Source organism: Mytilus edulis, chromosome 4, assembly GCF_963676685.1.
Source record: "Mytilus edulis chromosome 4, xbMytEdul2.2, whole genome shotgun sequence".
NCBI lineage: Eukaryota > Metazoa > Mollusca > Bivalvia > Mytilida > Mytilidae > Mytilus > Mytilus edulis.
The window spans coordinates 66,328,137-66,400,225 of record NC_092347.1 but is presented as its reverse complement, the minus strand read 5'-3'; the positions used below and the strand labels follow the sequence as shown (position 1 = coordinate 66,400,225).

Genomic DNA, 72,089 nt, shown 5'->3' with positions numbered 1-72,089 from the left:
ACTGCTCAAATAGAACGAGTGCAGTATAAACCTTAATATAACTGATATATTAAGGTATATATATAGGGGGGATTCTTAAACACGTGCCAGTGCACATGGTATATCCTAGTTTATTTGTGTTGATCCGATATCGATTGCTGTCTTCCCTATTCAAGTCGTTTTTACCTAGAATATAGACTACGTCATATAACTTAAATTCTGAATAAAATTGAAAATATGTAAACTACTTATTTACATGGACATGAAACGTAGTTATTATTTCAAAAATTTTAAAGGACGCAATCATGATTTAATTGACCATTGTAGTCTGTCCGTTTCACAGATGAGTATGGATAATTATATTCCAATAGTCGTATATTTCTCAATTGTGACATTAATTACCGAATGTACTTATCACCTACCATGAGTGCTACAACAGTTATCACCTGCGCAGTAGGCTTTTTTACTCTACCGGAACAGGTAAGAAGGGTTCGTGTTGCTCTGTCTTTATTTTCAATGAAGAGCTTTTTAAACTGGTCTTCTTTTTTTTTTCGTCATTTTTCGTTAGGTTTTTTTGTCGGGTTTATTTTCGGGTGCTGGCTTATGAAGTTTTTATTGTTCCTTTGGTGACATGTGTCTCTTATCTTGAAATACAGCGCAACATTGATTTTGTTGAAAAACATATCGCTATTTACTGATAAACTGTTTGTGTCTTTCATATCGGAATTTCTAACATCATAAATAGTTTTATTGTATGATATATTATTTTGTAGTTTTTTCATTCTAGAATGTCTGCCAATATGAATACTATACACCTGTTATAGGTCTTAAACATTTATTTATTCATTTTTAATGTGTTTGTGCCAATAAAATTTATGTATTTTGATTAAAATGGCGTTTTGGTTTGGAGTTTTTTTGCATGAAAGTATGTATCTCACATTCTTTAGAACTACAACATCACGTGGGTCGACACCAAAAATGGATATCAGACATCTGCATGTATACATTCCAAAGTCAAGACATCTAACTGCTAATTTTCTTTTATAGTATGGATTATCAACAATATACTAGTAGTCCGAAGCCAGGAGTATTGACAAGTGGTTCTGTTGATCACATCTTAATGTTTTTGTCCTTGGAAGAATTCGGTGATGATGTAAGAGTCTCCTTGTTTATTGTGGATGATTTTATATTTACCTCTCCTTTTTTCTGTTGTAATGAATTTGTTTTAACGTTGAATTGCGTTATCATTGTCATATACACCTTCGTTTTTTATAGTGATTAAGGTTATAACATAATGTTGACTGCTGTTCCCCTATTTTTGACATTTTTACCTATTATGTCTACTTTTTTTGTTAACACATCGTTGTCAATATACCGGTAATGGAATTGTGTGCGACAGTCATACAAGTGAGAGGTTTACCTAGCTATAAAATCAGGTTTAATCCGCCATTTTCTGTATAAGAAAATGCATGTACCATGTCAGGAATATGGTACATGTTATTCATTTATTTGATGTGTTTGGGCTTTTGATTTAGCCATTTGATAACGGACTTTCTGTGATTTGAATTTTCCTCGAAGTTCGGTGTTTTTGTTAAGTTTACTTTTCATTAGGTAAGAAGGATAACTCTAATTGACACAAAGTACTCACACATCGCACTTTCTGTGGACATAGATATGGCTAGTATATCTATGCTATAAATGTGTACTCGTAAATCTAATGGAAATTAAAAGTTGGAAAAAATCGTTTGAATAAGATACCAGTTTAAACATGGTCGTTATAAAGTTATTTTATAAATAATTAATTGTATCAGGGTCAAATTTTTTTTTTTCGTAATGAGAAATAAAGGTTTTTTTTTAATTGAATAAAATCAGAAAGAGTTCATAAGCACTGAAAATAAATCATAAAAAAAATACTTAAACGTAAATGTACACCAATGTGGAAGTTACTAACACTTCAAACAATAACTTTTTTTCAAATTGAAACAAACCGGAAATTTCTGACATTTATTAGTGTCACTGAAAAAGGCAATCAATGGCCATAACTCCAAAGGAGAAATCATTAAAACATTTCTTGGCCTCCATTTTGTCACGAGAAAAAAAATATTAAAACTTGAAACGGAATGAATCAAAAGTTCTCAAGTTATCGCACGGAATGTGGTCGGAAGCCCTCTATACTTAAAACGTGGGTAAAATCAAAATGAAGTATTCAATTTTTACAAACAGTTTTTAATGCTTAAACTGGGAAACTACGATATAAATCAAACTTAACGATCGTTTGTTCAAAACATTATTACCACGAACGCAATGTTGTATGTTGTCACGGAAAGCATTTGCAGCAATGCTTATTGCATTTTATTAGGAAAAGAAACAACACCTTATTTTTAAGTTATTTTTATCTGCTAATCGAAATTTTGGAATTCGAATGAAACATCAGAGTAATGTTATCATTATCGTATAGGTCTCTCTTAAAACTTTGAACGTTATGTGATAATATTATTTATATATTTTATAGCATATGGAAATCACATTCAGAGCATTTTTCACATAAAAAGAAAATCAACTTCATCATCTAAAATATTTAAATAACCATTTATGTATGGATTTATTAAAACCTATGCTAACAGAGTCGGTGGCATATAACAGTCCGGCCCCCTCGTCCGAATGAATAAAGAATAAATTAATGCTTTTTTAAATTTAATTGAAAGTTAAAAAGAATGTTTACTCGAGACAGGTAAATCCGATGTTCGACGTGTTCATGTGTCCGTTCAAGAGTAACGGTACTTTACTGTTGGAAAACTTTGAAATTGTTTTGTTTCTAGGTGAGAAAAAGAAAACAGTTAGATTTTTTTAAATTAATAGAATTAAATGTTGGACCATTTATGACAATTTACGTTCAAAATATGTCGTTTTTGCCTTTTTCTGTTTACACTCTTTAGATTTTTAATTTACGGATTTTTGAAAAAGTTGAAATCGTCATTAAGAAATTACAAAATAGTTATCCTTTGTGTTAAATTCATAAATCAAATTAAAAGGTACCAACCAGAATGACTCGCGTCTTCTGCTATGCATTTCTTATCCAGAATACTAATTTGTTCTCAATTAGTTTAAAATTCAACAACAGGGAATAATTCACCATACGTAAGCTTTCTGATCAAATGACGGCGTTTGTGTCTTTCAAAAAAAAAAAATCGAAGACCACGAAAAACAAACCTCTCTTTAAGATTCAAAATGTTATTCATAACCTAAGACATGTACAGGTGTACAATATAATTACAAACATAAGATAAAACCAAGCGAGACGAGTCGAGACATATAGTAACATATTCCTGGCTTGAAACAGGCATTTTCTGAGGAAAATGGTAGGTTAAATCTTGTTTTATAGATAGCTTAACCTCCCTGTTGCATGACAGTTATATAAGTTAAACATATTTTTAAATTGGAGGGAGTAATTGGTGATCTGACACCTTAAAGCTTTCGTGATCATAGCGAAAAAATGTAATCATAAGTATTGAATGCTTCTTTTAGTAATTTCCAATTCTTAAACATATTATACATGTTATATCATGAACTTTGTTACAACTCTAGATTCTACTAACGAGGAAAAGTAACTTTAGACCACAAAAAGCTGAATATAAGTTCCGTCTTACTCTAATAAGTGGCCGATTGGTCTGGAGCGCTGGACACAGAGCAGGCGGTATTGTGTCGATATCCCATTAATAGCACAAGTTCGAATCACGGAGAGGGAAGAACAAGTATTGGCTATCGTGAATTATCAGATTTATCTTTTTCGTGTTGATATTGAGATTACTTAGACGATTATATACAGATGTATTTTCAGTCTTATATCACCTACACTGCTGGTGATCCGATGGATAACATTTGTTAATTGTAGAGTCGTCACTGGTTCAGACGTACTTAGAATTAATTGCATAACAGTGTGGTCGACAGTAAAACGTTTGTAGGTTGTAACTTGTTTGTCAACGGCTATGATTTTATGCTCACCCAGTCTGTCAGAGGCCTTCCAGTGGGGATTGAAATATTCACTTGTTACACATTCCGATACATAAAATGAAACTTTCTTTTTACAAAGCTTGAAAGGAATTTGTTTTAAATATTTATTATAATCATCACATACAACCGTGTCATTTATAAGAATAATAATGTTCAGAGATGATATTATTTAATAATAATAAAAAAAAAACTATTAAGTTGATGGGGTTAATTCACAAAATATTTCATTGATTAAGAGCACAACTACTTCTACGGTGTGATCATTTAAGAATGGCCTACTATTTATTCAATGCGTATACATGTGGGTTTTGTTTGTGAAGAGTTCTGGATAATTAAAAAATCATTTAATTTCTTTGTTTAATACCATAAAACGATTCATTCTTTCAGATATTTGTCACTTTGCCTTATCTTCAAGTCCAACACAATTTCTCACGTTTCTTACAAAACTTATATTCTTGTGATGTATTCTTTAGTTGAAAAAAAAATGTATAGATATAGATAGGTATAGGAAGATGTGGTATGAGTGCCAATGAGACAACTCTCCTCCCAAGTAATAATTCATAAAAGTAAACCATTATAGGTCAAGGTACGACCTGCAACACGGAGCCTTGGCTCACACCGAACAGCAAGTTATAGAGGGCCCCAAAACTACTAGTGTAAAACCATTCAAACGGGAAAACCAACGAGAAACGAAAAACACATATGAACTACATAAACAGACAACATCATGCATTGTAACTTTTAAAGCCAATTAAGTAAAAAAAAATAATCTGAAAGAACGTGCGATATCATATTAGGAAAATTGATGGTCAAACCATAACAAAAAATCAAGTAAAGAATTTTAAGTATTCAACCTTTATAGCTTGCTGTTCGGTGTGAGCCAAGACTCCGTGTTGAAGGCCATTTTTATTTATTTTCAAATTACAAAGGTTATTCCTGATTAGAATTTTTAATTATTTTATTTAGGCGTTAAGAACCTTTGGTGACCTCACAGTTTAAATTTCTATGATAAGTACGTCGTGAGCAGTGGGCATTACAGACGAACGTTCACCTAATTTTCCCCAGTCAATGAATGGCCATAGCTACACTGTTATGAATTTCATTCTATAACATAATTATTTCTGTGACTGCATCTTACATTAATTTGTAGGATCCTTTACAATAGATAATTCAGCTGATCTGTGACAATTCCATCTTCATACCTTATATATCATGTACTGTCTTACGACGCTAGATTAAAACTGACGAGGAAAGGTAACACCCGGCCACCGAAAGCTTTTTTTGTGTGAAGCCTAGGTGGTCGAGTGATCTAGCGAGTCGGGCATAGTGCAAGGCGATTTGGTGCCTCGATATCTCAGTAGCATGAGTTCGAATCCCAGTGAGGGAAGAACAAAAAGATCTAACGTTGTTTGGTTGATGTTTAGACGAATTATATATATATATATATATATATATGTTAGTCAAATGCGTTTTGTTTAAATATACTTTTTCACTTTTTTTGGTCTTTTGGAAAATGTTGTTTGTGCTGTTTTTAGACCCTTCTACAACGAAATTTGTTTTACATGCACACGTATAAAAATTGCAGTTTTTATTCAACGCAATCATAGGTTTGAACGTAGTTTTCAATTTAGACTCGTTTATATATATATAAAATATATTTATCTAAATACAGCTCAAACAACATTTTCCACGATGTTATGCCACAAACATTAATATTTTTTGTACACCAGATATATATATAGAAAATACAAACAACCAAGATTACGTTTAAAAATGTTTTACACAGAAATGACGATTCTTCACTAAAAGGAAAAAAATGGAAAAAAAAGTCTTAAGGGGGTACTTAACACCTGAACTAAAATTAATTTGGGTCGTTTAATTTTCTTAAAATTTTGACAAAGTATTTACTTTGACTCTTTGACAATATTATTAAAAAAATCAAAAAAATTGAACCAACCGTTTTATCAGAAAAATTACACTGGTTATATAGCAGTTTGACAAACACTCATTTTGATCATTGAGAAGCTTAATATTCCCTTAAGAACACAATGTCATTAAAACGTTCTGCTGATTTTACAGAGTTATCTCCCTGTAGTGTTAGGTACCACCTTAAGTTATTTTGTAACGATACTGATAAATGATGATGATATACTAATAAGGTGATATAATATCATCGCTCACTCATTTAGGTACTTTTATCTGTAATGCTAGGGTGGTGTTCTCGAAGCTATCTTAGGATTAGGACGTGTCCTAAGGCTATCTTATGACAAGTCTTTGTCCTAAGTCGTGTTCTCGAAGCTCTCTTAACTTAGGATATATCACAATTTTCGTCCCAACTTTAGGACAACTTATTTGGTGTCTTGAGATCATAAACTTCATTCTAGTGTCTTTGTGCATGCTTTTTTCATATTGTCGTAAGTCGGTCCTAACTTTATCCTAAATTATGTCCTAAGAAATTCTTAGGACGGAACTTAGGATAGTTTCGATAAACAGGCCCCTGTTGTATGTTAAATGAATATCAAAGCACTTATAGGAAACAGTTGGTATTTAAAACATAAAAATGTGTATTGCGTTTTAGTCATGTTTGAATACGGAGCTGTTGTCGTATTTTCAATTGCAAACTTATAAAACCTCGGATGGTTTGTTCAACTTTTTCATTGACTCCATCAGATCATTTTTTTTCTTATCATCAATTGCAAAATGTGTCAAGTTAAATCACCCCCAAAGTAAGTAAGTATAAAAAAAAGCATGGACACGTGAAGAGATAACACGTTTTCTCAATAAACAATTGTATGGTTTTCAATCAAAGAGGTTATTGAAAGTTGTTGCCTTGTTTTTCGCGAGTCTTTTCAAGATTCTAAAACTGGTTTATAACATAAACAAACAACTAATTAGCACGTTACTTGTGGTGCTTGGTGTCACACGTTTACAATATTTTCTGGAGCGGTCATGTAGGGTTCCATTATGTGAGATTTATGTTTAGGTATACTTGTACTGTATTGTTATGAATTTTTCAGAAGTCTGTTAATGGACGTGTGTCTAAATAAAGAGATATGAAACAACTTTTGGATGGAATTCTAGAAACAAACGTTTTGATAATCAAATACGCAAATCAAATCGGCAAAAATCGGCAAAAAGCTCTACAGAGCTTATGTTTGTATTTAATGTAACCCGACTTGAAATAAAATTTCTTATCTTATCTATCTTATCATAATAGCTATGGTTACTAAGAGCGTGGATTTATGAAATATATGCAATAAGTGTCGCGTGCTCATCAACACAATAGAGTTGTTTTCCCATTAAGCTGCATTTATCACTTTGAATGTATTTCACACCAAACAATGAAGAACGACAAATTGCCACTTAGCTTACACAATATTTTTATTCAATAATTGATAAATCAGAAAAAAAAATTAATGAATAAGGAAATTTATAACACACGATTAACAGCATTATTACAATTAAGGACATATAAAATGCTGTTACATGTATATAAAAACAATTTCACAGAATGAGTGTCCGAGTGGATTTCTTTAGTTACTACAAAATGGATTTTGTGATAGCAATGATATTTTGAAGAAATTTCTTCATTTTCTGACTATAGTGGACTGAGATTAAAGTGGTCATGACTTTTGTGTAAATTAAGACTATGTTTAGATAAAACTTTTGTGGACACAGATCAATGTGGATAGTATGTTTAGATAAAATTATTAAGAAATTTATTTTTGTGTTAATCTGACGTTATAACTATATACAGCTTTCAGCCACTTCATTATACAAAGATAAGATCCAAACAATTAGGCAATGAATAATAGAACCGTATATCAAAGATACCAGTGTTCAGAAGAAGTGTACCTACCAGTTAAGCTTCAATTCATTATTTGGGGATGGAACGGAATATTTGCCTTGATATTCAATAGCATATCAATCATATTAATTGCGACGAATTCAAAACTTCAAAAGAACCCGTTCTTGGTGTTAATTCTTGGTTTAAGTATAAGTTCTACTGGATTAAGTGTATGCATGATATTTATTTCTGCAATAGTTTTAGCGTGTGACTACAATGAGGAGTTAACTTTCGATGGAGGCTGCGTGGCAGGAATGGCTCTTTTGAAAGCCATGCAGCTTTGTTCCACCTTCCATACGCTTGTTTTGTGTATCTTTCAGTACAGCTCAACCTTTACGACAATGAATGACAACATCAAACGATTTACATCATGGAGACTGGTTCCCGTTTGGCATATTATAATCATGGTCTATATTTTCATTGTATTCTATAGTTGTGCTGATGTTACCTCATTCGACTGCAATGAAGATATATTTTTCGGAGAGAACTGGGTTCGTGCTTCTTGTTTTACTTATATTCCCTTGCTCAGTACATTTATCTTGGTCATAATTGTGTATGGCATGACAGTCTCTCGTCTGCTCCGAAACCACAAACGTATGGTGGCCTTAGTAGGCAAAAGGGAATTGTCCGAAAAAAGACTTAGACATAATGTCATAACAATGGGACTGTTCATCTGCCTGACCATCCTTCTAGTCTTACCAAAATTTGCGACACTTGTCATTATATGTTGTGGATTTGATGGATTCCAGCTTATAAAGTTTGTTTCCGGTGTTGTATGTGGATTTAAACCTCTGATGGATCCTGTTGTGTACACCTTGCGCATTGAAGAAATAAGGAACAGTCTAAAGATAACCTGTAAATTAAAGCGGTCCAATCGTATCGACCAATTCCAAGACAGTGGTGTAACTACAACAGATACCAGAACTGCGTCGACAAGGTTACATGACATTTAATTGTATTTCCTGGAAGAGCGACTTAAGTTTATATTTGTTATCCGCATTCGTTATTTATGGATGAATATTAAATGTTATACAATTCAGATAAGATTATTACTTATAACATTTTTTTATGATATTGTATTGACTTACAACAGTAAGGCGAAGCAAGTTCAGGGTTTCAAATTCATGTCAAATTGACCTTTTCATACGCGGAAAATGTGGTTTATTTCTTTGATCATAACCTCCCTTAAATTACATTCGAAATTTTCAGTTTTGTTTGGAAAGCATGTGGTCAAAAACACAATTCTAACATTATTAATCTACTTGTTATTGAATCTAAAGGCAAAAGCTGTAAGTTACTACATTAATTTAGAGTTCTTTTCAAGTTACGGTCTTCTTACCCCTTTTATCTTTGAAATGCATGGTTATAGCTCGATCAAATATACATTATAATCAAAGTCTAAGGTGAATCAGTCTCGGTATTTGAAATAGATAGATAAATTTATTAGATTTTCATCAAATGTCAACACAAAGCTTTACGTTAGCAATTGCAAAAAAGACATTTATAGAAATGTTGTAAACATACTAAAAGTCTTTAAATCTTAAAACAAGTGTTGATACTAGTTGCATAAGAAATCATGACTTTGGCAGGTGTTTTTACGTTTTGTCTAGACTAATCAAGTATTCAAAAAAATAAAAAATAAAAATGAGAAGTTTTTTAACATCAGATTTGATAGATTAAAGAAAAACGAGTTGCGCTTTAAATTTTATAACATTATAATCGAATGTCAAAGTGTGTTGCCCTTTTATTGATTTGTAGTTTTAACATGTGTTCACTAGATCTACATTAATTCCGAACAAGTTTATAATTATGACAATTAATCTCAGATCTTATGCTGAGTTCACACGTAATTCGAATTCGATTAGTTTAATTCGCATTCGAAACGTTTTACGTCCTAACTTAAGTTCTAATTCGAATTGCAATGCGCGTCAAATTCGCTTTTAAACTGTCCAAACGACGTTAGATTTTGATTCGTATTAACAAAAACGTATTTCTAATGCGAATTGACTAATTCGAATAAGTTAATTCGAATCAATTCGAATTAAAAAAGAAGAGTGTGTGAACGTGATAAACGAATTCGATTCGCATTCAATTCGAATTAAATGTCCGTGTGAACGAGGCATCAATAAACTTGCATTGCGTGTACAGTAAGGACTTTCGTTCATATATATTAATCTGATAAAAATTCAGATCTACCACAACTCACATGCTCATTTCATAAGGCAGACTGTATATACTTTTTATGTTCATTTTTGTAGACTGTTGTTTGCTGGTCGTTTTTTGTTCATTTTTGATGACTTGCCATTATTAATTCGTTTTCGACCTATGATTTTGAATATCCTAGTTTGCAAAAACAAACAATATAGCCAAATCAGACGTCTCAAATTTATCTTTAATAACTTGTATAAGGGCGGACCATTTAAACCCCTGAATTACAGACGGTTCCTAACTTTGGACATGCACATACAGGATTTTGCATGGTTAAACTAGTTGAAAGGCGCCAACCATCCCCTAAACCTGGACAGTGATGTAACAGTACAATATAAGAAAAAACTAAAAATATCAGTTGAAAAAAGCTTAACTCATCAGATGGATACAAATAGAAGTACAACTAACAGAAACACAAAATGTACTAGGACGGGTATTTGTACACCCAAACACCAAAAATACACTAAATACAGATCTGAGAGCACTAGCAGTTACTAACATCTAGTTCAAAGCCATTTTAAAACAACTAATAGAAAAAAATCATGCATGTAAGACGAAATTATCAATCAGTAAACATCTAACACCAAATGGATTAAGTGTAAAGACGTCATAAACAGTCTAAGAAAAATATGACCTTGTGTAATGCCACGATACAGGTATCGACTGATTGTAGAGCCATGCATGTACATATGTATTTAACAATAATATTTAGTTTGATTTATAATTTACTGACAACAAACAATGTTAAAAAAATCATAGATCTAATTAAAGTGTTATACTGGTAACCTTTTAAAATAAGTTTATTTAAAGGATCGATATGTTTACCAGGATCGTTTCTAAATTTCTAGGCTCGGAAAAGAACATCTCCGTAAAAATTACGATGTAATCCCGTTTGAAATAAGTTTTCTGCAACTACAGCCAAACTCAATACTAAATCTTTATATAGGGAACAATTTACTAAAGGTTTTAAGTATGTTGTGGTAACGAAATTCCTGACTTTATAATTTACCAGTAATACATAGATAGAGTATGTTCATTAAAAAACAAAACGTCACAAAAGACACGGGCACATCGAACGAGTTGTGATATATGAATACCGTGAGATGGTGTCAAAGGAACATCATCATCCAACAATGGAAAATTAACAATACGGATCGAAAAATCGTCCCTTTTGTCGTACATTTTAATGTGGAGTTTCCCGTTTAAAACTCAAATATCAAAATCTAGGAAAGGACAATTATTATACCGTTTATATATGATTTATTTCAGGTAAGTTCTTTTGGGTTAATTTCGGAAGTGTATTTAGAAATTCTAGATTATAAGGCGGAAAGTTTGTTGAATTTATAAGTTTTAAAATGTAATTAAGACGGCCTTTTCGAGTTTGGTCATCAACTGTCTTTCATAACAGTACAATAACAAGTCTGCTACCAAATGGGCCGCAAAGTGGAAAGGGATTAATATAAGTTGCAATAACATGTTTCCCAATCCACTATAAATAAATATGTTTAAATTAAACTAAAGGGGCGCAATTGGTGCCCATATAAATACCTACAATCATTATATAGTCGGCGATAAACTTTGTTGCCGAAACGTATATAAATATTATCCAGGAGAAAATTAACATCTTCAATCATCTCATCACACTTACACTGAGTAGGTATACCTAGCATATTTACCTTTTTTAACTAACCTGTCACGATAAACTTTATTGTTCGTGTTGAGGAAAACAAACTAAACAGACACAAAACATTTTTTTCACAATTAATAATACGACGGATGTTTTTTTGCCTTAAGCTGTTAAGACCATAAAACTTAAGTTAATATAAGTGAGAAAGTTAATAAAGCAAATTCCATGTTTGCACTGCTGAGAAGGACTTTCCAATATTTAGATATAGATACCTTTGTACCACTTATACAAGACACTCGTAAGAACACATTTAGAGTTTGCAAGCTCAGTATGGGCTGTATGGCATCCATATAAAATAAAATGTATTGACGTATCAGATTGAGAATGTGCAGCGCCGGGCAAATAAACCGAACTACCAGGATTAAAGAATTTAATTACATACTCAGAAAGACTGCAAAAATTAAAACTACCATCTCTAAATTTTAGACGGGTCCGAGGTGACATGATTGAATTATATAAACTACTGAACGGAAAATATGATTTGTTAAATTATGGAAAGATATAACAACACGAACAGGGGTGCGCGGCAACAGTCTGAAACTGAATATTTCCACAGAGCAAGAACAGAATTAAGCCGGAATGCCTTTGCTAATAAGCGAGTTCGGAGTTTCGATTACTTCCGGTACATAGGAGATTTGCCGCTTTGCATTGTGGGATCGGACGGAAGATAAACAAAGCATTTTGGCGGTTACATTTTGAGAGAGAGAGTTGGTTTTTATCGAGATGTCTGAAAATGACACCACGATTGATACTTTTAAACGGTGGACGGTACCAGTGCTGCAACAGTATCTGCGGATACGTGGTTTGAGAACATCTGGGAAGAAAGAAGAACTTGTAGCACTGGTTTATTCCGCTGATTTGATGAAGATTAAGCCAGTGCTAACACCCGCCGAAGAGAGAAAACTGAAAGCTGATCAGTACTGTGACAAATTGAAGGCACCAAAAGGTTACCTTTATAAAAATACATTTACTTTGCAAAATATCCATAGCTCTAATAAAAAAAATATAAGATATACAGACAGCCTATACCTGTATACTATAAGTCTATATAAAATGCAAGGAAAGCATATATATTACAATGGGTATATTCTGTTCTTAATGCTTACTGACTACTGCTGTATTATTTGGGGTGAATGTAAAAATGAAGGGATAACAAGAATTTTAAAAGTCATAAAAAGGGCAGCAAGATTAATTCTAGATGCAGATCCTTTATCCCCCTCAGCCCCCTTATCATGCTTACTTAAAAAAAAACTTGGGTGGATGCTCGGGGGGCTACTTGCTATATAATTAGTGGTAGGGATGAGCCGCTGGAATAGGTCACTTGTTCATGCTCTGATATATGAAAAGGGTGAGAAATTAAGATTAAATATATCAATAGGTTGATATTGTCCCTTGCTTGATTATATCATAAGTATCTGAAACTAATCAGATGTCCGTATTTATTCTTGATGCTGCGGTTAAACCACAGTCGTAAATGCAGCAGTTATTTGTCAAACCAATTAAACTCTATTTATTCTGATGTGGTATTTCCACTGATGCCAGTGATAGATGCAATAAATCCAACTATTTTGACATTTGCACCTAATTAACATTCAAGGGTTTGTATACATAAAACATGATAACAATTATTTAAAGAAATTCCATTGTGACAGCGTCCTTTAAGAGGGAACGGCAATGAAACTTTTTACCAGTTTTTAATTAATATTTAAACATGTTAAAATCAGTGAAAGTGTTACACTCTGGGGTGATATTACATTTATCTGAACACAGATGTACATTTTTGTAATACCATCTATGATCTGACCAAACGTCTTTTATATGTACATGTACAGGCACGGATCCAGCCATTTTAAAAAGGGGGGATTCCCAACCCAGAGTAAAAGGGGGGGTTCCAACTATATGCTCCCATTCAAATGCATTGATCGGCCAAAAAAAAGGGGGGTTCCAACCCACGGACCCCCCCCCCCCCCTGGAACCGCCACTGATGTATTGTATTTTGGAATTGAAATATCTTCATAATGAAAGATGTAAAATGGGCAATAAGAAAAAAAAGTGTTTAAGATGTGACGAATTTATTGGAAAAGAAGGTGATATTATTGCGACTATTTTCCTTCTTAACAGGATGATAAGCGGGGAAAATATTGAAATATATCTATAGTTCTGTTTTTTGTTAATTAATATATGAAAAGGGTGGGGTACTTGATGTCTCAGCTGCTCACCCCTACCAAAAAAAGTTTGAAGTAGCCCCCCGAGGGTGGATGACAGTTGACAATAGAATAAAACATCACAAATATTTACTTCTATGTCAATATTTTCATGGACACTTTTTCATTCCTGAGGACATATTTTTATAGGAAATTGTGACCTGGACACATTTGAATAAGTAAATATTGTCCATGGACATTATTTATTACAAAACTATGCCTGCTGGACATTAATTCATGGGCTGGGGACATTATTTTAAAAATCCTACATAATCAATTTTCCAATTATATGGCCATTACTGAATCTGACATTACTGCCAGAAGCTTGTAACCCTATCTATTTGAAAATAGTTTATCCTTTGGAAGTACATGTAGCAAAAATAGCTTTAGTGTTATGAATAAATTTAAATTAAATCATTTAAACGATCATGAAAATCTTCTTCATAGGTATTGTTCCAGATCCTTTGATAGACTTGACAAGTGGATGGGTAACAGAATCCAAGGGTGTTTCTATGTGGCCTCCAACTATGTACTATGACATAGCCACCTTCCTTCAGAAAAAAGAAGACAAATCGCTGAGTGACAGGTTGATGAAGGACTACAAGGAGGGAAAGGCCTACAGTTATTTTACATCTGGATGGCTGAAGGAAGTTCATTACCATTATATCGACAGCAATAGTCCTTATTGTTTTTTGAAGGCAGAATGTACTGCATCTCAACGCATTAATGATGTGCCACATACAGCATGGGTTTTACTTGAGAAAGTTTCTGGGGAAATTCAGACAGCTTACTGTTCATGTTTTGCTGGGTATGTTAAAAAAATATGCAGTAACCATTATAATAATTTGAAAAGAAAAAATAATAAAAGATATATATATATATATATATAATAAAAACTATAACACAAATTCCCATACGTTTCGGCCATTACGGCCTTCTTCATTGGAATAAATTACAACATATATATATAAAAAATATTTAGGATCTTTGAATGGACTTATAAAATTAAAAACATTCAAATTGCAAGGCTTCAAAGTCATGAAAGTGATATAGAAACGTCTCTTTTAATCTTTTATTGATGTTTTTCATCTTAAAGTCATCATATTCACAAGTGTTACACAGAATTTTTGACACGCATATGCATACTAGAACATTTTCTAATTTGGACTGTTGCATAAAGTTTTTAACTTCTAGACAGATACTGATATAACATTTTACATTGTCATCCATACAAAATAAGATTTGTTTATTAAATTATTTCACTATTTTATTTGCTCATGTTGGTATAAATAAACAACTTTCTACTCCTGTGTTAAAATTTGTAGATTGGGAGAGACTTGCAACCATATGGCAGCCATTTTATTCAAAGTAGACTATGCTTGGCAATGGGGTGCAAATAATAAATCTTGCACTTCCAAGCCATGTGTCTGGAAGTCACCAAGTACAAAAAAGTCTGTTGTTCAACCAAAAAAACTTTCTGAATTAAAAATAATGAAACCACATTATTCTAAAGGAGGTACATGTATAAAAATGTATTCTGCATTTGAAATTGCATGAAATCAGTTTGTTACATGTATTTAAAAAAATTGCATGTGAATTTGTACTGTATTATGAAATTTTGTTTTATTTTTCCAGATTGTTGGTTATTAGTTCTTCATTTTCTGTGCAGTTCTTACTTTCTTGTCTTGTTATGAAATGTGCAAAAAGTTCTGTTGATATTCTATTTGCCATTTTATAACTGTTTAAGAAAGGTATATTTCACCTAGTAAGAAATCTTTGGAAGTAATAGATATGCAAGCAGCATACAAATTGAAATAGTTTACACAAAAACTTCATTTATATACTACTGTTTTCATTAAAAAATTGTAAGTATGAATTTAAAAACAATTTTATTTTCTGAAATACTGGACATGCTGGAGACGACATTTAATTGGCTTGTGTATTCTTAAAACTCAGTTTACCCTGGAGTGAACAATGTATTTACATTTGTAGAAGATGTCCCAATGATAAAAATGATGATGAATGAAATATTTAATTTTTAAATCATTCTGTATTTTCTCTGTGGCGACATGTTTAAATATACATTGTACAAGGACATTGCTTGCCTATAAAATTTCTTTGTATGTCATTTTGTTAACTTTGGAGACTAAGGATATGTTAGTATAATTTTTACTCTTGTGTAAAATAAACTTTTCCATCATTCTTCAGTGTCGAATACTCACACTTTTATTTTGTAGGGCAAGGCCAGCCAATTAACCCAATCAAACGACAACTTTTTCAGCCAACACAGGGAACACAACCATCTTTAGGGAAGTTGAGTGATGCCTTACTACCGGCATGTCAGAATGCTGCAGTATTCCAGTACTTACACCACAACTACACAAATTATGAACCATCTGAAGATTTTAATGTTCTGTCAACAGAAATTGTCACAACTACTGAGGGGACCATTTTACCCTTATCATTACCAGAGATTGCTGGAAACTGTCATGATCATAATGAGCTTCTTGAAAAACTGAAGTACACAGATGCTGACCGGGAGAAAATTTTACAGGAAACAAATGGGCAAAGTGAAAATGCAGAATGGTTCAATCAAAGGAAAGGACGAATTACATGTTCTAGGATGCACTCTGTTTTCACAAAATCAGAAACATTGAAGAAAAATAAAGCTGTGAACACAGAATCACTAGTCACTGAGATCCTTGGCTACAAAGAAAAAAATAGTAATATTCCTGCATTGAAGTATGGTAGATTCATGGAACCTGTAGCCAGAAGGAAGTATAAGTGTATACTGTTACAGAGGAAACACCAAGATTTAAAAGTTGTGGAAACAGGGCTCTACATTGACACCAAAAGGGGCTATTTAGGTTCAAGTCCAGATGGTATGGTAGACTGTTCTTGCTGTGGTTCTGGTGTGTTGGAGGTTAAATGTCCATTAAGTATTGCACACACCATACCAAGTCATGAAAATCTAACATACTTAGTTAAAGAAGGTAGTAACATCACATTACAAAGAAACCACAACTACTACACACAGATACAAGGGCAAATGGCAATTTGCAATAAACAATGGTGTGATTTTTTTATATTTACCAAGCATGGACACCACTTGGAGAGAATTCTGTTCCAGAAAGATTATTGGGAAAAGATTGTTTCAAATTTGGAAAATTTCTTTCTTAAGTATGTTGTAGTGGAGCTGCTGACTCAGGATATTAAAAAAAAGGTTGCACACACAGAAACATCAAGTGGTACGAAGAGTAATACAGACAGCATACCACTCTTGGCAATACCGGTAAATACATGTAAACCAACAAAATCAACACAAGCTAAAGGGAAAAAGCTCAACAAGAGACGCAAAAAGGTTGAACCAAAACCAATTTATCTGTGCGGCTCATGTCAGCAGACATGTTTGGAAATTGATGAACTGGACAACAATTGTGAATCTGACTACAGTATAGGATGTGACAAATGTAGAAAATGGTTTCACTGGGGATGCATTGGTTTTGATGGTATGTTGAACATGGATAAATGGTACTGTGATGACTGTGAAGCTAGTAAGGAAAACAGTTTATGAATAAGGTATATTTTTATGTCTCACCTACAGTAGTAGAAGCATTGTTTTTTTGGCTGTCCCGTTCCAGGTTAAAAAGTTTTGACGTCCGACAAGGCAGTTTTTATACTATTTCATTTAAGACTAAATGTGCATATATATACATTTTTTGTAATATGGTGTACTGTTGTTAATCTGTCTCAGTCTGTTGACATTGTTTTATTCTAAAATATTTTACACCTTTTGGAATACACTCTGACAGACTTTGATGTTATATGCTGCTTTCTAAATATAAAGTTGTCGTTTGAATTATTTTACATTGTCATTTCGGGGCCATTTATAGAGGACTATGTCATATGGGCTTTGCTCGTTATTGAAGGACATACAGTGACCTACATGTACATCTGTTAATTTCTGTATTTCTTGGTCTCTTGTGGAGAGTATCTCATTAGCAATCATCATATCACATCTTCTTGTATATTAAAGAATTGTCTGGACTATCTAAATAGCAACATAAATAATATACAATGAGTATTGTATGGTATTTATAGATATAGGAAGATATGGTGTGAGTCTGTTAAATTATCAAAATTTCCTTTCAATTTTAGGTCAATTATTTTTAATAGTTTGCTCCATATATGATATCATATCCCATTTTTTGTTGGCTTGCTAGATACATGAACTGTCTACAGAATATAAAATTAACATCACCAGATAATAAAAGTAACTTCATAAAACTTTTATATTTTATTAACAGTATTTATAACAGAAACAAAAAAAAAATATTTGGATTTTCACAAATCAAAACCAACAAATGTATATATGTATTTAATAAATATATATATTATAATAAATATACTGAATATTTGTAATTTAAACCCTCAAAAAATATATTATTATTTCTATAATCAATTTGAAAAATGACTTATTTATTTTGATATTGCAGAGGAGGATATGCAAGAGAAGAAAAGAGAAAGACGGAAGATATAAAAGTTGAAGATGATATTAATCATTATCTTTAAGACAGCCTACATATTTTTATATTTCTTCAGTGACAACATGCTTTGAAGCAGTATTGTAAAAATACATTGTACATGTACTTTTCAGGTGTATTGGTCTGGGAACACAGTTATCTTCCCTTGATTTTCATAGTCTCCAAATATAATCCTTAGTCAAGTGTGGACAGTGTGTTATAATTACCATTTATTTTTTAGCCTTTCCAAATTTATTTCTTCATATTTTTGGCCTTAAATGGCAAGAAGGGGAATGAAACTACACTTTAAAAAAATTGGATCATGAATTTCAAAGTTAAATAGTTCAACACATGCACTGTGAAAATAATATCAAGAAGGGCAGTTGGGATTTGTTTTATTTCCATTTATTTTCTCAAAGAATTGCATATATATATATATATATGAAATAACTGTGTTCTCACACCAATTGTCCTTGAAACCTCACTCATAATTATGCATTCTTTTCAAAATACATATTTGGTTATACTTATTAAGTTCTAAGAAAAGTTTTCTCAATTATCATGATTATGGTTAACAACCTAAGAAAAGATGTCTTTATCATGGTTAACAACCATAATTATATTTTTTTTAAATTCAACATTCTTGAAACAAGGTTTTAAAATAAACTTATTATCAAAAAGTACAAAGACAAATTACAGTTGAATAGTTATTTAAAAAAAAAATCCTTTTTCAAGCAATAATTTAATCATAAAAGTAAATAACATATCCTTTGTGCTAGAAATAAATAAACAATTTACATGTATTTGAAAGAAATTTTTCCATTGGCCAAAAATTTAAAACTGTTTTTTATCTTGGTTTAACAGGAATAATTCCAATTAAATGATATATGAGGTGAGGTCTAAAGACAGTTGTAGTGATTGTTAAGTACTATTATATTGAAAACTATAACAGTAGTCTGTTTAGACCGGTTTATTTTTACTTCTGGCTCCAAATATCTAATTAAACCAAATCATAACCTAAAACATTTTATCAGATAATATTTTAAAATTCAAAAACGTATATCTTTTAAACTCCTGTTTTGTGATACATTTTAGAATTTTGAATTAACAAAATCATAAAGTTTTGATATACATGTATCAAAATTTGGCACCTTAAGTCTCAATAATTCAAACAGAAAATATAATAATTTTTTAAATGCTTGGACTATATATTCTTGAAATTGATTATCTTTTTTTCTACAAAATAGGTGCAATTCATAGTCCTCAATAAACTTTTACAGCCAAATTGTCTAAACTTTTTAAATCAGTGTTAATGAAAACCAATTATTTATGTTGATGGGTTTATTTAATTATCACTTTACTAAAGGTGGTTGCAAATTAGATACAGCAGAACAAATTGTAAAAATCTCATTTGCCAAAGGAACCAAAGTAATAGGCAATGTGTTTTTCAAAATTTGAAAGCACTTGATTCGGCCAATTGCCCTTTCAACATGAATTCTGACATTGGCAACTGCCTTTGTTTTCAGTACATTTTCCTTAGTCATCTGCTCTGACCCCTGACCTGGTGGTGGTATGATCAGTTTTGCTTGTCTCATAACCAAGTCTGATTGTATGGGGAAACCTCTATCTGCCATTACCTCATCAGTTGGATCAATGAGATTTAAAAAACCACTGTCCATTACAATAAAGCGATCAGAGGCCCTCCCGCCATAAGCTTCGGAAATGTATGAAATGCTGCCATTTGGTGCCATTGCCACTAAAAACTTAAGCGTGTTGTTTTTTTTGTAGTCAGACCATGTTTGTGCTTGTAATTCCATATCTCGGGGTCTTTCAATGAATATTTCAGTACAGTCTATGATACACCTAAGATTAGGAGCAATTGAACTATATACATGTGGCAATGTCTCTTTTGTTATTTCTTTATCTGGCCAATGTATAAGAGGCTTCAACTCGTACGCCAGAAACTTCAACCATGTATTCAACACCTGAGAGACAACTGAGAGTTGAACACCAAAAAAATCACCCAGTAGCTCACTGTTCATACCAACCTTACACTTCATCAAAGTCATGACAAGTTCATCTTTGACAGACAATTTTCTTTTGGGACCAAATTTTTTAGGTGATTTTTTGAAAACCCTTTTCGCTTTCGTGCTTACGATTTTCTTGCTTCCACTCCAATAGGTCAAACGCTTTGCACGTGGTAACAAATGCTTGTATAGCCTATCAAATACATCTGCATTAGGCAGCCCTGTGTACAATCGTGTTTTGCTGTCATCTTTCACTATGTTATTTGTCATAGTTGTATGAACCATGTTTTTTGTGCCTTTGCTGTGTAGTTGTTGTTGTAAATAAATTAATTGAGAATTTAGTTTATTGATAGTTTGTTGCTTGGTGAAGCAACCTTTACAAACACAGTTGGAGGAACAGTCACATTTAGAAGCATATGAATGGTCTGATTTATTAAGATGATTGTCAGATTGCAGCTTTTCTTTACATGTACTGTTTTTCTCTTTATTTATACCAGTGTAACAGTGGTCTGATTGTGCAGATTTTTTAACATAGTCAATATATGGTGTAGCAGTATATATTTGAATGTCTTCTGCTGGTAAATTTGTGTCTTGAATGTCTTGCAATACAGATGACTCAATTGTACTTGTATTTTCAGACACAGACTTGCTTTTCTTTTGAAATTGATGTTTAACAATTATCTTTCTGGATGGTCTTACAGTTGTTTTTACAGTGTGCCCTAAATTAACCGATGGATAAGGAGTACATTCCTCAAAATGATTTGAGCAAACCCTGTCATGAGCTTTTGGAGTCCAGTTTTTATTAGTTGTTGGGTCAATTCTATTCACTTGAATCATCCATTTTTTCCTTAACTCAGGATTCTTGTTTTCTGTTGGAAATGGAAACAACTTGAAGGGTGGTTCACAATCACAAGACCTTGTTCCTAAATTACACTTATGAACTTGACACAAAGTTTTCATCCATTTGTTGAGGTGGTAGGTGGAATTACCACACCCAACAACACAACAAATTCTCATACTATACAACTTCTCTTTAACATTACAATGAAACTTTAAATATCTTGACCTTTACTTTGACTAATACCTGAAAGAAACAAAGACCAATAAAAACCTAATGCCACCAAGTAATATAAAACATTACAGAGCAACCTGTGTAAACTGAATAAAGTGAGCACCAATATTTTGTCAAATTCTAATAGATGTTAACTAAAACAGTTTTAGGCTAAAGAGATCTGCATTATTAGCTGATGACCAGTACCTTGTGCCAATTAACCAAGATATATATATTACAAAACTGTTATGCAGTGTCCAACTATCAACTATACAAATCCTTGGAATAAACTAACAAATGACTGCCACTATAAACTTTATACATTGTTTTTTTTTTTTTTTTATAAATAACAGAATTTTTTTTATTGTGATGTGACATGTGTGTTAGACTATTGTTAGAATTTGCCCAAAACTCTTTTTAAGAAATACTTTCTGTGCATTTCCAAACTGTTATTATGCGCATTAATTAAGAACAGTTTGTTATTTCTTTATTTATTTTTAGTAGTTGTGTTATACATGTATTGACATGGTCTAAAACTTTAAAGCATTTAATATTTCTTGTGTTTTGAGTTTTGTCAATGGTCACATTTTGGACATAGCATATTTACTTTTAAGTTATACTGTTCACACATAAATTTGTAGTTTACATGTACATGTAGGTGGAATAATTTAAGTGCTCCTTGCAAATACCTATTATTAAGTTGTGCTTATCTTATTTAAAAATAAATAAATACACATGTGCTTACATAAAGTGTTTCAGTATTCATTCGAGTGTTGTTTATAGACTAGTGGTAAAAAAAGTCTGTTTATAGATATAAAAAGATGTGGTATGAGTGCCAATGATACAACTATCCCTTCATTTTTTTTATAATAAGCCATCACAACAAGCTATGAGTAAGTTATATGACTATGATTAAGGCCATAACGGGACCCAACAATTACTTGCTAGAATCATTCAACATAGAAGTCGCATTATTGCCATCGGTACTGTCATGACCGTCCAATATCTCCGTTTTTTAATTTTTCTGGAACAATTTTCCGTGAAACTCATTTGAAAACCCTCTGTTCATCATTCAATACTACCGTATGTTGCGTAACAATAAATATGTTTCTTCCTGCGCAACGATTACTAACGTTTTAAAGTATATTCACGATATCCGTTGTGTATTTATCCCGTTTGTTTATCTGCAATGACCTTTCGACCTTAGTGGGTAATCTCCCTTGAATTTTTTCGCACCTGCGCATTACAGAACTCCGAACTCGCTTATAGGCTAGACAAATACTGGAAGAACCAAACAATGATGTACGAAGACTATAAATCAACAATCACCGGAAGTGGAGAAGATTTAGATAAACAGACTGATGAAGAGGAACTTTCGTTCCTGTATCAGTAAAAGAACATAAGGTAAACCGAAGTAAATAATGATGAAAAAGTTTGTTGTTGTGCTTCTTTGCGTTAGGTGAGAGGTTGGGATTTGGCTTTATCGCCGAATTGACCTAGATCAAAACATTGAATTGACCTAGACACAGGAAAGCGTCAAAATGGCGTCCAAAAAGTCCAAAGAAACATTTACCGTAAAAACTGTCAATAATGGGCTTAGAAAAATATGTAAACCTGTTATCAGTACAGATGTAATGGGTAACAGAAATGTTGAAGTCCGTGCTGTTGGTGCTTGGGTTCAGCCAGCGAGCGCTTTTTCATCAGAAGCTGTGGTAAGCTAAAAATCTATGACCATGCAAGTCGACATGTCTGATCATGTGTAGTATGGGACCATAATTGTTTTATTTCTTTACCTGCTGTTTTAATTTTATCGTTGACATGTGCTTTTGCATGCAGCCTTCTTTTCCATTAACTTGTTCAAGTGTTATTGTGTTGGGGTTTGAATTTATTTACTTTGGGGGGGGGGGGGGGGGGTGGGGGGGGTCATTCCTTAATTTTCCGCTTAATAGCTTCATACTTTGCATTTGGAATAATACACCTTAATGCTAATGCTATTTGGAGATCTGTGAACTAGCCAAGAAAATGTGTGCAGGTTGAACTTATGACGTCATACAACATTGTCCGAGATTACTCTGACGTCCAACAGCTGTTTTGCTAGACAAGCTGGACCCCACGGCCCCAGCTTGTCTGGCAAAACAGCTGTTGGACGTCAAAGGAGTAATCTTGAACTACATTCAACAATGATACTTTTCCATTGTGGGTCAGATATTTTCTATTGTAATGTCATATTTTACGGGAACCTAGTCCAAATAATTATGACGTCTTGAAAGGCTATATAATTTTTTTCTTTGAGGCCTTAGCCCTTACTTCGACGTCATAATGCTGAAGCCGCCATTTTCGGTTGGACTTTGAGAGCATATTTTGCTCTCAACTTTGAGACCCAATTTATCCATCAAATTTTCATTGAAAGCTAAAAAAAATTCATAATAAAAATTCTTACCTTTTATGTGTTTGCTTGTGCAAAATATTTCCAATTAATCCCTACAGAAATAATAATATAAGTAACAATTCCATCCGAGGCGGGAACATGTCGACTGCATTTTTTAAAACGTTTATCTGATTTCTTTTTAGGAGATTATAAATTAATTTTTACCCCAAATTCGGTAAAATTTGACAGACCCGAATTTCCAGGACTTTTGTTTTACATTATTCGGAAATTCAGGTCCGTCAAAATGTACCAAGTTTGGTTCAAAAATATATTTTATACTCCTACATTTGTAAAATGAAGCATCTTGAGGAGAAATCAGCTAAACATTTTAATAAAGCAGTAAATTCCCTCTCAAAGTCCAACTGAAAATATGAGTTTGGCGTTATGATGTCGAAGTAAGGCGTCAAAGAAAAAAATTATCATAGCCTTTCAAAACGTCATAATTATTTGGACTAACGGGAACCCAGTCCAGTAATTGCATATAAGGCACAAAACAATGTAAACATTGCTTCAACACAAAACAAAACAAGATACCTTTACTCAGGTGCACATTTTGTGCCATATCTAAGTAATTGTGGTCAAATAGCCAAATTTTGGTAAAAATAAGCGAGACATGCAAAAAGAGCAGAGCAAAGTCTTAAAATAAATCAAGGAGATGTGAAATGATTTCCAATGTGAGAGAATTTCGAACAACACACATGACACAAATGTATCCAACAGAATGACAGAGTCCAAATGACTTAGTACAGAAAAATGTAATTTACAACTATAGTTCACTGTATGGCTTCCATCAGTCAGAGCTCTGACATAAACAAGTCAGAATAAAATGACTTCTTCAAGTCAGAAAATGTTTTGAAATTCTGACCTGTACGGGTCAATTTTTGTTTTGCGTAGTTTTCCATCGAGTCCGTCAAACCAGAAGATATTTTGAATTTGCCGCCGATCTAAGACACATACGATCACGTGGTTTTCTGCAAGAGATCACGTGTGTGAGAGTCGTTGTTTTGGGAGTTTCTCAACGAGAAGTTATTGAAAATATAGTGATTATTTACGTTTTTTTAGTGAAAATCTAGCTCAATGTGGTCATTTTCAGAAGGTAATACATATTACCTCCGTATTTTCATGGCCATTTTAAAAATTTTTGCGTGTAAAGAAGGTTTTTGCAAGTGATTTTTTTGCTGTTTCATGAAGGCGCGTGACCTGTAAATACGGACGCGTGGCCTTTGAGATGACCTGGTGTCTGACAATTCTGACTTGTTCAGGTCAGAAAATGTTGTTATGATAATGAACTGTTATTTTCGGGAGACAACTCCTGTTGTCTTAAACAGTATTAACATTAATAACCAGTTGGTGCAATTTTAAAAGTAAAATTATTGCTTCGAGCTGAACATCATCACGTGATTGTTCTATTTTTAAACTCAATCATGAAGTGACTTTTTAACCTTTCCGAGTTTGCGGCTTATAAATATATTTGTTTTTTCGTTTCTCCCAATGAGAAAAACAATCTTTTGAATATTGATATTAATGAAAATGAAATGAAATCGGAATAATTTTAATAAAGGAAAAGGGAAGGGAGGGTTTAACTAAAGAACCGAAATATTTTTTTATTTTCATTTTAAAAATGATTTTAACTTGAGAACATTATAAAGAGATTCACAAAACGGGTTTTTCAATTATGAACATGGAATATGATATTAAAAACAAATCAAATGGAATGTAGGGTAAGTCTCCAGGGATCACCCTACCCCTGTCATTTGACAATGTTGAACAGTCGAGATCCCTGCCCCCTAAACTCAATTTGTTCTCTCTGTAAAGTATAATGAAATATACCAGGCTAGTCTCTATGGGTCGCCCCACCCCTTGTCATTTGAGAATGATCTTATATCTTGAAAATGGTCGAGATCCCCACCTGTAAACCATATATATTCCTTTTTATAATGTCAAATTGATTTGAATGAAATATACCGGGCTACTAGTCTCTGGGTTTACCCCCTCCCCTGCCATTTGCGAATGTTCTTATATTTTGTAAACGGTCGAGATCCCCACCCCTAAACTATATATATTCTTGTATGGGAAAATAAAACAAACCCAATGTAATATAGGGGAAGTCCCTTGGGGGGGGGGGGGGGGTGTTTTCACCCCTACTGTGTGAAAACATGTAAATGGTCAAGATCCCCACCCCTGAACCATATATATTAGTGTAAGGGACAACAAGACAAATCAAATGAAATAAAGATAAAGTCCCTTGGGGTCACCCCACCCCCTCATGTTTGAAAACTTGTAAACGGTTGAGAGCCCCACCCCTTAAGCCTATATATTATTATATGGGACAATACAACGAATCAAATGAAATAAAGGGAAAGTCCATGGGGGTCATCCCCATCCCCCTTTTTGAAATGGTCTGGATCACCACCACTAGACCATATAATATTCCTGTTCGTCATTTCAAGAAGATTTGAATGACATACAGGGTCAATCCCTAATTATATGGCATATATGTTTTCCTATGAAGTTACACATCTATAATTCTTACCCCAGATGCTTAGCCACATAAAGCATTAACCTTTTATTTGAAATATTGGAAGTCAGTATGTTCTGACTTATAAAAGTCTGAATGTTCTGACTTATGAAAGTCTCAATGTTCTGACTTTAATTTAATAAGGCCAGAAAGACTCAGAATGATCTGAAAATAATGACTTGCTTTTAATGTTTAGAGTATTTAAGAATATGAATGCTCTTTTCATGCTAGTACCATACGAAACCCTGACAAGATTTTGTTCCCAAAAAAATATATATTAAGAATAACAAGTGTACAATTGAACATAAATTACAAAGTTATAAATGTTGCTAAAAAATCTATTTAAAAAACACCCAATAGATAGTTGTAGTGAAAATATTATGTATTTATATGTACATGTACCACTTCTTGAAGGACAACAAAGTCACCAAACTTAGTCTGATTTTCTAAGTATTTTCTCCTCAACATTTTTTTAACAGAACATGATTTGACCTGTTTAAGTCAGTTTACAGAAAAAAATTCCGATCAAACTAGGTTTCTTCATCTTAGCACCCCCCCCCTTTTTCTCCTTATCTGAATCTGCTACTGTTGGGATAATTAATTTTTTTTTAAGAAACAATTCAGTCAAATGGTTTTTAGAATAATGTTTTTTACAACCAAAAGTTCTATATGTTATTTTACAGAAAAAAAAGTCATTAAAATACAGAAATAAAATAAATTTTTAAGATATAAATTTGATGAAATTTGTTTAAAAAAAATACATTTGAATATAAAATATACCAAATACATTTTTTTATAGTCCTCAATATTGTGACTTGAGGGGACCATATTTCATCAGTCTTTTATCTGGTTTGTCATACATTTTAAAATCAATATGAAAATCCTAGACTTAAAAGTTGACAAAGGTTTAGTTTTGACTGACTCTTTGAAGTCAGAACATGATTTGACCTGTTAAAGTCAGTTTACAGAGAAAATTAAATCCAATCAAAACTAGGTCTTCTTCTTCTAAGCCCCCCCCCCCCTTTTTTCCCTTTTATCTGAATCTGCTACTGTTGAGTTAATTAATTGATAAGTTTATTAGAAACAATTCAGTCAAATGGTTTAAAATAACATATTTTACAACCAAAAGTTCCATGTGTTAACTTAACAGAAAAGAAAGGTCATGAAAATACAGAAATATAATAAAATTTAAAGATGATTTGATGAAATTTGTAAACAAAATTTATTTGAATAAAAAATATACCAAACACATTTTTTTATAGTCCTCATTATTGTGACTTTATTAGTGGGTGTCTTTTATCTGATTTTCCCATACATTCTTAAATGCATATATGACAATGCCAGACTAAGAAGTTGTAATAATTAGCTAAAGTGAAGTTTTTGACTGACTCTTTGAAGTCAGAACATAATTTGACCGGTTTAAAACAAAATACATTTAAATAATGAATATGCAAAATAAACTTTTTTATAGTCCTCATTATTGCGCCGTATGGGGACCTTATTTCCTCTGTCTTTTATCTGGCTTTTCCGTACATTTTAAAATCAATATGAAACCAGATGCTCCGCAGGGCGCAGCTTTATACGACCGCAGAGGTTGAACCCTGAACGGTTGGGGCAAGTATGGACACAACATTCAAGCTGGATTCAGCTCTAAATTTGGATTGTGATTAAATAGTTGACACAGCATAGGTTTCTGACACAGAATGAATGTGGTCTAATGAACTTAAAAAAAATGTTTGCCTTTGAGCAATTCACTATGCTGTTGAATATTAATCCTCTCAAAAAAATGTTTGAAGAAATTTTCTTTTTATTTATGAAATCTGAAATGAAAAAAATTGACCCTCCAATTTTTTTTTCACATCCCCCTTTCCCTTATTTCAAAACTGATCTCAATTCAAATTTCTAATGGAGTTTGCAACAATAACTACTCATTTAAATACATCATAAAATATTAAAATGTAAAAAAAGTGCTTGTTATCACTGAATGGTAAAGATTGTTTTAATCTATCAGTTGGTAGTAAAAGTGAATATACATTGTATATTGTATAAAACAATGATTTAAGTTGATTCAACTACTATTCTGGACAAAGAAAGATAACTCCAATTGAAATCCAATTGGAATTTCTTGCTATTGCACAATATTGTGCAATTAGATATTTCTTGCTATTGTGGAATACTGTGCAATTGAAAATATTTGCTATTGCACAATACTGTGCAATTGAAGATTTCTTGCTATTGCACAATACTGTGCAATTGAAGATTTCTTGCTATTGCTGAATACTGTGCAATTGAAAATTTCTTGCTATTGCACAATACTTAATATAATAATTTTGGATCCTGATTTGGACCAACTTGAAAACTGGGCCCATAATCAAAAATCTAAGTACATGTTTAGATTCAGCATATCACAGAGGCCCAATAATTCAATTTTTGTTAAAATCAAACTTAGTTTAATTTTGGACCCTTTGGACGTTAATGTAAACCAATTTTAAAACGGGACCAAAAATTAAGAATCTACATACACAGTTAGATTTGGCATATCAAAGAACCCCAATTATTCAATTTTTGATGAAAACAAACAAAGTTTAATTTTGGACCCCGATTTGGACCAACTTGAAAACTGGGCCAATAATAAAAAATCTAAGTACATTTTTAGATTCAGCATATCAAAGAACCCCAAGGATTCAATTTTTGTTAAAATCAAACTAAAGTTTAATTTTGGACCCTTTGGACCTTAATGTAGACCAATATGAAAACGGGACCAAAAATTAAGAATCTACATACACAGTTAGATTCGGCATATCAAAGAACCCCAATTATTCAATTTTTGATAAAATCAAACAAAGTTTAAATCTGGACCCTTTGGGCCCTTTATTCCTAAACTGTTGGGACCAAAACTCCCAAAATCAATACCAACCTTCCTTTTATGGTCATAAACCTTGTATTTAAGTTTCATAGATTTCTATTTACTTATACTAAAGTTATGGTGCGAAAACCAAAAAAAATGCTTATTTGGTTCCCTTTTTGGCCCCTAATTCCTAAACTGTTGGGACCTAAACTTCCAAAATCAATACCAACCTTCCTTTTGTGGTCATTAACATTGTGTTTAAATTTCATTGATTTCTATTTACTTAAACTAAAGTCATTGTGCGAAAACCAAGAATAATGCTTATTTGGGCCCTTTTTTGGCCCCTAATTCCTAAACTGTTGGAACCAAAACTCCCAAAATCAATCCCACCCTTTCTTTTGTGGTCATAAACCTTATGTCAAAATTTCATAGATTTCTATTTACTTAAACTAAAGTTATAGTGCGAAAACCAAGAAAATGCTTATTTGGGCCCTTTTTGGCCCCTAATTCCTAAAATGTTGGGACTAAAACTCCCAAAATCAATCCCAACCTTCCTTTTGTGGTCATAAACCTTGTGTTAAAATTTCATAGATTTCTATTCACTTTTACTAAAGTTAGAGTGCGAAAACTAAAAGTATTCGGACGACGACGACGCAGACGACGCCAACGTGATAGCAATATACGACGAAAATTTTTTCAAATTTTGCGGTCGTATAAAAACTAGACTTAAAAGTTGAAATAGTTTAGTTGGGACTGACTCTTTGAAGTCAGAACACGATTTGACCTGTTAAAGTCAGTTGACAGAAAAAAAATGTCCAATCAAAACTAAGTCTTCTTCCTTTACGCCCCCTCCATATCTGAATCTGCTACCGTTGAGTTAATTAATTCATAATTTTTTTTAAGAAACAATTCAGTCAAATGGTTTTTAAAATAATGTTTTTTAAAACCGAAAGTTCCAAATGTTAATTTAACAGAAAAAAACTTTTAAAAAGTCATGAAAATACAGAAATATAATAAAATTTTAAAATAATTTGGAGAAATTTGTTAACAAAATACATTTGAATATTAAATAATAGTATACCAAATACACTTTTTTATAGTCCACATTTTTGTGACTTTATTATAGGGTGTCTTTTATCTGAGTTTCTTATACATTCTTAAATGCATATGTCACAATCCCAGACTTAAAGTTGCAATACTTAATTAAAGTATAGTCTTTTAATGACTCCTTGAAGTCAGAACATAATGTGACTTGTTCAAGTCAGTTTGCACAACAGGATTTACCTCAATGAAATATTAAGATATCAAAAATATACCAAATTATCTTTTATATATATAGTTCTTATAATTGTGACTTAATTTTTTGTGATTTTTTTTCCTACTTGTATCCATACAGGCTAGAGGTATAGGGGAGGTTGAGATCTCATAAACATGTTTAACCCCATCGCATTTTTGCGCCTGTCCCAAGTCAGGAGCCTCTGGCCTTTGTTAGTCTTGTATTTTTTTAATTTTAGTTTCTTGTGTACAATTTGGAAATTAGTATGGCGTTCATTATCACTGAACTAGTATATATTTGTTTAGGGGCCAGCTGAAGGATGCCTCCGGGTGCGGGAATGTCTCGCTACATTGAAGACCTGATAGTGACCTTCTGCTGTAGTTTTTTCTATGGTCGGGTTGTTGTCTCTTTGACACATTCCCCATTTCCATTCTCAATTTTAACGATCACAATCATGACAATCATGATAATGCACGACTTTTACAGAACTTTGCAAGCCATTTAGTTTTTGACAGACTCTTTTAAGTCAGAACATGATTTGACCTGTTTAAGTCAATTTGTCCGAACATGCCCATTTGACCTGTTTAAGTCAATTTGTCTGAACATGATTTGACCTGTTCAAGTCAGATTGCAGAACAAATTTTCCAATCAAAGCTAGGTGTACTTCCTTTAAGCCCTGCTTCTGAATCTGCCATTTGTGAATTTATTTGATAAATGTTTAGAAACAATTATTAAAGTCAAATGGTTATTTATTTTAGGGGATCTTACATATATTTCTTATGCCTGAGGTTCCCATACTTTCATTTAATATCATATGTCAGTGCCCCACTCTAAAAATTTCAATAAATTTAGTTTTGGGCTGACTGCTTTAAGTCAAAACATGATTTGACCTGTTTAAAAGAAAATGCATTTAAATATTGAATATACCAAATATTTTTTTTTATAGTCCTCATTGTGACTTTAGGGGACCTTTAATATTTTCTCTGTCCTATATCTGGCTTTCCCATACATTTTTAAATCAATATGACAGTACTAGACTTAAAGGTTGAAATAAGTTTAGTTTTGACTTACTTTTGAAGTCAGCTTGTTTGAGTCAGTTTGCACAACAGTATTTACCTCAATGAAATATTAAAATAATAAATGTTTTGCTCTTGATAAATTTAGCTAAAAGTGGATGAGAATAGATCCCTTTTTTTTCCTTGGAAGATTTGAAGTATTGTCATGGTACATGTACTAGTAAATGTATCCAATATTGTATTTTATAAATCTTTTGATATTGACAGAAAATTGTATAATCCATTTTTTCTGCTTTGGTTTTTGTTTGTATTTTGAAATGATTGAATTTGATGAGAAAAAAATATTATGTTAAGATTTTTTGTGAAAAGGGCTACTGGAAAGAAGAAGGTATGATGAGCCCACTTTGAAACTCTTTGATTCGAAACTAGTTATCACTATATTTTATGGAGATTGATAACAAAGTGGTAGTAATGACTGCTTCAAGTCAGAACAAAAATGACCTCTCTAAGTCAAAATGCATTAAAAAGGGACATAAATCTTATAAGAATATGAAGATATTAAGTCACAATATTTTATGCAAAAGCTGACCTGTGGAAGTCATTTTATGATAAATTAAAGTCTGACATAAACTGACCTGTACAAGTCATATTCTGTTGAGTACAAGAAGGGAGACAACACTTACATCAAATTATATCTGACCTATGGAAGTCATTTTATTCTGACTTGTTTATGTCAGAGCTCTGACTGTCCATGACAATGAATATTTAGCAAAATCTGTACCTTATGAACAGCTAATATGAGGCAGGCTTTACCTGTGAAAAGGGACAAAGTCTGTATGACTTTTTTTTAATTCAAACATATTTAAACTTCAAGATCTGCAAAAAAAAAGAATCGAAAATACCTTGACGTTTCCGATTCTGGTTCTGTTGTTTGGGATTTAGTTGTGACGTTATTTAAGTTATGACATCATACTCAATGTAAACAAGGAAATGATATCATCAGATAACGTTTTTTCATATATCAAAGAATTATTAAAAATGAAATTAGTATTGAGTTCCTTCCTATATTTTACTAGACTGATAAGTATATATTTTACTCAAAGTCTAATGATAACGAGACCGAAAAAAGGAATAAAAATTTTGATTTCCGTGCAGATGTGGGGATTAAAAAAAAGTTACAAAAAAAGTAAACGATTTTGAGTTCATTATAATTATTACAACATGTACAATGAAAAGTTCACGAAATTTTCCCAATTTTTTTTTTTATTATTGATTTTTCTACTGTAACAGCCTAACAGGGGACTTCTTCCCATATATAAAAAGCCCTGATTATGAAACAATTTAAAAAAATGCAGTCTCTAAAATTATAACATTCATAAACATTAACAATGGTTTAATAACATGGTTAATGAATGGCATAAATCAAGGTTCTTGGTAACACACCTACATGCACATTACATGTCAATATATAAAGTTCAATTGACAAAAGGGAAAAATGTTACTTTGTACATGTATGTTGTAGATATCTATCAAGATTTATTTGGTCAAGTAAATACTTCATCTTTATTGAACCAATTAGACATTCGCATGAAAATCAGAAGACAGCCTTTCAAAGGTACATGTACTTCATTGCATTTAATTTAGTGTCTTTATAAAAATATAAGTGAAAAGGTTTTTAATTACAGCATGCAGCCCATGAAGAACAGGAAAGAATTCAGAAAATGCAGGAAGAGAAAAATGCTAGACTGAAAAGATTCAGGGAAGACGTCAAACACAGAGTCAGTATGCTGGAAAAGGCAAGAAAGAAACAACAGCAAGACAACACAATTAAAGCTGTAAGTTTAAATTTGATATATATAGATTCTACCACTGCATCGAGTGTGATAAGATATATATCCACTCGACAGTTAAATTTTCAATTTTAAAACGCAGGGCTTGCCCAAGCATTTTAAATATTTAAAATTTAACTGTCAAGAGTGGATAAATATAGTATTACACGAGATTTGGTGGTGGAATCAGTTTCTCTAATGATTTTTATGCAGTATGCAGGCAAACTTATACTGTCTTCTAAAAGATGTGTTCTTTCTATGTGACGTCATTAGGCATGGTCACTTTTTTTCATGACGTCACAATAGGAAATTCAGAAGAAAGCAAGAAAATCTAACATCATAATCGAATTTCGACCAATCAATAGCTGAGATCAAATGAACCACACGTTGATTAAATAAAAATAATCAACAGGTAAGGGAAAACAATAAATTGGCTAAGAATTTGAGAAACATATATATATATATATTTACACAGAAGATATTTGCCTTAAAAAAGGTAGCAGAATAAGAGTGTTGAACAACTTTAATCTTACATGAGTGTATGAAAAAATGTAAAGAACACTGTACTTAAGGTGGCTCGGGCCTATTCGAAGTTTCTATCAGAAGTGCCGTATTTTTTGTTATTATATTCTTTACAGAAAGTTAATCAAATTGTTCGAGAAAAAAAAATAGGGGGTCACGGACCATTTAAGCTCAAAATTTTACTTTTAAGCAGGTATGTAAAAGGGACCATTAATTTTTCAAAGGAAAATATAGGTGTTGACATATTTTTATCGGAATATCAAAAAAACATTCTATGACACTTGGTCCAAAATTGTAATATAAAAAGCTGAAATATAGCTTCAAAGAATGAGCAAATAAAAAACATAGATCATGGATAAGGAAAAAAAATTTATTTTGCCTTAAAACCCAAATTATGGTGGGAAAATGATGAAAATTGGTGAAATGTCATTTTGAGCCTTTCACATGTCTCACAGATCTATACACATTGTAACGATAATATTCTTTTAGTGACATACATTGTAACTAGAATAATTTAACATTTCTAATCAATCAAAATATTTTAAAAAATAATATCGAATTTACGACACATACGTTTCGTGTGCATTGTAATCCATGCGTGAAATTATGCACCGTCAAATGGTCCCGATCCACCTCAAGGTTAATTGCTGTCTTTCATGTCTTTGTTAAGAGAAATTATCAAATTTTTAAAAATATTTTTACTGCTCACTTTGGATCTTCTTACTTCTTTTGATAAATTAAGAATCACAGTAGACACTTAGCATGCTTAAGTAAAAAAAACCTCTTTAAGGACTAAACTATTATATCTGTATGTCGATCAGTACACAGATTCATTTTATACTTCAGGTTCAACATGAACATAAAGTTGTAAGACAAAGTGTTTTTGGTGAAACAGCTCATCGAAAAGATAGTTGTCTTGTAAGAAAGGATAACGCTTCATTGGGAATGAGACCTAAGTCAGCTCCTGATGGTAATATATATTGTACATTTATGTATATAGGAAACTTGTATTGTATTAAATCAATTTTGCAAATTTAATGATTTTATGTTCTAAAGTTAATACATGTAGTTCAAATTTAAAAAGGTGCTTCCATCCTCAATTTTATTTACAGCTTTTTCCCTTTATCATCATTTGAATATTTACATTTGTACTTTTAAAAAAACCTTATGGATTTGATGCAAAATAAGCTTGAATAAAAAATAAAATCAACAGATATTGTTAATTACTTAGATATATAAGAAGATATAGTTTGAGTGTCTATGGGACAAATCTCCATCCAAGTCACAATTTGTAAAAAGTAAACTGTTACACAAATTAAGGAATGTTCTTTTCTAATTTGAATGAAGGGAAAAACTTATTCTCTCAATATATATAGATGTGATAAGAAGATGTGGTATGAGTGTCAATAAAACAACTCTCCATCAAAGTCACAATTTGTAAAAAGTAAACCATTATATGTCAAAGTATAGCCTTCAACATGGAGCCTTTGTTCACACCAAACAGCAAGCTATAAAGCTATATTTGTAATTATTATTATACCTCACGCAACGATGTTGTGGAGGGTATAATGTTTTTGACCCGTCCGTCCGTCTGTCCATCATTCCTCTGTTTATTGTCTTCTCGACTCCTCTGAAACCACACAACAGAATTTCATGAAACCTTTTTAGATAATAAGGACATTCTATGTAGATGTGCATATCGACAGGAAATTATGATTCAATTTTTTTTCTAGGAGTTGCGCCCCTTTGAACTTATTTGCTCCATTATACTACTGCAACAGTTTGTCATCGCAACACCTCTGAAACCTCACAACAGAATTTCATGAAACCTTTTAGATAATAAGGACATACAGCTATGTTATTGTAGATGTGCATATTGACAGGAAATCATGATTCAATTTTTTTTCTTCCACACAGTTATTTTATTTATCCAGTGACAATGAGGGGACGTGGGGTTTGTGAGCGTGCTCACTAGGGTTCTTTAATTTTTGTTGGTTGCAATGTTTATTTATTTCATATGTATACACAGGGAGAAGACTGCAAGATGATGGCACAGATTATAGAGCATTCTGTGATCAGACAAATGAGGTATGTCATTGATTTTAACAGATTTTATTGTTCAAAAAGCAAATGGATTAGACAAAAGTTTTTGAACTTAGTAACATCTTCTCCAATTCAGACATACACGTACATATAAACATGAACAAACATTAAATATATCTGATTTAAACATATTATTTTTTAGCATAAAGATGACAAAATTAACATAGAAATTTGAAGAATCAAATCAATGGATTTTTATCCAGTAAATGTAATGAATCTACTAGTACATCTTATTCTAGAAAAAATAAAAACCAACACACCACAGGCAACACAAAGATTGTCATTTAATCAAATATTACTGAATTGAAGGTTAGATGTTTTCAATACTACTCCGAGCAAATAAATTCATTTAGATATATGTTCTTGAAATTTTGTGATATCTTGTATTACTGCATAAAGCATATAGTAAGAAGAATAGTATTAACAAGATAAACCTGAAACTACAGCCTATGAACCATAACTGCATCACAATTTTTAATTTTAATATTTAGAAAATTTTGTCCAAAAAAAAATTGTTAGATTGTGTTACTGTGACATGAAACAGAAGTATTGACATTCTTTTATAACATTAGTTCCAAATGAAAGAAGTATTCTATTATTATGTTTCCATTAAAACAAATATTACAGTATTTGTTCGTTACAGAATAAAGGGTATAGAATATTTGTACAAGCAGGAACAATTATTATGGCATTGTTAATAACAAAGTTTCAATAGGGGAAAAAAACAAAATAAGATAATAAATTGCAGAATTGTTCTGATTTATTAGTTATTAGATATCTAAAAGTCTGAGAAAAAATATTTCAATTATCAGTTGCATTTTCAACAGATATATCATGTTAAGGAGGGGTATTTGCGAAAAATACCAGTCAGGGAATGTTAAATTTCAAGAGCCGTAAGGCGAGGGAAATTCATTCTCAAGACTGGTATTTTTCGCAAATACCCCTCAAGAACATGCTATATCTGTTTATTTACACTAAATGTTAACGTTCAAAAACGCATTGATGATCGTGATGTTACAAGCGTTCAGTCAGATAGAGTATATTTTGGCAAAAACCACGACAGAGAGGGTAAAAAAGGCATATCCTTTTTTGCAAAAACCCTGACGGCATTAAAAAATTACAGATATTCATTTGATAACAGTAAATTGGTGAAAATACACTGGCTATCAACCAATCAAAATCCAGGATTCTTACATAAGGTTTAATTATATTTTTAATAAAAAAAAATCATGTTAGCATTGGATAAATTAAGGTGGTACATAATACTAATAGGATGACTTTGAAAAAATCAGCTAAAAGTTTTATTCATGTTCTTTATATTGTTAAGTAAATTTTAAGCTTCTCAATGATCAGAATTAGTGTCTGTCAAACTGCTATTTATCCAATAAAAAATTTCTGATCAAGTGTACATGTGTGGTTAATATTTTTAAAATTTTAATTTTTATATTTTTGTAAAATGGTCAAAATAAATATTGTGTCAAATTTTAGGAAAATTAAACAAGCCAATTTAATTTTAGTCAAAGTGTTTGGTATCACATTAAGGAAATTATTGTTTTTACAGGTTCATAAATTAACAAACCAAGCAAGAAGACAGTTGGCAAAGAAACAAATAGTAACTGATGATTTCATGGCAGATGATTTACCTGGAGGTGTATGGAAAGTTTCAAGTACAAGAGATGTAAGACTAACAAAAACTACTTGTGGATCATAAAAAAATCAGATGAAACTCTGTCAAACCCTTGTGGCATTGTATGAAACTCTTTACAAGTGAATTTTATTTTTAATTTAATTTAGATATTTTTGTTTTCCCGTATTTAACTGATATAAGGTAAAGGACTTAGTTAGTAGTTTAGTACAATGTAAACATTTAAAGAAAGTCTAGGGCTAAAGTCTTTTAGACATCAGTAAATAACTTCATGGATGTTTTGAAAGTGTGCCTTAAGCTTTTTATGATTAAGAGATAATGTCTGATGTATTTTGAATGTTATGAAACTTGGACAGAATTTACTTCAGTTTTTTTGTATTTTACAGATAATTGCACATAGTTTTTGCAGCTATCATTACACTTTAACTCTGAGAGCAGCAATAGCAGTTATCAAATAGTTCCCCAAAACCCTTAATAGATTTTTTAAGTTTGAAATTAAATAGAGTGAGTATACAGTAGTCCATAAGACTATTAAAGTGTAATCATGCAATGTATCTGTACATTTTAGTTGACTCATGTTATTTATGTTACAGCACCCTGCTTCTAGAAGTACAGCTGACCCTGAAGTATTTGATATAGAAGATAGTGAGTCTTTAGATTTACAAGGTAACATTTGTCAATGGTGTATAAACATGTGTACATATTTTTTGTTGATTTTACAAGCTTTCGCATCTTATATCTTTATCTTGCTATAAAAAGTTTAGTGTTTGTTTTTAAGATATTTAGTGTTTTCCTGTAAGTATTTTGCATTCCTCATACACTGATTTAAAGTAAGTGAGAATTTAAGATCATAAATGAGAACGGAGACATGGTTGCAGGTAAATATGACACACTGCTTAGGTTTGTTCAAATGTATAGAGTTCAGGGGTTGGAAGGCACTGTGAAATTGGCCCCACCATACATACATTTTTAATTGGATATTTCCTTCAAATGTTTAAGCAATCTTTCTTAAATAACCACCACTCATCAAATTTTAATTAAATTGCATTCTGACCTCCTCCCTAGAAAAACCAATACAAGAATATTTGTGTTTTGGTTATGTTTTTTACCTTGTTTTTCTTATGGAACAAAAAATTTTGATTTGATTTTTTTTATTTTGGTGTTATAACGCCACTTTTAAGCACCACATTTAGGCTATTTCGTGGCAGCCAATTTTTATTGGTGGAGAAACCCGGAGTGCCTAGAGAAAACCACAACCTTCGATAGGAAAACTGATAATCCAAGTCAATTAAGATTGGAGTAGAGACGAGTGCACCTGCATGAGTGGGGTTCAAACTCACAACCCCCAGTATTGAGTGGCTAGTGATTACAGTAACTTTTGTGACCACTCAGCCAACAAGGCCCCAACATATATTTTATGAAAAGGGGGTGGGGTCTCTATAATTTAAGGAAATAAACATGAGGGAAGCATTTTTTTCAAAAAACACTATAAATAGTCTTCTAAAATGCCTTATATTTGTTTGGTATATTTAGCATATGATAAGATTCAAGTAACATTGAATAGAGGATTTATTTGATATGTTTTGAAGCTAAACCAAAAACAACACTTACTTATTCAACCTATCAAGAATTATCTTAAACTGAAATTTGTTTATAATTTGTATACAGATAGTATAAAGTTCCAGTCAATTAAAGGTATTTTTTTATATATATATAAAGCAATTTGATAAAGACATTAAATTTGAACTTACTTGTACACTTTGATGATAGATGAGGAAAAAGAAAATATAGAAACAAGTAGACTGAAGGTTGTCCATTTTGATAAGGAACCAAGTAAAGGAGAAACGAGAGAAGAGAGGATTAGCAGAAAAAGTGGTAAAATTATATTTTGTCTAGTAGTATTGCTATTAAAAAAATAACATAAGTCTTTCACAATAACAAAAAAATTGGCGAGGATTAGCAGAAAAAGTGGTAAAATTGTATTTTGTCTAGTAGTAATGCTATTAAAAAAATAACACAAGTCATTCACAATAACAAACAAATTGGCATAAAAAATAACCTTTTTCATAAACTAGTATGTTGTATGTTAAATTTAGCTGTTACATATATGTAAAGGGAGTTATGACAAATGCTGTAACTGTGTAATTAGCTCATGTAAAAATATGTTGATGAGACAAATATTAACTGGAGACCAAGGGATGATGATATAAACATCAATAAGGCACTGTACTGCCTTTAACTTTGAGCAAAATACATAGCACATAGTATATAAAGGGTGTAACAATTCAAAATGGATAACAAGCATCCAGATTTACATATACATCCAACAGGGGGAAAATAATGCAGACATCCCTATGACAACCACTGGAGTTTATTAGTAAAAAATAGATGCACATTTTTAATCTTTAATCTTTTAATAAAATTTGTATTTTAAACCATAGAAAGATAACATTATACAGATGGCAACACAATAAGCATATATCTTCAAAAGAGTTATTATCACAAAAATATTAACTTTTCATTGTTTTACTTCAGCAACAACATGTAAAGGAACACAAGTTATGAGGAATGTTCCGAGAGTCAAGCAGGTACCTAGTATTTACACTGGGGTTCAGTCTGAGGAAGAAAAAAGACGACAGAAAAGTGAACATGCAACTTACAGAAGACTTTTTATGGATTTAGAGAGAGAACAAGTTAAAGAAAATATCAGGCGCCAAGAACACAGAAAAAGAATAATGAAGTAATTAGTTTAAATAAAAGAATTTTCACATGTTAATATATATTTCATGAATTTTTTTATATCCTCAGAAATTCATGTTTTTTATAAACTTATCTATGCATAATAAAGACTAAACACAAATTAAAAAATTAACAAGTCAATGGTGTTTCTTTGACTTCATATTTCAACATATTTCAGTATTCCAAAATTCAAAGAGTTTGTTAGAAAATAATGCTAAGAGATCAACACCTTTTGGTCTTAAAATATAGTAAAATAAAGCTTTGTGATATGGAGTCACACATGCTGAGCTGAAATGATGTCCCCAAATTATTTTATATCTAATATTGCACCAAATTGTTATTGTTTTGTGCTGTACATTCTATTAAACATATACAAAAAAGTTAAAAGGTGATAAAGATCAAAGCTTTTATTTTTACAATATTTGCCATGGAATAGCTTTTATTTTTACATTATTTGCCATGGAATAGCTTTTATTTTTACATTATTTGCCATGGAATAGCTTTTATTTTTACAATATTTGCCATGGAATAGCTTTTATTTTTACAATAATTGCCATTGAATAGCTTTTATTTTTACAATAATTGCCATGGAATAGCTTTTATTTTTACAATAATTGCCATGGAACAGCTTTTATTTTTACAATATTTGCCATGGAATAGCTTTTATTTTTACAGTATTTGCCATGGAATAGCTTTTATTTTGACAATATTTGCCACGGAATAGCTTTTATTTTTACAATATTTGCCATGCAATAGCTTTTGCAAACTTTTATCTCTCAGTAGTATCATTTGTATGCAACATATTCTAAAATCTAAATAGAAAGTCTAGTATCTGTGTCCGTCGTACATAATTAAGATTAAAAATTCAGATTATCTTGAGTTAGAAAACTTAAACAGATGCTCAATAAAAAGATTGCAATGTTAGCAACATCTCCATTAAATTGTAGTCTTTTTGGTTTAAAAAAAAATGGAATACATAAAAGCCTCTTTTGACATTCACATCTTCTCATGAATGAAATGACCTATCATTATTATTTTTTTGAATATTTCTTTTACGGGAGGGGAGATTTTTTGGGGGGGAAAGACGGCTTCAAACCGTCAATCCCCTATGGGGTTGACCAGAGTGACATTCCCTTACATCATTCATTTTGTTTTTTTTGTGTGGAAAACCCCCCAACAAATCTTACTGAGATTGATGAGAAGGAAACACACAAATGAATAGATTGACTTTAAACACTTTTCTATACATTTCCCTTCTGTTTCTAGCGAAATTATCGTATTTTGAGCTCTCTTTTACACTATTTACGTTTCTTTTACAATCCGGAAAAATCAGTATGACGAGATATTCTAAATATATCCAACCTACATTATATTTTATAATGACTTCATTGTTGGAATGCCACACTATGCAGAAGCAGGGATATCCTTCACTGGTTATTTAAATCATTCTCAGAGTTCTTGCACTAATTATAAATTGTTATTTGTTAAATTTAAACATAATTATGTTTGCTGTAGATGATTCAAACATCAACATGCAATACTTTAATTTGTAGGTCAACAACTTTCAAAGTAAACAAAGTTCGTGGAGATACATGAGATTGGAGAAACGATTTTTTTCATTTTTTTCTGTAAAATTTTGTTTTGTGAATCTTCCTCCAAATCAAGGGCACCTCAATTGATGAGTAATTATCCACTAAAATAAAACAGTTTTAACTTGAAAATTAAAACTAAATTGTGTGTACAAACAAATAAATCATTGTAATGGTAAAAAAAAAAAAAAAAAAAAAAGTTGCATTTTATAGTTTAAACCTATTTATTCATGAAATTTAAAAATATTTCAAAATGTATGATCTGAAAACAAGCTTCACACAGTTTACATCAATCATATTATTTTTTTAGCTCACCTGGCCCGAAGGGCCAAGTGAGCTTTTCTCATCACTTGGCGTCCGGCGTCCGTCGTCGTCGTCCGTCGTCGTCGTCCTGCGTCCGGCGTTAACTTTTACAAAAATCTTCTCCTCTGAAACTACTAGGCCAAATTAAACCAAACTTGGCCACAATCATCATTGGGGTATCTAGTTTAAAAATTGTGTCCGGTGACCCCGCCAACTAACCAAGATGGCCGCCATGGCTATAAATAGAACATAGTGGTAAAATGCAGTTTTTGGCTTATAACTCTAAAACCAAAGCATTTAGGGCAAATCTGACATGGGGTAATATTGTTAATCAGGTTAAGATCTATCTGCCCTGAAATTTTCAGATGAATCTGACATTCCGTTGTTAGGTTGCTGCCCCTGAATTGGTAATTTTAAGGAAATTTTGTTGTTTTTGGTTATTATCTTGAATATTATTTTAGATAGAGATAAACTGTAAAAAGCAATAATGTTCAGCAAAGTAAGATCTACAAATAAGTCAACATGACCAAAATGATCAGTTGATCACTTTAGGAGTTATTGCCCTTTATAGTCAATTTTTAACCATTTTTCGTAAATCTTAGTAATCTTTTAGAAAAATCTTCTCCTCTGAAACTGCTGGGCCAAATTATTTGAAACTTGGCCACAATCATCATTGGGGTATCTAGTTTAAAAATTGTGTCCGGTGACCCCGCCAACTAACCAAGATGACCGCCATGGCTATAAATAGAACATAGGGGTAAAATGCAGTTTTTGGCTTATAACTCAAAAACCAAAGCATTTAGAGCAAATCTGACGTGGGTAAAATTGTTAATCAGGTGAAGATCTATCTGCCCTGAAATTTTCAGATGAATTGGACAACCTGTTTTTGGGTTGCGGCCCCTGAATTGGTAATTTTAAGGAAATTTTGCTGTTTTTGGTTATTATATTGAATATTATTATAGATATAGGTAAACTGTAAACAGCAATAATGTTCAGCAAGGTCAGATTTACAAATAAGTCAACATGACCAAAATGGTCAGTTGACCTCTTTAGGAGTTATTGCCCTTTAAAGTTAATTTTTAACCATTTTTCGTAAATTTTATATATCTTTTACTAAAATCTTCTTCTCTGAAACTGCTGTGCCAAATTGATCCAAACTTGGCCACAATCATCATTGGGGTTTCTTGTTTAAAAAATGTGTCTGGTGACCTGGCCATCAAACCAAGATGGCCGCCACGGCTAAAAATAGAACATAGGGGTAAAATGCAGTTTTTGGCTTATAACTCAAAAACCAAATAATTTAGAGAAAATCTGACATGAAGTAAAATTGTTAATCAGGTCAAGATCTATCTGCCCTGAAATTTTCAGATGAATTGGACAACCTGTTTTTGGGTTGCGGCCCCTGAATTGGTAATTTTAAGGAAATTTTGCTGTTTTTGGTTATTATATTGAATATTATTATAGATATAGGTAAACTGTAAACAGCAATAATGTTCAGCAAGGTCAGATTTACAAATAAGTCAACATGACCAAAATGGTCAGTTGACCTCTTTAGGAGTTATTGCCCTTTAAAGTTAATTTTTAACCATTTTTCGTAAATTTTATATATCTTTTACTAAAATCTTCTTCTCTGAAACTGCTGTGCCAAATTGATCCAAACTTGGCCACAATCATCATTGGGGTTTCTTGTTTAAAAAATGTGTCTGGTGACCTGGCCATCAAACCAAGATGGCCGCCACGGCTAAAAATAGAACATAGGGGTAAAATGCAGTTTTTGGCTTATAACTCAAAAACCAAATAATTTAGAGAAAATCTGACATGAAGTAAAATTGTTAATCAGGTCAAGATCTATCTGCCCTGAAATTTTCAGATGAATTGGACAACCTGTTTTTGGGTTGCGGCCCCTGAATTGGTAATTTTAAGGAAATTTTGCTGTTTTTGGTTATTATATTGAATATTATTATAGATATAGGTAAACTGTAAACAGCAATAATGTTCAGCAAAGTAAGATCTACAAATAAGTCAACATGAACGAAATGGTCAATTGACCCCTGTAGGAGTAATTGACCTTTGTAGTCAATTTTCAATCTGCTTCCTTTGTTTAATATTCACATAGACCAAGGTGAGCGACACAGGCTCTTTAGAGCCTCTAGTTTAGTACCTGTATCCCTGTGATGAGAGTTGTAACTGGGAACTTTATCAATGGAAATTTAAAATTAAATGGATTTTTTCAGTCCTAACTTTCTTAAGAAAAAAATTTAAAATCCTAGAGTACTGTCACAAAAAATGGAAAATGGCCTAGCCTGCAGTTCATTGGTACACAATTAAGATTTCAGAAAACATTGTAGTTGTTGTTAAATGACAGAAATCAGTTGAATTTTACATGATTAATTATCAACTTTAATCAAATATTTAGATTTAGAAGATGCAGATCTCTTGGTCCAAATTGAATCCTAAACTAAGGAAACAAAATTAGATTAAACAACAAAAATTGACTTCAATATTGTCAACCTTTCTACATGTTCTAGCTGTTCTTTTTTTCATTCTTAATATAAAGACTATCAAAAGATACCTCCCCCCCCCCCACCCCCCCCCCCCCCCCCACCCCCCCAAAAAAAAGAGACAAGGGCCGTCTTTCCCCTCAGAGCTATTCAGTTCTTTGATTGTTATTTATGTGTGGTGTAAACATTTTGTTTTGTTATAGATTAAAGAAGGACAAGGAAGAAGAAAGAAAGGTACAAGAAACTGCATCTAAGGAATTAATAGAACCAAGAGATCCTCTAACAGGAGAATCAGCTCTAGAACTATTAGTACGGGAAATAGAGGAACATAAATTTGTACGCCAAAAAGTACAGGAAAATGAACAGAGAATCAGAAAACACAGAGAAATGGAAAGGTATCATTTTCAAACAAATTTGTTTGAATAAATCAGAATAAAAACACTTCTTTTTTTATTTTTCATATCAAGTGGACTGAAAGATCAAACATATTATTTTTTTTAGGAACTTTTAAGGAATGGCTAATATTTTTTTCTGTCTATGAAGAAATGTGTTGCGCACTGAATAACCTGTGTAGCGGGGTTATTTGTGCCCCACATTTTTTTATGTTATTTCAAATAGGCAGGAAAAATATTACAGTCATTTCTTATAATTCAATTCTCAATTCTTAAACTATATTAAATCAGGAAAAAACGTTGATGAAGTCACAATCACATAACAAATTTGTATCTATGAGCTTATAAACAAAGCAACGTCAGCCAATCAGAAGATGTGTTACATCCAAAATTAAATTATTGAATTATAGAATCTAAACAAGTATCAGTATTTGTTTTAGAAGCAAAGGAGTAGGTTCAGTAAGACCCCTTTTTGGCCCCAAAATATAGCAGTTTTACAAAATTGAGAAAATGTAATCTTTTAGCTATTTACTGGAAAGTAGAATGCTTCTGCTACATAAATATGGGCTGTTTTTGACAATTCAATGCACATATATCAGGTACTAGCATCATTAAGTCATGCTAAATTACTGAAATCTTCACAATTTTAACATTTTAGTTAAATATTAGACGGTTTCCGTCTTATATGAAAGTGGCAACATTCGTGTTCATTCATAATATTGAAATGTAAGTTGTATTTGATGATAATACATAACATATAGCAAGGTTGAGGATGAACACGAATGTGTCCACTTTCATTTTTGACAAAAACCATCTGAAAAGTGACGTTTTTGGCATATTTGATAGATTTTTCATATAAATCTTGAATCGAAGCGTTTTTAATGACTAAATCAGTTAAAATCTTTCACATAAACTAATTAAATCAATTGAAATAGACACTTAAGTGTTTATAAAGAGTCCAAAACCTTTCGTTAGATGAACCTGAAATTTGAGGCCAAAATTGGCCCTTACCGGACCTACTCCTTTGTTCCTTCAGTTTAACAGCTAGTAAATAAATTTGGAAGAAGTTTAATATTCTACAAACATGATATCAAACATCTTTATCATGAGATATTTTTTTCTTTACAGATTTGTGGAAGCATTAAAACATCAGTTAAAAGAAAGGATAGGAATTAGAGGGAAGCTACTCCCAGCTATGTGTTGTTGTGGAGAAACTCTTTGGGATACAAACCCAGACACATGTGCCAATAATTGTGTATTTTATAAAAATCATAAAGGTTAGTTGTTTGATACCGATAATATATAAATACTGTGAATTTATTATTTTTTGTGGGTACAAATTTTTGTGGATTTAGGAAATCACATATTTTTGTGGTTATTTGATTTGGAGATTTTGTCAAAGCCTATAAATTATTTGTACTGAAGGAACATTTAAATTTTTGGTTCTGTTCACCTATACCAACGCAATCCATGAAAACTGATATCCTACGAATAATACGTCTACATGCAGTATACTTATAATAAAACAATTCCATCATTTTGATATGATACCGTAAAAGAAACATTAAAAACACCTTTTTATACGACCGCAAATTTTGAAAAAATTTTCGTCGTATATTGCTATCACGTTGGCGTCGGCGTCGTCGGCGTCGTCGTCCGAATACTTTTAGTTTTCGCAATCTAACTTTAGTAAAAGTGCATAGAAATCTATGAAATTTTAACACAAGGTTTATGACCATAAAAGGAAGGTTGGTATTGATTATGGGAGTTTTGGTCCCAACATTTTAGGAATTCGGGACCAAAAAGGGCCCAAATAAGCATTTTCTTGGTTTTCGCACTATAACTTTAGTTTATGTTAATAGAAATCTATGAAATTTTGACACAAGGTTTATGACCACAAAAGAAAGGTTGGGATTGATTTTGGGAGTTTTGGTTTCAACAGTTTAGGAATTAGGGGCCAAAAAAGGGCCCAAATAAGCATTATTCTTGGTTTTCGCACAATAACTTTAGTTTAAGTAAATAGAAATCAATGAAATTTAAACACAATGTTTATGACCACAAAAGGAAGGTTGGTATTGATTTTGGGAGTTAAGGTCCGAACAGTTTAGGAATTAGGGGCCAAAAAGGGACCCAAATATGCATTTATCTTGGTTTTCGCACCATAACGTTAGTATAAGTAAATAGAAATCGATGAAATTTAAACACAAGGTTTATGACCATAAAAGGAAGGTTGGTATTGTTTTTGGGAGTTTAGGTCCCAACAGTTTCGGAATAAGGGGCCCAAAGGGTCCAAAATTAAACTTTGTTTGATTTCATCAAAATTGAATAATTGGGGTTCTTTGATATACCGAATCTAACTGTGTATGTAGATTCTTAACTTTTGGTACCGTTTTCAAATTGGTCTACATTAAGGTCCAAAGGGTCCAAAATTAAACTTAGTTTGATTTTGACAAAAAATGAATCGGTTGGGTTCTTTGATATGTTGAATCTAAAAATGTACTTAGATTTTTGATTATTGGCCCAGTTTTCAAGTTGGTCCAAATCGGGGTCCAAAATTAAACTTTGTTTGATTTCATCAAAAATTGAATAAATGGGGTTCTTTGATATGCCAAATCTTTTAACTGTGTATGTAGATTCTTCATTTTTGGTCCTGTTTTCAAATTGGTCTACGCGCATTAAAGTCCAAAGGGTCCAATATTAAACTAAGTTTGATTTTAACAAAAATTGAATTCTTGGGCCTCTTTGATATGCTGAATCTAAACATGTACTTAGATTTTTGATTATGGGCCCAGTTTTCAAGTTGGTCCAAATCAGGATCTAAAATTATTATATTAAATATTGTGCAATAGCAAGTCTTTTCAATTGCACAGTATTGCGCAATGGCAAGAAATATCTAATTGCACAATATTGTGAAATAGCAAAAAAAAATTTAATTAGAGTTATCTTTCTTTGTCCAGAATAGTAAGCAAGAAATATCTTATTGCACAATATTGTGCAATAGCAAGATTTTTTTTTTAATTGGAGTTATCTTTCTTTGTCCAGAATCAACTTAAATCTTTGTTATATACAATATACAATGTATATTCACTTTTTACTACCAACTGATAAATTAAAATAATCTTTACCATTCAGTGATAACAAGCAGTTTTTTTTACATCTTAATATTTTATGATGTATTTAAATGAGTAGTTATTGTTGCAAACTCCATTAGAATATTTTAATTGAGATTAGTTTTGGAATAATGGAAAGGGGGATGTGATTAAAAAAATTGGGCTAAATTTTTCTCATTTGAAATTTCATAAATAAAAAGAAAATTTCTTCAAACATTTTTTTGAGAGGATTACTATTCAACAGCATAGTGAATTGCTCTAAGAGAAAACAAAAAAATTAAGTTCATTAGAACACATTCATTCTGTGTCAGAAACCTATGCTGTGTCAACTATTTAATCACAATCCAAATTTAGAGCTGAATCCAGCTTGAATGTTGTGTCCATACTTGCCCCAACCGTTCAGGGTTCAACCTCTGCGGTCGTATAAAGCTACGCCCTGCGGAGCATCTGGTTTAAAGAAATTATAGATAATAAAATAACTGTTCAACTTATAGAATCTTACTTTTTTATATTGCATACTGATTCACTGGTTATTTGTTCAAAATAAATTGATGTGTTTAATGGAATATGATAAGTTACCCTTACAATCAGTTGTTATAGGAAAATTTGAACAGAAGTACAGGTAAACCAGACCAAATCAAAAACATAATTAAAAAATATATTATTTAAGAATCGAATGATTCTTTTTGTAACTTCTTTGGGGTGTAAAAGCGTTCACAGAAAGCAAAAGCGCTTCATTCTAAAAATGTGCTCATGGTCAACGCTTTTACAACCCTATGAAGGTACAAAAAAAGCATTCAATACTTATAATTACATTTTTTTAGCTAGGATCATGTAAACTTGATTTTTATCAAGTTTTTATTTAATAATCTGTGCACATTATTGTGGGACCTCGTGTCATATTGAATGATAAATTTATGTGTAATGAAGTTGATTAAGGAATAACACGAGATTGTAGTGTAACCAATCAGAATAACATATTATAATGAAACATACATCTAATGTTATTATAATTTGTTGAAATCACTTCAACATGCCAAATAACTTTTATTTTCATCAAAATGAAAACAGCATCAGTGTCTCCAATTATCCGCCTAAAAAATCCTTTTAGCATTTGTGTATTTAAAGATCTGTCATACTTGTATTTATTAATAATGTCTATTTTACTTACAGCTTATGCCAAAGCACTGCAATCATTACTAGCATCATGTGAAATAGATTAGCTGTAATTTACAATCAGAGTGAAAAATGACAATAGACATTAGGAACATTCAAAATAAGGAAATCAAGGTTGAAAGTCCTCTGCTCTTGGAATTAAGCTAGCGATAAGGAGTAACCCAGAAAAGAAGATAAGAATACTTCACACAAGCAAGGAACAATCATTTTACCTGTTACCATTCAAAAGCTAGTTATGTGGAAAGAACTATTTTGATGGGAAGCAGTGTGAGGAATATAAATACAATCTTAAAACGACTGATCATGATAATGTGTATAATTTTATATGAATATTTCAATATATAAGTACATTCTTTTTCAATATTTGAAAAATTATTCGGTATTTTTTTTTAATAATTTGAAGCTTTCTTTTATTCGATCCTGTATAAAAAAAATACATATACATGACTGTACTTCATCTTTATTTTACTATGTTTTCATCAATTATATGTTTGTTTTAGTTGTGGAAATTATCTGTGATAGATTATTTATATTAGTAAAATATGGAAATAAAAGATGTTAATATATTGGCCCAGCCACACTGAAGAACATCATAATACTGTAAATTCAGAAATTATTGCGTGCATTTATTATTGTGATTTTGTCATTTAAGACTAAAATGTAATTTTAATTTTTGCGATATTGAGAAAAATCCTCTTAAATTCATATAAAAAGAATTCAAAATGCGAGTTTAGATTATTGTAACCCTATCACATAATAATTTGTGAATTTACAGTAGTCTAAAACCACCGTGTATCATCGTACAGTGGATATAGGTACTAACCAAGCGGGCATGATCGATTTTGAACTGACACGGTAACGAAAATCTCTCTTTTGTTTTATCAACATTTCTCAAGCATCTGAAATTCCTGCTCCAAAATAATTTTCGCATTGATTGTTTCCTATTTAATAACAATTATGTTTAGATTGAGGTACACATTGATTTTATGTGAACAAAACAGAGATTTTCGTTACCGTGTGAGGTCAAAATCAATCACGCCCGCTTGGTTAGACTGTTGGTTAGGATCAGACTGTGACCTGATGCTTTCATTCTAAGAGGAATTGTTTGTCATCAGGTGTAGAAGATTATACTATTCTGCCATATTTATTTGACCTCTGTTTTTAGTTTTATGGCATAAAGACACCTTGTGATTGCTCTCTTCAGATACCATAAATTATTGACCTTCTGTAGCTCATTGACATTCTATGAATGTTACTTCTTACTGATTGTTTTCACTGTCATACTTGGTAGAATGCTTATCAAAATGGTATCATGTGTAGTAAACTATAGATTACAGTGCTGTGTCTATATAACTAGCTTGGCTCAGACACAAAAACAATGCGTCTTGGTTAAACACGTAAACAATTGCTCAACTCTACCCTGAATTAGGACAGTGGTGTGACAGCACAACAGAAGAAAAACTTTTAATGCTGTATGTAGTTTTGACAAGTATAATGCTAAAGCTTTAATAGAAATGGTAACACTTTGCCATGGAACTATGCACAATTTTCAAAATCAATAGAGCTTGATGTACAGGGTTTAATGATTTCCGATGCTGATGCAACTGCCTACCATATATCTTTGATCTACCATTACTGATTCCTCTAAAGTGACCTCATAATAAACTTAATATTTAAACCATGCAACAGTTTCAAAGTTATGCCTCCGACCGTGCAAGGGCTGTATAGCCAGTCAAGGTCGTTAAAAACTTCCATATATATATAAAGTTGTGCCTGACAAAACAAACACTAAAAAACAAAATCAGAATGGAAGGGATTGATTTGTAAGTAGGCACACCACCTGTGTTCATGCAACACATATGCTTCATAAACAAGAGTGTATACGCTGGAGTGTCTCTCCAGGCTTAAGTGACAATTGATTTTATGTCGATGCTATACTTCAACTTTCACATAAACTTTACATGATACAAGATGATGAGGTCATCTCATGAACACCTTACAATTATTCCTCACACCAAATATAGTTGACCTATTGTTTATAGTTTCTTAGAAAGAAACTAAATGTTTTACATTTGTCATTTCCAGGCCTTTTGTAGCAGACAATGCGTTATGGGCTTTGCTCATTGTTGAAGGTCAAACAGTGACTTAAAGTTGTTAATTTCCGTGTCTTTTGGCCTCTTGTGGAAAGTTGTCTCATTGGTTATCCTACCACATTTTCTTTTTTGTATAAACCAGGAAAACTTACATTGTCCAATGAACCATAAAAATGAGGTCAAGATCAGATGAACCATGCCAGACAGACATGTACACCTTACAATTAATATATGCATTAAATGTAGGTGACATATTGCTTATGGTATCTTAGAAACAAACTAAACCATGAAAGTTAACATTAAACCAATGAACCATGATGTGATGATACCTGCCTGAAAGACATTTACCAAATTAGACTATTTACCGGATTTGTAATCACATAAGCAACACGACGGGTGCCACATGTGGAGCAGGATCTGCTTACCCTTCCAGAGCACCTGAGATCACCCCTAGTTTTTGGTGGGGTTCGTGTTGTTTATTCTTTAGTTTTCTATGTTGTCATGTGTACTATTGTTTTTCTGTTTGTCTTTTTCATTTTTAGCCATGGCGTTGTCAGTTTGTTTTAGATTTATGAGTTTGACTGTCCCTTTGGTATCTTTCGTCCCTCTTTCGTCCCTCTTTTTTTACCCCTTACAATCATACCATACATACAATATAATTGACCTACTACTTATATAGTTCAAGAAAAACAGACAAAAACTGTAAACTGAGCAATGAACCATGAAAATAAGGTCAAGGTTATGATCAGATGACACCAGCTGTTTGGAAATGTACACTTTACAATCACTTCATTCACAAAATAAACTAGACTTATTGCTTAAAGTATTTCAGATATTTACTTGACCATGAAAACTTCACCTTGATCACTGATTCACGAAATGAGGTCAAGGTCATATGAAAACTGTCTGACAGGCATGAGGACGTTGCAAGGTACATGCATACTAAATATACTTATCCTATTACTTCTTACAAGAGAAAAATTAACATTACAAAAAAACTTTTTTTTCAAGTACCGGGTAGTCACTGAACCATGAAAATGAGGTCAACAAAAATGATCAAATGACAAACAGAAACTTCATAACATAAAGACATCTATATACAAAAGTATGAAGCATCCATGTCTTCCAACTTGTAAAATAAAAAGTTTTTAAGAAGTTAGTAAAAGGTGTGGCTGCAGGATCACTAGACAGAAGTCACAGGCTCAACAAAAAATTCACAATAGTCCATACTCAACTTTATGTGCCTGAAAATTTTGGGACCACATTATCAAACACGTAGAACTATAAGCAACTGTAATATAATTTTATTCAAAGGTAAAAACAGTCTATAAAATTGCTAATTGTATAGTGTAAATGAGATAAACAAACAACATGATTTGTAAATAAACGAATTTGAAGAATAATTTCAAGTTTTCAAATGAGTTCCAGATATAAAATTAATTCAGAAAAAAAGGGAAGTTTAAAGATCTTTATAAAATTATATCGACTTTGACTAGATTAACATATTGTTCAGAAACTTCTGAAAGAAGTATATTCATATATTGTATCTTGTATTATGTAACACTTATAAAGTTCGATATCATAAATAAGGTATTAAAAAGAGTTTGTTGCAAAGGGATGATTATGTTTAAAGTTTTTATTTTTCATCAATTTAGAATCAACAAAGGCAATGATTTGTATAAAAAAAGAACTACTGCATAGAAGAAAAAAAAGAAATTTAAATGAAAAGAAGATGATATTATATAATGAACCTAATCAAATTTAAAATTCTGTATTACTAGAAATCATATTAAAACTTCTAACATGATAAATATGATAACAATGCTAAGAATATAAATAAATAAAGATAAATATATACATGTATAACAACTACGAGGGTAAGCTTAATATAAAACTTGGTCATATAAATAGTTTTTTCAGGTAGAATGTGAAATAACAAAATCCAGGAAATCCTAGGAATATTCAAATCCCTTAAGGTGGTACCTAACACTACAGGGAGATAACTCTGTAAAATCAGCTAAACGTTTTAATTACGTTGTGTTGTTAAGGGAATATTAAGTTTCTAAATGAGCAAAATAAGTGTTTGTCAAACTGCTATATAACCAGTGTAATTTTTCTGATAAAACGTTTGGTTCAAATTTTTTGAAATTTTTATATTTTTGTAAAAGGGTCAAAGTAAATACTTTGTCAAAATTTTAAGAAAATTAAACGAGCCAAATTAATTCTAGTTAAAGTGTTGGGTACCACCTTAACAAATGACAAAATCAAAGGCTCAAACACATCAAATCATGGTAACAACTGTCATATACATTCTCTTTCGCTCTCCATACAATTGAAAATTTCTAACAAATTATACAAATTATACAAATTCCTAAAAAAAAAGATAGATTATAAATACTTAGTCTAGAATTCAAACTATGTCAACAGTATATTTCAATTGTGACTAGTTCAAATTTTAGTTTATATCATGAGTATGCTTTATATGTCATAATTTAAAATGCATGAAGCATGAAATGGTATTGTTTATCATTTTAAAATTCATAAAAAAAAGTAGTGTTTAACATTTTCAAACACTTGTTACAACTGCAATCAATGGAAAAGCCATTGTACACTTCATACTCTGATTGTAAAAAAATATTTTCCGTTCAACCAACCTGATGTAAAAAATTGTGTGACTGCAAAAGCAAAATATATATAGTATGTTTTTTAAAGATTATTTAACATATATCTCATTCGATTTCCCAAGAAAAAAGCACTATATCACAGATTAATGATGCCGATATTGCTACAACCTATTCACAGGTCATTCACATGGCACAGCCTAGAATCAAGGTCTATAACAGGTCCAAAAGGCTTGCTGTTTTATATTTCTATGACTTTTAGCTTTCATAATGTCTTTTTCCATCCAGAAAAAGCATAAACTCTGAAAGAATATTCAAAGCATTAAATGATGTATTCAAATAAAATGCATTGATGATATATGATAGAAAATTAAAAAGAAACTGTTAAAAAGTAATTCTGTAAGAATCTTCATTTATTAAAGAAAAAAAACACTATTTTTTGTGGCATCATTGACAACAACAACAAATCTGTCATGTTAAGCCTTTTTCAGATTCTTATGCAGTAGGGGTATTGTTCATTGTTGAAGTCTGTACACAGACATATAGTTGCTAACTTCTACATCTTTTGGTCTGTGGTGGAGAGATGTCTCATTCGCAGTCATACCACATCTTCTTATTTTTATAGATACAAAATAATGATATACTTCAGATATGTAACTAATTTTTTACCTGCATAAGTTTTTGGTATGACACTTGGTAGATCCTCTTGCTTTGTATCAAATGTAAAGTGAAAATCATTAGTAGTAGCTCTAGTGTAATCTGTAGGGTTGACAACCTCTGCATGAACTTTTAACTGTAACTTTGAACCATTTGTATATACGACCTGTGGAGTGCAATTAAAAATGTAGGTATGTCATATTTGAACATGTCTGAAAAAATCATTATCAAATACTAAAGAAACAGGTCACAAAGCAAAACAACAATTCTTAACATCATCAAAATCAAAAGGGCTCTTTTTTTAGTAGACAAAACATTGTGTAAAAGATTTCATAAATCTCAAAAAGCAAAATTCACCATTAAATTTTATTTATTATCAATATTTCTGAGAATGTCCTACGATTGTGGAATACTCGAAATCATAAAGTTGCTTTTCTAATACAAGATCGTAATTGAAGCAAACATTGTGTATAAAGTTTGTGACGATCCATAATCAAGTTGACAAGGAGAGAAAGGTATATTATATTGAGCGTATTATTGAACAATAAAAATTTTGTGCTTTTTCATTCCATTACCTGGAACAATGAATCATTACTTTTGTCCATGGGCTATCACAATAAATTTTATATAACTTATAGATATAATAAAGAGCTGTATCATGAGTGTATGATATGCCCATCACTTTTTCAAAGAATAAAGTTCCCTAACTCCATGCCTTTTCAAAATATGAAAACAAATGCTTGGAATAAGCTAACTCCATCAAAGTCTAAAAAAAATGTTTGTCAAAATCCATTTAATCAATCCTTAGCAGGCATTACCGATAATGTATATTTAAAACTTACTTCAGATGATAAGAATAAAAGAGATCCTATTTCAACTGGTTTCCTAAATACAATGTCATCTACTGTTGTTATTGCCACTTGTCTCGATTTACTGCAATAAATGAGAAAAAAATGTGTTTTAATATGAAAAAAAAGCTGTCAACCAGACAGCAGCCTATTTAACAAACATAACAAGTGGTCCATTTATGGTCTTCCATTATGGAAAAGGCATTCACTTTATATGTCACATCTAATTTATTCAGAATCTAAACATTTTTGAATACATTAATCACATCGTTCTAAAAATTATTTTCTAAATGTACAAAAACCAATTATGTGTGTCCACAGGATAGACAAGATGCCCTAATTGCAATATTCCATTTCCAAATGCAATGAATCATGAAATCTTGGTAAATAAAATAATTTGGCGTAATATTTTTAAGAAAAAGGTACCGTAATTTATGTATTTATCTCCACTTACCTGTAAAGAGCTGCACTGGTCCATGCTAATTCAAAAGCTTTCCTCATTAAATATCCACCAAAAATTTTATTATATAAATTTCTTTGCTGAAATAATGATATATATAATCATTATATATTTCATAGTAGTAAACATATGGTGAAAATTGATAAATTGTATGTGTGATATAGTCAGCAACAATTGTGCTCTATCAGCCATCCGTGATGATATCGATATAATTCACTGTTGCAAAGGTTTTATCACACCTTTAATCTGTATGACGTCACACCATCGATAGCAGTCACTGTGTCAAAGGCATTATTAAACCTCTAATCTGTATAATGTCAAGTCACATAAAAACATCTAATTTAGGAATATAATAAAGTATATATGATATGGCTTTTTCAAAAAACAATTAAATTGAGAATGGAAATGGGGAATGTGTCAAAGAGACAACAACCCGACCAAATAAAAAACAACAGCAGAGGGTCACCAACAGGTCTTCAATGTAGCGAGAAATTCCCGCACCTGGAGGCGTCCTTCAGCTGGCCCCTAAACAAATATATACTAGTCCAGTGATAATGAACGCCATACTAATTTCCAAATTGTACACAAGAAACTAAAATTAAAATAATACAAGACTAACAAAGGCCAGAGGCTCCTGACTTGGGACAGGCGCAAAAATGCGGCGGGGTTAAACATGTTTGTGAGATCTCAACCCTCCCCCTATACCTCTAACCAATGTAGAAAAGTAAACGCATAACAATACGCACATTAAAATTCAGTTCAAGAGAAGTCCGAGTCTGATGTCAGAAGATGTAACCAAAGAAAATAAACAAAATGACAACAGTGATATTGTTGTCTTTTTTCAAAACTACCTCTACCGTTTTTTATTGGGAAAAATGCATATTCTTTAGTGAAATTGGGAAATTTGTATATTTTATTCTAAACACATCTCCAATTTTTTGCTGACCTTTGCTGTCTTTTTTGCACTGTTTTTTCATGTATATTTTGGCCGTATATTTTGGTTGTCAGACATTTTCAACCTGAAAGGTACTTTTCGGAGAGGGGAAAGAAACAGAAGCAATGATGGTACTTTATGCATTGAAAACTACATGTGTTACAAACATCATGATGATTCTGAACAGAAAACCGGATCTCAAAAGTGCTTTCTAATATCAAAATAATAGCATGAATACGATATTTACAAACATTACACCAATGCCATCACTGTTTGGGGAAAATTTGAAACTTTTTGGGAGGAATTTTAAGCCATTTTTTTTAGTAATTGGGAATTTTCTCTAGGGGAAAAGGCCGAATTTCGGCTGTAATTTGAGGCAAACAATATCACTGGACAATAATACATAAATAACAACAGACTACTAGCAGTTAACTGACATGCCAGCTCCAGACTTCAATTAAACTGACTGAAAGATTATGATTTCATCATATGAACATCAGGCACAATCCTTCCCGTTAGGGGTTTAGTATCATACCATCATAACATATATGAGAAGAACATAACCCGTGTCATGCCAACAACTGTTTTTAGAATAAATGTGTTTAGTTCCGATGCAAAGACCTTATCAGTGACTCAATATTAACGCCAAAATATGCAATCTTTAATGACTTGACAACAGTATCGTAATTATATCCCTTCTTAATAAGACACTGTATCAACCCTCAACCAATATTATCCCTGAAGAAGAGGTGTTAAAATGATGTCAGCATCTCCGTTGAAATGAATGTGACATTTAAAAAGCCATACGATATTCTCTATTTATAGCTATTTTGTGCATTTTTCCTCTGATCTTTTTTTGTGATAATTTTTCATATCATGCTACTCGCTTGAGATGGAAAATTATCGCTAAAAACTAAGAAGCAACGTGGCGTTGCTAACGAAATTGACATGAAATTGACAACCTCGTTAAAAGGTAAAATAGCGATAAACAGATTATCATTGGTCATCTCAACTCGATTGCTTTTCTCGTTTTCGCCGTGACCGGCTCAAGCGAGAAAATCAATCTCGTTGAGATATATTACATATTACAGAAATATTCATTGCTATCTTTATTCTGCAGATTGGACTAGACTTTTTTATATGGTAATTCATAAAACATCAGTCAACCACTATAGAGAAATAATTCTGACTAGAAACTGAAAATGCATTGATTATACTTCTTAAAGCAGCAAATGCCAATTATAAAGATTTAGGTTTGACCTGACACAGGAATTTCTATCAGCTAACACACAAGACCCCCAAAGGTTCACATCCTCAATACACACAACTTATATGTAAAATCATCTACTGACAATCCATAGACAAGAACTTTTTGACCAAAAGAGCTACATATTTTTAAGATTTCTTATTCTATTTTGACCATACCTCTGGGAAACAAATTATCAGGTTTTTCAACTTTGTTTGATCCATCCAAACACTGTTTTCTGGTTTCACTCTGATCTTAAATGTACTGGAACTGTAATAAATAAAGATATAGGTACTGTTAAATAAACCAACTCCATTTTCAAAAATCATACTGATTTAAAAAAATCTGTACTATTATGAATTATTCCCCTTTCTGCTGTCAAACTCTTTGTCGTGTCATCATAGGTAACTTTTATTTAATCTGATATTCTGCATTGTAGCAATGGCATGGACAAACCTCTGTAGTTGAGCATGTGTCACTCACCTACATCAACAATGGCTCATTTTAAAGGGGAATAACTTTATTAACTGGTGACTGACAATTTCATTTATATTGATGTTTCTATAGATCATGTTGTAGATTTTATTATGCTGATTATTTTCAGTTTTTAAAATTTTGAATTATCTAATATAGTTTTCAAGATAAAGCCAAAAATGTGAACTGAACTTTTTAATTTAAAGTTACTGTCGGTCTATTATAATTTTCAAGATATGAGGTAACAACAAAAACATTAGTAAAACTAGTCATTTAAGGGCAATAACTTCTATAAGAAGTCATCTGATAGTTTGGAGGTCAATAGGCATTTAGTATAGATCTCATGATCATTCTGATGTTTGAAAGTATCAAATTTTGAAGAGTCATGCCACTTAAATAATTTGCCACTAAATATTTCAGTTGCCATTAAGTTTCAAAACCTTAATTATTCAAGATTAGATATTAAGTAAATGTTCACTGGATCAAAATTACATATGAAAATATGTATTTACCTTGGATCTAGTGTTTTTAGAAAATGTTCATGAACAATCTGTATTTCATTTTCATGAGGTGGTGTTTTCAATAAATTTCTCTTTGCCTCCTCTTGTCTCTTTACTTTGTTTACTACAATAAATGCACAGACTTATTAGATATAACAGCATTTTTTCTAAATGAGGCCCCTCATGGGGGGTCTAGTAATCACATAATCACCATTTTTTTGCCAATATAATCACATAATCATTAAATATTTGCTTATCTTTAGTAATCAAATAATCATAAACTAAAAATACAGTCCTAGGTAATCAAATAATCATGAAATATTTGGCTTAATAATCAAATAATCATTAAAAAAACGGCCAAGTAATCACATAATCAAAAACCCCGTGAGGGCCCTCCTAAATTAAACTAATTATTTCATCAACATACAAATGTATTCAAATGTATTTCATTATATCTCGAAGAAGTTACTATCTTTTTCCCCTCGATAAACTAAACAAGAGAAATAGTATAGGTCTCCTAGTTATTTCTTACATTCTTTCCTGTCACTCTCTATAATATTCACATATAATGCTATTTGTAACTTCTTTTATATGTAGGTTTAAGTAAAATATTTAGCTTTATTACCAAGGACCACCATACTCAATTATATAGTTTTCTTAGGCATTACTGGAATTTATGAACATAAATGATTCCCATTTTACACATTTAACAAATTGCATGGCACCCATTTGAATTATGTTTACATATATGTTATAATGTGATCAGATGATCTAATTGTTTGAAATGAAGAATTTATTTTTTCAGAAAATATAAAACCATTAATTTTAATGATGTAAAATATAGTACAATTCATGTTACTAGTAACTGCCCAAATTTAGGTAATACTAAATAAGATGTTTAACTTATTTTAAATTGGCAGTTAAGTAATGTGAGTCTTATTCTTGATTAGGCTCATTGTTGGCATTTTAATATATGGCTAATGACCCAATATCATCAGATTTATTCTTTTAATCATTTTAATTAAAAGGTACTCAAAAATAATCAAACTAATTAATTCATAAGCATGTATTTATCTTTTAAGTAATAACATATAGTGACAGAGAAAATATATACTAATATAAAATTCTGACGACTATTACAGAATAAGTTGCAAACATATAGTTTAAAATTAACTCCTTATTCTACTACAATGCAAAGGTCATAAATTGTCACGCAGTCATATGAACCACAATCTCGTCATGCTGGATGCTATGTTTAGGATGGCTGTCATAATTTCTTATCACTTTTACTAAAAAAAAAATCTCAGAAACCACGAAAATTGATACCCACGAATTAAAGTACTTTCACAGTAACTGACCAAAATAAGGTAATACTAAATAAGATGTTTAACTTATTTTAAATTGGCAGTTAAGTATTTTGAGTGAGTCTTTGTGACATACATGATCTTAAGACATAAATAATCCAACCTAATGTCCAATCTAATTTACAAACAATTACTAATCAATCCTGTTTTATGAAATGTGTCCATGAACATATTAGAAAACACAAACAATGCAGTTGGTCTTGAATTGGATTGCAGAAAGTGAATCAGTTTGTTCCTTTGTTCCTTTTTTTCAGGTATGTAAAACTGGCTGGCACTCTTTTTGGTATTTGATTCTGAGAGTCTAAAGGCATAAAGCATCCACAAGGTCTTACATGTGTGAAAGAATATACAGTATACAAAGTGCTTTAAAAATGTGAAAATCAAAGTACCTTCGCCAAGTTCAAATATTTTTTCTTCCTCTTGACTTGTTAGCTGCAGTGCATTTATAAAAGCTGACCTGAAATGTTACAAAAAACATTACCATATGTTGTGCAGAGGTATTCAAAGTATGGAAAATACACAATAAGAACTGAAAAGGCTAAACACAATGTCCATCTTTCAAAATTATTTATTTTAAGAAAATAACTTTATACAGAAAGCAAAAGAAGTACAATAACTATTCTAAATGTATAACTAAACCAGTATAGGCTGAATAGAGTATACACAAGTCATTGAGGATTTTCTCACCTTTCCCTATAAGTATAGAAAATATTTTATCCTGATTTTGAGTAATTTCTCATAATTTGATTGCCTAATATTGTCTTAATAAATTTCACTGCTATTTTTTTTTTTAAGTCAATATGAATTATCTCCCTTATACCAATACCTTAATAAAAAAAAATTTTTAGTTGTGTCTATTTGTTTATTACTGACAAACCAAAGTGAGATATGTTGGATATATTTTGGATTTAAACTAGCAAAAATTTCACCACCCTTATATGGATAAAATACAGGATAAATTTGTTACACAGTGTGCAATTGTCCTAATACAGAATTTATCATGATAATAACAATAAATAAGTGGTGTGATAACAAACCAGGCTTACTTCCTTACACAGTGTCAAGTCCTGTATTAGGAAAATTTCACATTGTGTAACTAATGATACCAGGTGACCCGATACAGACAGCTCTGACATAGCTTTCAAACAAAGTTATACTTTATTTTTAATAGACAGCCATCATGAAATTACTAAACCATTCTAACAAAACTTCTACCTCTTCATTATCATAAATTCAAGAATACCACAATCAATAAACAAGAACAATTCTACTTACTTTTTAGTCAATGGATTTCGAGCTACCATTACAAATCTGGCTGTCAAAACTTTCTTCCATTCTGATGCATCTTCCTGCAACATTTCATTAAGTTCTATGTTACATATGTACAGTTAAAGTTTTTTCATTAGTGGATTGTAATTTTTGTGGTTTGAAGGTTTATTTAATTCATTGTTTGTATACTTATCACATAAAAATCAATGAAAATTTACATTTCATTGTTTATATATCTAATGATGAAAATTGATAGTAATCTATACTGAAAAATTTAGGACTTGTCAGTATTTTTTCTGGTAAGATTTTTGGTGAAATGAGACGAGTCACTGATTTGCAGTTCAAGAGAAAAATATGACAGAAATTTCATACATGGCCATTATTTCTAAGAATATATAAGTATTCAGGTAACAAAAACGTTGATAGGTGCTGAATATCAAAACATATAAATAATGAAAGCATGCTAACAAAGTTTCAAGGGATGAATGGACTGGCAGGGGTAAATCAGTATACCCTTCTTTGGATCATAGGTATTAAAATTGAATAGCACATCAATACAATTACTAAATAATATATAAGTATTGACAACTTGGGTAATGTGAAATACATGTACTGTACAAACAAAACTTTTCCTTTCTAAACTTAATTTTTTGGCTCTTAAAGTTAACACTATTAAGGTAGCACAATACAAAAAAATTTTCACTCCCAATCAGACAACTTAAAACTGATGTAATTCATTTCATCCTTCTTTTTATTTTATAAATGAGGTACCAAAAGAAAGAAGAAAGATTAATCTTTCAAATTGTGATAACTTCATTATGACATAATTATTACATAATTAATTATTATGTAATTAGTTGCTATATTGTGATGTCCACACTTGAATGAATTTAGCTTCTTTGTTCTTCATAGCATCCCAAAATATTGTATAGATTCTTGTACAACACAGCTTGACCTCCAAAACTATGTCTCAGATTTCCAAAAACATCAATAGAACAAATCTTATACCCAATTGAATTTGGTGGTCTCTTATGAATTGATGTTGTAAACTTCATGCATTGAAGATTTATGAGAGAATGAAATGCAATAGGAAAAATCTGAGACACAGTTTTGGAAGTCAAACTGTGTTGTGCAAGAATCTATAAAATATTTTGGGATGCTATGATTAACAAAGAAGATAAATTCATTCAAATATGGACATCACAATATGGCAACTTATTACATAACAATTAATTATGTAATAATTATGTCATAATGAAATTATCACAATTTAAAATATTAATCATTCTTCTTTCTTTTGGTACCTCATTTATAAAATTTAAAGAAAGATGAGTGGATTTACATCAGTTTAAAGGTGTCTGATTGGGGATGAAAAATCTTTGTATTGTGCTACCTTAAATATTATACCTGTTCTAGATTCATTGTTATTTCCATGGATGTCTTCCCTGCCCAGGTAACACTGCCTTTCATTTTGATATCTTTAAATGGAGAAAATGGTTTTTCTCCTAGCTCTGAAATGAATAAAGATGCACCTGACTAGAATCATTAAAAGTCAGAAAGTATCTTTCATCATATATCAATAAAACTTTCCCTTTATCATTAAAGAAGTGAAAATTGGATTTGTCAGAAGGGGCATAAGAAGCAACAATCCTTTGTTTCCTTTTCTTTAAGTACATATAGCAAACATAAATTTTTTATTGTACATTTGATACCAGCTAATCGAACCAGAAATGGGGATATCAAATAAAGCATTTCTCAACTAATCTGTTGCACATCTATTTGAATTCAACTTGCCATTTCATTTTCACATTTTCAACTCAGGTTATAATAGTCACATGAAAATCCCTGTTGTTGATTACATTTAGAGTTAGGTGTAAATTAGGTTCATTACAGCAAAATAAGATAGAGTTATTAAATCATTCAACAAATTGTTTCTAGAGATTGCAAACATTTTCAAACCTATTCTATCCACCAAAGCTGTGACTATTGATATAGGTGATTTCTTCTCTGTTCCCTGTGTACTGTGTGTGTAGGATATTAAAACTGAAACATACAAAAATAATTTGTAAAATATCATTTATGGGTTATAACTCATGTTTCGAGTAGACTAATTTTGGCAATGTTGAACTATTTTTAGATCTTGTCCTGTTAATAATTTTTGCTGTTTAAATTTCTGTGTCCATTTTAGTTTACAAGATAATATGAGTTAGTAGTAGATTTTGTTTGTTGAATCAATTTTGATCTTTAAAGTTTATTCATATGTATTATAAAAATAATTACAAAATAATCGGGTATAACACAAAAATTGGTAAAACCTGTCATTGAAAGGCAATAACTTGCCTAATAGCGTCAACTGTCAAAAACTTGCCTAATAGAGTCAATGTCGATTTTAACAGTAATTTACTATTAGTTGATCTTGTCTTGCTAATCATTTTTGCTTTTAAAAGTTTCTCTTCATTTTCTATAGTTTTCAAAAATGGAGAAATAATGCTTAATACTGTCATTTAAAAACAATTACTCATATATATAAGGCAACCATCAAATGAAGAGAATAGCTTACTTGACCCTTCAGAACAGCTGAATAAAAAATTACCTGCGAAAGTATCCAGATCTTCTAAAATTCTTCCAAATCTCATTCCGCCATAAAAATTAATGTACTTTTCCCGAAGAATTTCATCCGTTCCTACAGGAATCATGGCTTCAGTATAGCTGTCAGATATTGTACGTGTTGGTAAATCAGACTGTTGTGTAATTATATTTGTCTCTGAACCAGCATCTTGTATTTGTGTCCTTCAAAATAAAACAAGAAACAGTAGTGCATAGGTTAAATAGTGCAACACAGATTTTTCAGTCACTCACTGTCATTGTATTTCATTGAACCTTTTTATCAATTTGAAAATGGAGACACAATAAGATTATTGTTGGAGTTTAAATATTATGCCATTCTTTGATTCCATATATACATCGAAATTTAAGCAATATACTGTGGATTCATTTTTTTTTTTTTCTTGGGTATCAATTTTCTTGGATTCAATAAACAATGCATGTTGGTGGATATTTATTTGGTGGTTTTGCCAAAGTCTGCATAAAAGCCTACATGGATATAACATTTGTATTTCGTTGAACATTTGAATTTGTCGTTCACCTTTACCCACGAAAATTGATATCCCACGAATAATTATCCACAGTATACAAAGGTCCCATGAATAATTATCCACAGTACACAAAGGTTTCCATATAAATACAAAATAACCTTGATAGTTTTTATTCTGCAAGATTAAAATCCGTGCATTGGAAAATCTAAATTTACTAGAAAACGAGACATCTTTCGTCTGTGACCTAATTGAAACAAGAATGTGTCCATAATACAAAGATGCCCCATCCGCACTATCATTGTCTTTGTTCATTGGACCCTGATATTAGGGAAAAACTCTAATTTGGCATTAAAATTAGAAAGAGCATATCATAGGGAACATGTGTACTAAATTTTAAGTTGATTAGACTTCAACTTCATCAAAAACTTCCTTGACCAAAAACTTTAACCTGAAGTGGGTCAGACAGACGATTAGACAAACTGGAACACAGACCAAAAAACATAATGCCCCTCTACTAGTGGGGCATAAAAAGGGACCTTATTTCTAAGCCAGGAGTTTAATTATTTGTACTGCAGGGCTCACGCTACCAGGCGACTTGGGCGAAGAAGTCGCCTTCCCGACCGTCACTTCGCTTTCCCCGACCCCCAAAAGCGAAAACAAGTCGCCCTGTTCTTGACGATAGTCGCTTTCAGTCGCTTCCGTCATCGGACATTTTCAATTTTTACCAAGTTGATGAAACATTAATTTTTTACTGATAATTAAAGAAATTAAGACATAAACGATTCATTATCTTTAGAAAAGAGGTTGAAGCATTATCTTCGTAGTGTGTAGCAGGTTATTTGATAAAAAAAACAACTTTTTATCACTTCTTGCATTTCTGCAAGTTCCGGTGCTTGTTACTCGAAAACGTACATCAACCTAAATTTCGGCGGCAAAATAAGTTTGTTACTTCATTTAAACGTGACAAAAGTTGCCTCCAGTAAATGTTTAATCCATTTATTGCATTAAAACCGTCATGTTCCTTTCCAAATAACTTGTCAAACATCGTTTATTTTTGTAAATTTTCTTGCATTCGTCCGCCATTGACCGATTTCTAAACTACGGATCTGAACCGGACCAGCTATGACCGAAATCCGTACTTTTACAATAATTACTACGGACGCACGGATGGAACAGCTGACAGAATAATATTGATCACAAAAGGGAAAATTACGCATTCCACACGCATTAAGAGACTTTTGGTTACATCTAATTGATTGGTGTATATAATTCCCTATATTTTTTATGGATTGTTTCAAACTATTGATTAAAGTTGCTTAACTCTGAGACTATTATACTAATATCAATATATTATGGCCCAGCTTAATAACTTTTATATTTTTTATGAGAAACACTGAATTATATACACAAGATAATTTTTAATTAAATTGTAATTGATATATTATAATTTCTTTACATTTTTTAAAATAATTTTTTTTTTTTAGTGCTAGATATTTAGTTTGTAGTTTCTCACAAGAACCTTAGTAAAACTTAAACAACTTTTAATTTCAATGTTACTTTAATTGTAATCTTTTACTCATATGAATTGAACAACATAAAAAGAACATTATTTACATATGGCCCTTTATACTATTGTAAAATCCAAACATTGTAGCGCTCCGCGCGAATGAGCACTTCTCTTTCAAATCTCACCACTTCTCCCTATCAGTTTCAAAAAGAGAAGTCACTTCTCCCTATAATTCTGAAGTAGTGTGAGCCCTGTACTGTCTTCTGATTTAGTCATGAGGCCCTCATTGAGGGTCTGGGTAGGTTTTACAGAACAGAGAATTCTAGATCATTACTACAAAAAAATGTGCAAAAAAAAATAAGAGTAGAGAAAAATGGGATGCTGAAATATTAAGAACATAAAATAATAGACAAAATATAGAAAGAAAAGAAAACAATGACTGTAAAAAATAAAGTATGCAGAAATAAAGGACCCCTCCAAGCCCTCAGCTATGGTTGTGAGTGTTCAACCTATCCCTAACCTGTGACAGTGGTATTATAGCACAACATAAGACTTGTATCCAGACTTGGGCAAAACCATGAAATCAAATATCAACGAAAATATATACCGGGTACCCACAAAAATAAATGTTAGTATTTAACTTACCCCCAACTTAGTTGTGCTCCTACTAATTCTTTCAGTCTGTTCCTTGCTTTATTAATAAATTTTAGTATTTAACTTAGTATTTAACTTACCCCCAACTTAGTTGTGCTCCTACTAATTCTTTCAGTCTGTTCCTTGCTATATTAATAAATCAAAAATAATTTTTAGAATGAATATTGTCAAAAATAAAAGCACTCTGGTTTTCCATTAGATTGAATAAAAGATGCAAAGATGAGTTTATAATTAAAGTAAAAGGTTGGTAATGAGACAACTATCCACATGACTTCAAATGACAAAGATAAAAACCTATACGGTATCATAAGTCAGCTATAAAAGTCCAAAAATGAAAAAGTTAAACAATTTGTGAAAACTAACGGCTTAATCTATAATAATACTAGTAAAAATAAATACGACAGACATGAACCAATGTATGGATTAATTTTCATCATTAATGGAAATTTGAGAAGTAAGTTCTTCATTTGGAAAACTTATACTGTGGATTCAATTATTTTCGTGGATTCATTTATTTTCATGGGCAGTGTTCTCTCCAGAGCCTTTTAGCATCATGGTAATGTGATGCTATTATCTTAAATGTGTGCTATTTGAAATTGTCTTAAAGATTATATTATGGATGTGATGCTATTATTTTTAGAAACTACCGTAGATATTTCAATTTCCCCTTGCTAGTTTCTGCATTCAAAGCCTCTAGAAAATTTGCAAGTCTTTGAACATATGAATTTGTGTTTCACCTTTGTCAACAAAATCCAGGAAAATTGGTATCCAAGGAATAATTATGAATCCACAGTAATTAAATAGTGAAAATGTATATTGTACTGCCATTTTAGGTACCTGTTTGTATTGTTTGTATTGATGTGTTTGTCTGACTGTAGTTTCTTGTCCTCCATGACTGGGATAACAGTTTTCTTCTACATTGGTATGATCTTTGTAAACCTGAGGGTCTATAAAATACAAAATTCTATTATCTGACTGAAATTTAAGAGTCTAAAAAAAGAACACAAAGGGCTACATATTCAACATGTCAAAGCAAAGCATGTCAATTTAAAAAAAAATACAGCCATGGAAGTGATATCTGCAAATATTTAACTTTAAGTTTTTAAAATTGCATTTGATCATTTCACCATATTTTAAATACCATGAATCACATCTGGCTATCTATCTCAATAAAATAATGATGAAAACACAAAGGTACAGAACATAAAGATAGGATACAATGTAAACACAATAACGACACTTTAAAAATGGCATTGTGTAAATTTGAGATATTAATGACAATATTGACAAAACATTGTGCACTGGACATACTTCAATTTGTTTAATCATTAAAGATAAATACATTGTATTCCAGTATTTAACTGTGTAAATCAAGGGGAAACTAATAAAATGGTTGCGGCAATACAAATATTTTGCTTTTTTTTCAACAAACTTTAACATATTCTGATCAAATTTAAACATAACTAGACAACGATAAGAAAAAAATAAAAATCATGGTAAATGGACCTTGTGTGAAAAGGTATCAGGACTAATAGTAGCTGCTGAACAACTAGGCAAACAGGTACTAGGGCGAACAGACCCGGATTCATGTGATAGGTTGCTATTTTCGAAATGATTAATTACATGTAGGTGTTTTGATATCAGTGGATATATAAATAGAATACATATCCAGAAAATTATACATGCTTTACATGCCAAAGACTAGAGAAATGAACTCTGAAAAGGCCTTCCCGTCTAGCAAGCGCAAAGGTCAACAACTGCAGCCAAAGTACACCCCACGGGGCCTAAATTTATATTTTTCATGTCTTATATTTTCAAACTAAGTATATATAGACATATAGACTTCTCAAAACCTTGTTCTTTACGAAGTGCCCTTTGAAAGAGGGATTTCCTAATAAAGATACAGTGGTGGATCCAGATATTTACATAAGTGGGGGCCCACTGACAGTTGTGGATCCAGAAATTTTCATAAGTGGGGGCCCACTGACTGACCTAAGAGGGGGCCCTGCTCCAGTCATGCTTCAATGATTCCCTATATAAGACTCAAAGTTTTTTCCCAAAAAGGGCCCCCCCCCCTAAATCCGCCTCTGACTGACTGCCTAAGAGGGGGCCCGCTCCAGTTATGCTTCAGTGATTCCCTATATAAGGAACCGAATTTTTCACAGAAAAAAAGGGGAGCTTGATAAGGACTGGATAATTTCTTTACAAGAATGTTATACTTCTACTACTACTATAGACGGAGAATGAGTCTATGCTGCCTGGTGCGACATTTGCATGTTTCCAGTCAGACGGTTTACAAAATCAAAAACTGATCAACGAGAATGCAATGGACAGATCGTTAAAATAACAAAGAGTCTTATTTAAATAGAACTTTTACATTTTTCTTGTCAATTTTAATAAAGAATCCATTTTCCGGTTTGTGGAGATTATAAATCACAAAACGGTATCAGCGGACCCGATTTGTTTCCGTATTTAGTTTTGTATTTAATCAATAAACGAGGATATGGCTGGGATTTATAAAAGAGAATACAAAGGGTGAGGGAACAAGGAAAAGATGAGAGAATAATTCGGTGCAAAAGTTCATAGAATAATCTTGGAAAATTGAAAGAATTAGTTAATTGATTACAGAAATTAATGATATACCATACAGAACGGCTTAATTCTTATTACAGACAGAAAAAAAATTAAAGTGCTTCAAGAGTATTTTACAGAATAAAAGTTATTCTTAAAAGAAAAAAAAAATCGCATAAAAATTATGAAATACAGAAATAAAAGATCCACGTCAAGATCCTAATATACATTCCAAGTTGTTGAAGAATCATTTATTCCCTGTTTTGGTTTTTTTTTAATGTTAAAAATACATTTATGAATATTGATAAATAAGAAAATATTACTTTATATTAAACAATTGCAGAGTGCACACTCTGAAATGTCTCGCCTTACTTACTAATTTTTCATATTGTGTTAATAGTCCTCAACATGAAAATGAGGTCAAGCAAGTTCAAATAAACTGATCAAGAAATATATGTACACCTTACAATCATTCAATACACTGAATATAGTTGATCTATTGCTTATAGTTTCTGTAAGAAACAGACTTCACAAAGAAAACTTAACATTGACCAATGAACAATGAGGTAAAAGTCAGATGAACCATGCCAGGCAGTGTGAGACATGTACAGCTTACAATCCTTCCATACAACAAATGTAAGTGACCTTTTGCATATATGGATTTTGTTTCAAGAATAACAGACAAAAAAATAAAAATTAAGCCATGAAAAAGAGGTCATGGTCAAATAAAAACCTGCGAGACTGACAACTACATCGTTAAATATTTCCATACACGAAACATAGTTGTCCTATTGCATATACAGTTGTAGCATTAGAAAAAAAACACAAAAACTTATTTATAACCACTGAACCATGAAAATGAGGTCAAGGTCAGATGTCACCTACCAGTTGGTCATGTTCACCTTAGAGTCCTTCCATACACCAAATACACTATGCTTATAATACCTATGATATGGACGACCACCAAAACCTACGTTACCTTGTTCACTGATCCTTGAAACGAGGTCCAGGTCAAGTGAAAACTGTCGGACCCCTGTCCAGCTTCTGCGGACAAAAGTCACAGGCTCAACAAAAACCCACAACACATTTGTAACCTATATGTATGCAGTGTGGGTCTTCGAAAAATTTACTTAATTAATCCATTTAAATAATTTGTAAAAGTATATAAGTTGTGACTAATTCTATTTGTCCCATTGATCGGAACCGAATTAGTCATAAACTAAACTTAATCGATTGACAGAAATGAAATCATGTGCAACACCCTTTATAGACTCTTTATATCAGAAACCTACTTTCTGTTTATTATTTGCATTTGCCATCAAGATTCAAACTATATTTAAGTGATAAAATCTAATATTAGTGATCAGGGGCCGTATGTATAAAACATCTTAACTTAAGCAGTGGCGGATCCAGAACTTTTCCTAAGGGGGCCCGCTGACTGACCTAAGGGGGGGGGGGCGCTCCAGTTATGCTTCTATGATTCCCTATATAATCAACCAAATTTTTCCCACGAAAGGGGGGCCCGGCGACCCCCCCCCCTGGATCCGACTATGTTAAGTATTCCTTAAACTTAGATTTCACTAAGAATTTCATTAGTTAAGTCAAATTCTTAAATGGTATGCATAAACTTACTTAAAGACACATCTTTCTATTCAGTTCTACCAATAATACCTTCTTTAAATTTTATTTACACTTTGGCATATTTAAAGCAGAGACATATATATGTCTCTGTTTAAAGCTTCAAAATAAGCCACACAAAAAAAATGGGGTCACCGACCTCGTTTTCGATTTGGAACGGCATCTTTTTCGAAGAATTTGAAAATCGTGACTTGAAGTTCTTTGCCATGTAAAATTTTATAAAAAGTCCGAATCACTTGAAAATTTCATCTTGTGTTAACCTTATTGTTTGCAGAAACTACATTATTCGTATATTTATCAACTGAAAAACAAAAAGAGATATCGATAATTTGGTATAAACAATTTTCTCGCCTTTTTATGGTGTAATGTGGAGGTTAAATATAGTAATTTGAAAAAAGACCAATGTTTTTTTTTTCATATTAATATCATTTTTATCTATTAAAAAAAAAAAAAAAAAAAAAAAATGATTTTTTTGTTGCTTTGTACTGATCTAAAGAGTCGTCTTTTTCAACAGTTTGTTATTTTGGTGTACTTTTACACCACTTTCTATGTGAATGGGACGACCACAGCTTGTATGTCCATGTCGTAATTGTTTCCAGTTGTTATTTTGTAATATATGTGATGAA

At 31.6% G+C, this 72,089-nt stretch overlaps 5 protein-coding genes across 6 annotated transcripts; 3 read left to right on the top strand and 2 right to left on the bottom strand.

Moving 5' to 3' along the window:
• Window positions 1-12,408: 12,408 nt before the first annotated feature.
• On the top strand, window positions 12,409-15,565 carry LOC139520275 (uncharacterized). The gene is made up of 3 exons (XM_071312781.1): window positions 12,409-12,678; window positions 14,384-14,744; window positions 15,262-15,565. The coding sequence occupies exons 1-3, from the start codon at window positions 12,456-12,458 to the stop codon at window positions 15,491-15,493; spliced, it is 816 nt and encodes a 271-aa protein (XP_071168882.1). The 5' UTR covers window positions 12,409-12,455; the 3' UTR covers window positions 15,494-15,565.
• A 570-nt stretch (window positions 15,566-16,135) lies between these two features.
• On the top strand, window positions 16,136-18,564 carry LOC139520274 (uncharacterized). The gene is made up of 2 exons (XM_071312780.1): window positions 16,136-17,515; window positions 18,433-18,564. Exon 1 carries the CDS (start codon window positions 16,560-16,562, stop codon window positions 17,508-17,510), a length of 951 nt encoding a protein of 316 aa, XP_071168881.1. The 5' UTR covers window positions 16,136-16,559; the 3' UTR covers window positions 17,511-17,515; window positions 18,433-18,564.
• A 1,247-nt stretch (window positions 18,565-19,811) lies between these two features.
• LOC139521486 (uncharacterized) lies at window positions 19,812-21,503 on the bottom strand. Its single transcript, XM_071314960.1, has one exon. The coding sequence runs from the start codon at window positions 21,501-21,503 to the stop codon at window positions 19,812-19,814; it is 1,692 nt and encodes a 563-aa protein (XP_071171061.1).
• A 1,539-nt stretch (window positions 21,504-23,042) lies between these two features.
• LOC139520273 (golgin subfamily A member 6-like protein 24) lies at window positions 23,043-50,086 on the top strand. The gene is made up of 11 exons (XM_071312779.1): window positions 23,043-23,249; window positions 33,309-33,458; window positions 34,821-34,944; window positions 36,004-36,062; window positions 37,639-37,755; window positions 38,316-38,388; window positions 39,493-39,597; window positions 40,258-40,462; window positions 45,058-45,249; window positions 46,375-46,523; window positions 49,530-50,086. Exons 1-11 carry the CDS (start codon window positions 23,079-23,081, stop codon window positions 49,577-49,579), a joined length of 1,395 nt encoding a protein of 464 aa, XP_071168880.1. The 5' UTR covers window positions 23,043-23,078; the 3' UTR covers window positions 49,580-50,086.
• Window positions 50,087-52,914: 2,828 nt separating this feature from the next.
• LOC139520272 (acyl-coenzyme A thioesterase 9, mitochondrial-like) lies at window positions 52,915-69,702 on the bottom strand. Of its 2 annotated transcripts, none has more exons than XM_071312776.1 (14): window positions 69,632-69,702; window positions 68,092-68,201; window positions 67,246-67,291; window positions 64,592-64,788; window positions 63,958-64,041; window positions 63,406-63,509; window positions 62,005-62,078; window positions 61,119-61,186; window positions 59,378-59,489; window positions 58,571-58,661; window positions 56,206-56,291; window positions 55,746-55,836; window positions 54,916-55,069; window positions 52,915-54,548 (listed from the first exon to the last, which is right to left on the bottom strand). In XM_071312776.1, exons 1-14 carry the CDS (start codon window positions 69,661-69,663, stop codon window positions 54,505-54,507), a joined length of 1,293 nt encoding a protein of 430 aa, XP_071168877.1. In that variant the 5' UTR covers window positions 69,664-69,702; the 3' UTR covers window positions 52,915-54,504. The 2 variants fall into 2 exon arrangements, with proteins under 2 accessions (XP_071168877.1, XP_071168878.1); XM_071312777.1 differs by lacking the exon at window positions 67,246-67,291 and adding an exon at window positions 67,335-67,380 and having other exon boundaries at window positions 69,632-69,696.
• Window positions 69,703-72,089: the final 2,387 nt, after the last annotated feature.

Excerpts from the sequence above, each read along its gene's own strand:
- LOC139520275 (XM_071312781.1), top strand. The coding sequence starts at position 12,456 with ATGTCTGAAAATGACACCACGATTGATACTTTTAAACGGTGGACGGTA. Across the intron at positions 12,679-14,383 it reads CAAATTGAAGGCACCAAAAG|GTATTGTTCCAGATCCTTTG; the intron begins GTTACCTTTATA and ends TCTTCTTCATAG. Across the intron at positions 14,745-15,261 it reads TACTGTTCATGTTTTGCTGG|ATTGGGAGAGACTTGCAACC; the intron begins GTATGTTAAAAA and ends TAAAATTTGTAG.
- LOC139520274 (XM_071312780.1), top strand. The coding sequence starts at position 16,560 with ATGCACTCTGTTTTCACAAAATCAGAAACATTGAAGAAAAATAAAGCT.
- LOC139521486 (XM_071314960.1), bottom strand. The coding sequence starts at position 21,503 with ATGAGAATTTGTTGTGTTGTTGGGTGTGGTAATTCCACCTACCACCTC.
- LOC139520273 (XM_071312779.1), top strand. The coding sequence starts at position 23,079 with ATGGCGTCCAAAAAGTCCAAAGAAACATTTACCGTAAAAACTGTCAAT. Across the intron at positions 40,463-45,057 it reads CACAGAAAAAGAATAATGAA|ATTAAAGAAGGACAAGGAAG; the intron begins GTAATTAGTTTA and ends GTTTTGTTATAG. Across the intron at positions 45,250-46,374 it reads AAACACAGAGAAATGGAAAG|ATTTGTGGAAGCATTAAAAC; the intron begins GTATCATTTTCA and ends TTTTCTTTACAG.
- LOC139520272 (XM_071312776.1), bottom strand. The coding sequence starts at position 69,663 with ATGGATTCTTTATTAAAATTGACAAGAAAAAT. Across the intron at positions 63,510-63,957 it reads AGCTTTGGTGGATAGAATAG|AGCTAGGAGAAAAACCATTT; the intron begins GTTTGAAAATGT and ends TATTCATTTCAG. Across the intron at positions 59,490-61,118 it reads AATATTTGAACTTGGCGAAG|TAAACAAAGTAAAGAGACAA; the intron begins GTACTTTGATTT and ends CATTTATTGTAG.